At 46.1% G+C, this 70,120-nt stretch overlaps 1 protein-coding gene across 4 annotated transcripts; it reads left to right on the forward strand.

Moving 5' to 3' along the window:
• The first annotated feature begins 9,529 nt into the window (after positions 1–9,529).
• Positions 9,530–55,302, forward strand: NOD1 (nucleotide binding oligomerization domain containing 1). Of its 4 annotated transcripts, none has more exons than XM_069461507.1 (13): positions 9,530–9,648; positions 27,073–27,169; positions 28,985–29,309; positions 30,391–30,565; positions 32,931–34,743; positions 37,497–37,580; positions 38,807–38,890; positions 39,658–39,741; positions 42,436–42,519; positions 43,390–43,473; positions 45,834–45,917; positions 49,809–49,892; positions 52,564–55,302. In XM_069461507.1, the coding sequence occupies exons 3-13, from the start codon at positions 29,109–29,111 to the stop codon at positions 52,634–52,636; spliced, it is 2,850 nt and encodes a 949-aa protein (XP_069317608.1). In that variant the 5' UTR covers positions 9,530–9,648; positions 27,073–27,169; positions 28,985–29,108; the 3' UTR covers positions 52,637–55,302. The 4 variants fall into 4 exon arrangements, with proteins under 4 accessions (XP_069317608.1, XP_069317607.1, XP_069317609.1 ...); XM_069461506.1 differs by lacking the exon at positions 9,530–9,648 and adding an exon at positions 26,281–26,424; XM_069461508.1 differs by lacking the exons at positions 9,530–9,648; positions 42,436–42,519 and adding an exon at positions 26,281–26,424.
• Positions 55,303–70,120: the final 14,818 nt, after the last annotated feature.

Here is a 70,120-nt window from a genome sequence, read left to right on the forward strand (position 1 = left end):
CCTACTAAAGTACTCTATTTCATTATGTTGTTAGACCCAATCATCACACATACAGGGTCTGGTCTTGGCCCTATAGAGTCTATACTAGAATAGTATTGTATAGACTCCAGAGCCAAATAGCCTATGATCAATTGTCAGTGCCACCAATTTCTAACTGTGAGACTTTGGGTTGTTTCTCTTTGCCTCAGTTTTCTCAACTGAAAGATAAGGATAATTAAAACACCTATATCTTAGGATTGTTTTGAAGATGAAATGAATAAATATATGTAATGAGCTTAGAACAGAATGTGGCAGAGTATAAGTATTAATAATCATTATTATTTTTATTGAAGAATTAAGTTTATACAGGGTCATCCTTAGAATAGGATTTTAAAGTAGAAGAGTCAAGATTATGAAGGGAAAATTGGAGGGGGAGGCAGCTGAACTTTGATTCTTGGCTTATCAAGAAATGGTAGACTTCTTAAATTTATTTACCGAATAAATGGAGGAAAGAAGAGTCATGAATAAAGTAATACTGGCTCTCAAAAATTCACTTATGTCTCTCTGAAATGCAGTGAGCTGTACCTTCCGAACTGGAATGAGAATGAACTAGCTGCAGGAGCATAAAATAAAAATTTGTTTTGTTCTCTTGGGAAAAATGACAAAAGGAGTTTTCAGGCTACAGTTGCAATTCTGTAGTGAGGCTGAGCCATCCAGGGATGGGGAACCTGCGGCATCAAGGCCACATGTGGCCCTCCAGATCCCCAAGTACGGCCCCCTCAACCGAGTCCAAACTTCACAGAAAAAATCCCTTTATTAAAAGGGATCTTTTATTAAGGGGTTTGGCCCATGTTTCATAGCTGCCACAACGCACCATTTTCCTATACCTTCTAATAGTCTAGTTTTCTCCTAGTTCTTAACTCCGGAGAAAGACCAAGTTTGTCTTTCATACGTCTTTCTAGAACCCACTTATGGTAATATAGTGAGCAAGGCTCAGTTTTGCTGTAGGTAATAAGAATGGAATATTATTCTAATCTCTTGCTTAACTAAAATGACAACTCTTAAGGAATTTAAAATGGTAACAATAAAAATCTTCATGTCTGTCCTTTTAACAAAAATCTGGTAATGAGGAATACTGTCTTTCTAGTTTTCAAGGTAATAGTTGAAATATAGATATCATATGTAAGGAGTTTCCCTTTCTACCAGTGAATTTGGCCCTTGAAACCACAATATCGCCAGATCCTGGATAAACTATAACAAACAGTTTTTGAAAAGCATTTCTGGACTTGCAATAAAATGAGGAAAATCTTCAAGGTGAACCAACCCCTCCCCCACAAAAAGAAAGAAGGAAGAAGAACTGTGAGCTGAAAGGACAAACAGTACTGGTAAACAAATGATCCTGATGTCTTTGGGTATAAATGCCAATTATAGTCCTATAATTGGACTACTAGCCCTGGAGCCTCCTGCTACAGGACAGGAAAACTGAACTAAAGAATTCTGTATGAAGCCAGAGCCCTTGAAGAGGACTAAAATGGCCCCCAAATTAGTACCCACAATGGTTCCCAGCAAAAACAGAAGCAAATCCTCTCTGGAGAAAGCAATCCTCATTTAGGTCCTCAGGATTTCCCTTAAAAATTTAAAAGATAATAAGGAAGACAATGTATCATGAGTGAGAACTGAAAAAAAATCTAACCCATCTCAGGAGGAAGGTGCATAAAAAACAATATATAAATAAATAAAAACAAATTTAGATCCTGAAAGTTTTAAGATACTGGAATTATCCAAAAGAATACAAAATAAATATGTATGCAGACTTTGACTTCTATGAAGATGGAGTAGACACATGTTTCCCTATTCCTCTAGTTAAGTATAACTAAAATCCCTGAACATTATATATAAAATAAAACAGAAGAAGACTAAAAGGTGGAGGGAGGACAGACCAGCCCAGGACTCAGGTCCCAAGGCACAACATGGTGTTGAATTCCCTGGGTTTTCTTTTGTCTCATACACCTCATACTTGTAGCTGAAGAAGCCAACAACTTGAAGGCACCAGTGAGCACAGGCACATATGCAGAAAAGCCTACTTTCTCTAGTCAAAGGACGAGGGAAAGGACAGTTTGGCAAGACAGAAAACTGTTAAAGAATAAATGCTGTACTCCAGTTACAACACACAAAAGAAACTGTGGACCCTTGCCTCTACTCATGCCAGCAAAGGCCAAGAGGGGAGCCTAGACTTCCACACTCACCAGGCTGTAACAAAGCACCTAACCTCACAGTAGTGTCAAAAAGGCCAAGTAGGGAGCCTCCTGGTAGTAACAAGCCTCCTTCCCTCAAGCCGTCAGTGGAAACTATGTGGGAAGCCTGGACTTAAACCCCTATCTTGCAGCAATGGTGCCCTTTGCCCTTCCTACTGGGGTGGTATCAGAGGCCAAGTGGAATATCGGGACTTTCACTATTTCCCAGTGGTAACCAAGCCTCCCTGTGGTGTCAGTGGAGGCCATGTGGGAGCAGTAAGAAGACACTCCTACTCCTACCAGCCAAGGAGGTATCAGTGGAGCCCCAATGGAGAATTATTAAATACAACTCCTACCCCACTCCCTGCCTTCAGGAGTAACAAGTTGCACCCTCCCCTTGGGTGACAACAGAGACTACATGGGAAACCTAAACTACACCTACTTGGCAGTATTGTGGCAGTGCCTCTCACCTTCTTCCCTTGCTGAAGTAGTTTCAGAGTAAGCCAGCTAAAATAGAAAGTTTAAATAAGATTTAGAGTCTCACAATCTCCAAAATATTCAGGTTTCACTAGAAAAATCACTCATTTTAATAACCAGGAGAATCTCAAACTAAATGTAAAAAGACAATCAGTAGATGTCAAATCTAAGATGACAGATATATTAGAATTATCTGACAAAGATTTTAAAGCAGCCATCATAAAAATGCTTCATTGAGCAATTAATAACATGCCTGAAATAAATGAAAATATAGAAAGTCTGAGGAAAGAAATAGAAGAGATAAAGAAGAACCAAATGGAAATTTTCGAACTGAAAAACACGATAACTGAAATTAAAGACTCAATAAATGGGCTCCACAGCAGAACGGAGGGGACAGAGGAAAGAATCCATGAACTGGAAGATAGAACAATAGAAATTACCCAATCCAAACAACAGGGGGAAAACAGACTGCAGAAAAACAAAACAAACAAACAAAAAAAACTATAGACCTGTGGGACTATAATAGAAGATCTAACACTTGTGTCATGGTAGTCCCAAGAGGAGAAGAGAAAGGGAAGGTTGAAGTAATGACTAAAACATCCTAAATTTGGCAAAAGACATAAACCTAGAGATTCAAGAAACTGAGGGAACCCCAAACACAAACTTAAAGAAATCTACACCAATACACATGACAGTCAAACTTATGAAAACTAAAGATAAAGAAAAATTCTTGAGAGCAGTGAGATATGACTCCTTACCTATAGGAGGAAAACAATTCAAATAACAACAGATTTCTTATCAAAACCATGGAGGCCTGAAGGAAATGGCACATTTTTCAGATGCTGAAAGAAAATAACTGTCAACCCAGAATCCAGATAAAATAGCCTTTGAGAATGAGGGGGAAATCAAGGCATTCTCAGATCAAGGAAAATGAAGAAAATTTGTTGCCAGTAGCCTTACCCTAAAAGAATGACTGAAGGAAGTTCTCTAAACAGAAACCAAATGATAAAAATAGGAACCTTAGAAAATCAGAAAGGAAAAAATATCATAGTAAGCAAAAATATGGGTAAATATATTAATAATAGATGTTCTTTCTGTTGCATTTCCTTAATTATGTTTGATTGTTGAAGCAGAAATTATAACACACCTTATGTGGTTCTAAATATATGTAGAGGTAATATTTAAAATAATTATAAAATGAGAGCAAAGGGAGGTAAGGTTTCTACACTTTATTTGAACTGGTAAAATGATGGCACCAGTAGACTGAACAATTATGTATATCCAGTTGCTAGAGCAACCACTAAAAAAGGTATACAAGAGATACACTCAAAACATCACAAATAAATCAAAATAGAATTCCAAAAATGTTCAAGTAATCCACAGGAAGGCAGGAAAAAGAAAACAGAGAAATGAAAAACAGAAAATAAAAAATGAAATGGCAGCCTGAAGCCCTAACATATCAATAATTACATTAAATATAAATGATCTAAATATGCAAATTGAAAGAAATTGGTAGAGTAGACTAAAAACATGACTTAATATTATGCTGGCTACAAGAAACTTATTTGAAATATAATAATATAAGCAGTTTGAAAGGAAAATGATAGAAAAAGATATATGACACAAACAATCAAAGGAAAAAATAAGTGGCTATATTAATACTAAATAAATTGATTTCAGAGCAAAGAAAATTACCAGAGACAGAGAGGGGCATGTGGTAGCCCTTACCAATTCATTTTATGAAGCTAGTATTACCTAATACCAAAACCAGACAAAGACAGTACAATAAATAAATAAGCCTACAGACCAGTATCACTCATTAATACAGGTGCAAAAATGCTTAACAAGACATTAGCAAAGAATTCAGCAGGACATAAAAAGAATTACACACTATGATCAAGTGGGGTTCATTCCACAGCTGCAATGTTGATTCAATATTGAAAATCAATCAAAGTAAGCCAATGTATTAATAACCTAAAGAATAAAAGTTATATGATCATGTCAATTGATGCAGAAAAAACATTTGGCACAATTCACCCTTTCATGATAAATATTCTCAGAAAAATAGGAATAGAGGGGAACTTCAACAACTTCATTAAGAGGATCTACAAAATATCTACAGCTAACATTAAACTTAATAGTAAAAGACTGAATGTTTTCTCCATAATATTAGGAACAAGGCAAGGATATCTGCTCTCACCTATCTTCTTCAAAATAGTGCTGGAAGTTCTAACCAATGCCATAAAGCAAGAAAAGAAAAGGAAACATATAAATCAGAAAGGAATCAATGAAACCATCCCTATATATAAATGACATGATTATCTATGTAGAAAATCCCAAGGAATATAAAAAAAAATCTATAATCAATAAGTTAATCAGCAAGGTCACAGGATAAAACAGAAACAATCAAAAATCAGTCGTATACCTATATACTAGAAATGGACATTGAAATTAAAAATGCAATACCATTTACAATTGCTTCTTTTAACTGTAAATTTATTTATGAGATGAAATTTATATAACAAAATGTCACCATTTTAAAGTAACAATATAGGGACATTTAATACATTCACAATGTATGCACGTACTATCTACTACAAAAATATCTTCATCATTCCCAAAGAAAACCACACACCCATTAAGCAGTTACTGCTCATTTCTCCCTCCTTTAAGCCCCTGGCAACCACCAGTCAGCTTTCTGTCTATATGGATTTAGGTATTCTGTAATTTAATATAAATGGAACCATAAAATATGTGATCTTTTGTATGGCTTCTCTTACTTAGCTTAATATCTTCAAAGTTCATCCACATTGTAGCATGTATCAGTACTTCATTCCTTTTTAGGGTTGAATAATATTCTGTCATATGAGTATACCACAATTTGTTTATCCATTCATCCACTGATGGACATTTGGAATATTTTCACCCTTTGGCCATTGTGAATAGTGCTATTACGAACATTTGTGTACATATGTTTGAGTATCTCTTTTCAATAATTATGGGGTCATACCTAGCTGATATGGTAATTCTATATTTAACTTTTTGAGGAATCCCCAAACTGTTTCCCATATTGGCTGAACCATTTTACATTCCTACCAGCAATATATACAATCACTTAAAAAAAAAAAAAAAAGAAATACTTAACTGTAACTTTTATAAAACATATGCAAGACTTGTAAGCTGACAACTATAAAACACTGATGAAAGAAATCAAAGAAAATCTAAATAAATGGAAAGGCATACAATGTTCAAGGACTGGAATACTCAACTTCCAATAGTAAAGATGTCAATTCTCCCCTAAATTGACATAAACGTTTAACAAAATTTCTATCAATATCCCAGCATGATTATTTTTCTAAAATTTATATGGAAAATCAAGGAAACTAGAGTAGGTAAAACAATTTTGAAAAAGAAGAATATAATGAAAGGAATCACTCTACCCAATTTTAAGACCATGTATTATTTCCAAAGGGATAGACACATAGATCAATGGAACAGAACAGAGAACCCAGAAATAGACCAACATAAATATACCCAACTGATTTTTGGCAAAGGTGCAAAGGTAGTTTAACAGAGGAAACAGCCTTTTCAGTGAATGTGTTGAAGCAGTTATTGGATATCCATAGGCAAAAGAAAAAGAAAAGACGAAAATTAACCTGACCTAAGTATCACACCTTGTATAAAAATTACCTCAAAGTGGATCATGGGCTTAAATGTCTGACATAAAACTATAAAACTTTTAGGTTAAAAAGAAAAAACATAGTAAAAAATCTTTGTGATTTAGGGCTTGGCAAAGAGTTCTTAGATATGACACCAAAAGCATGATCCATAAAAGGAAGAAATGGTAAATTGGACTTCATCAAAATTAAAAACCTTTGATCTGGTAAAGACCCTAATAAAAGAATAAAAAGACAAGCTAGGAATGGGAGAAAATATTTGCAAATCAAATATAGAACTCAAAGGTCAACAGCTAAAAAGCAAACAATTCAATTAGAAAATGAAGAAGAGATATGAAAATACATTTCACCCAAGAGGAGATATAGATGGCACACAAGCACATGAAAAGATGTTCAACATTAATAGCAAAGTAAAACCCCAATTATGTATCACTAGTACTATAAATCTATAAAAATTTCTAAAATAAAAAATTGTGACAGCACCAAATGCTGGTGAGCATGTTATGAAACTGGATTACTCATACATTCCTAGTGGGAATGTAAAATGGTACAGTCACTCTGGAAAATAATTTGGCAGTTTCTTAAGAAACTGACCCAGCAGTTGCACCCCTGGGAATTTATGTCAGGGAAATGAAAACTTATGTTCACACACAAACTTGTACATGAATGTGTATAGCAGCTTTATTTATAATAGCCCCAAATTGGAAACAACCCAGGTGCCCTTCAACATGTGAATGCTTAAACAAACTGTGGTAATCCATACCATGCAATACTACTTAGTAATAAAAAGGAAAGAACTATTGATACATGCAACAACCTGAATGAATCTTCAGAGAACTATGCTGAGTAAAAAAAAAAATCTAGCCCAAAATGTTATATAATGTTTGATTCGATTTACATAACATTCTTGAAAGGACAAAATTATAGAAATGGATAACAGATTAGTGGTTGTCAGGGGTTAAAGAAGGGGTGAGGTGGTGTAAAGGGCAGCGTGAGGGATCTTTGTGGTGATGGAGATGGTTTGTATCTTGACTGTATTAATGTTCATGTCCTGGTTGTAATATTATACTATAGCTTTGCAAGATGTTACCATTGGGGAAAATTGGATTAAGGGTACATGGATCTCTCTCTGCATTATTTCTTACAACTGCATCTGAATTTACAGTGATCTCAAAATAAAAAGTTTAAAAACAAACCAAAAATAACTGTGTATGAAATATTTTTTTACATGATGGAATCAGCAAAGATCAGGAGACTACTAAAAAATGACCAAGAAAACTACAAATAGAACCGAAAAAATCTTTTTTTTTTTTTTTTGAGACAGAGTCTCGCTCTGTTGCCCGGGCTAGAGTGAGTGCCATGGTGTCAGCCTAGCTCACAGCAATCTCAGACTCCTCAGTTTAAGCGATCCTAGTGCCTCAGCCTCCTGAGTAGCTGGGACTACAGGCATGTGCCACTATGCCCGGCTAATTTTTTCTATACAGATTTTTAGTTGTCCATATAATTTCTTTCTATTTTTTTTAGTAGAGACGGGGGTCTCACTCTTGCTCAGGCTGGTCTCGAACTCCTGACCTCGAGCGATCCACCCGCCTTGGCCTCCCAGAGTGCTAGGATTACAGGTGTGAGCCACCGCGCCCGGCCTAGAACTGAAAAAATCTTAATATATTATTGTTAAAATCAAGAACTTAAATGGACAGTATATTAGTTTCCTATTGTTACTATAACAAATTATCACAAATTTAGTGTTCTAAAATAATGCAATGTATTATTTTATGGTAGAAGCTACCTGCATTCTATGGCGTATAGTCCCATCCCTCCATCTTCAAGGCCAGCAATACAGACCTTCTCAGTCTGTCATCTCTCTGTCTCTCTCTTCTGCCTACTTCTTCCACTTACTGAGACTCCCTACATCGGGCCCACCTCAGTAATCCAGGATAATTTCTTTATCTCCAGGTCAGCTAATTAGGAACTTAAAATTCATCTGCAACCTTAGTTCTGCTTTGTCATATTCACAGGTTCCAGGTTTAGGACATGGACATCATTGGGGGACCGCTAATCTGTCTGCCATAGATGGGTTAAACAACAAATTAACCATCTACAAAATAATTATTGAGTCAAAAGACAGAACTGAAGGTACTAAGAATGCAGCCAGAGAAACAGGATACGTAAAATATAAATGAGGCGTTAAAAGACATGGAAGATAAAGTTCAGGATCCTAGAGGAAAAAAAAAATTGTCTAATTTTTCCATCAGAGGTTCATATAAGGATAAATTGGAGGAATTAGTGTCCTAGCCTGCATTTTGGTGCTTACAATGCACATTGTATCTCATCAATTTTATGTTTGCAAAGTTTCACTTTTGATTTAGGAACAGAACTTTCCTTTTTCTCAGAAGGCAGTTATTGATGGGAATTTTAATATTCATGAGTATTAGTGGTCATATGATTAAATGTACTTTAGTGTGAATAGGTGACAACCTTTTATATTATTGCATCAACATGCCTTGTGCAGACCTTCCTCAATTAAAACGTTTAAAAAATATTTTATTGGGGAAATTTATTATCATGTTAAAAACCCCTTTACAAGTCATCACAGCATATGTATAGAATATAAAATGTACACTGCCAAGAACAAATTTATGGCCAGGAAAAAGCTTAGATTTCAAAAGGTATAAATTGAAATATATGCTCTGTTAGCAAAAGGGTGATTACTTTTAGCTAGATTTCATCCGGACTACGTGTCACGTTTTAACAAGTTTTACCATCACGTCCAGGCGTCGGCTCTGGTTGCAGGTGCTGGGTTGGCACTTTTAGGGGGAATGGCCTGGCTCGCAGAGGCCGAGTCAGAATTGGCACGACGGGTTCCCAAGGGTGTCTCCCCCGGGCAAACTCGGCGGCCTGCCCATTCGCCCCTGCGCGGTGGCGCTGGCCGCTGGTGCTCCCGCGCAGAGCGCCCCTTGGGGTTGCAGGGGGCAACTTTCTGCGAGCCGCGTGTCCCGGCCTCCCACGCCCCACCCGGCGAGCGGCGGCCCAGTGGGACCCTGCCCGGTCCGCCCCGCCCCACCTCGGCCTCTCCCAGCAGCCGGCGGGCTCCGGGGCGCGGCCAGAGGCGGCTGCGGCTGCCCTCCCGCCAGTTCCCGTTCCGGGCCTGCGAGGCGGCCGCTCCCGCCCTGTCCGGGCGCAGTTGCGGGCGCTGAGCCCTCCCTCCTCCGCCACGGCGCTCCCGGGCCCCGGCTCTCACTCTCGCTTCTAGCTGCAGCGAAGTCTGCAAACCTGGCGGCCAAGTAAGTCCTAGCGACTGGGGTTCGCGCGGGGCAGACGCTTTCTGGGGTCCCGGGCGCCGCGAGCGCGGAGGTGCCCGGAGGCGGCATCTGCGCGGGCGAACGCAGCTCTGCGCTGGCGGCGTGGAACAAAGCGAGGAGACCCGGCAGTTTGAGAAATGCCGCCCAAGTTCGGAGGGATGAACTTCGGCGTCAGCGGACTCATTTGTCCGACTGTGGTCTAAGGCAAGGGTTCTCCATCTTTCCAGCACCTTAGAATCACCTGGGGAACCTTTAAAATCCAGATTCCTGGCCTGCAACCTAGATCAACTCCATCAGAATCTCTAGGGGTAGGACCCAGGCCCCTGGACCTTTTAAAACCTCCCCAGGTGATTCCAAGGTGCAGCCACGGTTAGGAACCAGAGACCAAAAGGTGGCCAACAAGAGAAGGTGAAGGGCCGACAGGGGCCTTCATGGAGTCCCGCCTGCAGAGGGGCCAGCTGCTTCCAGTGTCCTGCTTGGTCCTGGGGACATGGTGAAAACTTCCCTTGGGTCTCATGGCCCACAAAGTAGACAGATGAGAGGATGCTTGGCAGGGTCGCCTGAATATCATATTCGAAAAAGCCTCCGATGTGCACACGGTTTTTTGGCACATTGTGAAGAAAATTATGAAATGACAGATTATGATGCCCCATTGGTTCTGCTTTCTGGGAAATGACTCGATTGTTTGATATTTGAAAGTAAATCTGGGGAAGCCAGTAAACCCACGGTCTTGATGGCTTTTGGGCTTTCTGTTTTAAGGCTGAAGCCAGAAGCTGTGCTTGCCAGAGGGTGGGGTTTGGCCTCCCTAAAAGCCCCCTGTTTGAGATTTACCTATCATGTTCAGGGAAGAGTAAGTCGACCATGAATGTTAGAGAGGAGTGAATTCCTTGTTCTTACCTGGGGCTAGATGCCAGGGGCAGGTGGCTGTAATACAGTCAAGCTGGGCCATTGACAAGGGACAGACTTCTACTGAATATGCTGGCCGGATAAGCAAGGTGTATTGAAAACACACAGCAGAGAGGTAGAAGAGGGGTCTTTCAAAGGTGGCGAGAAGAGTAGATTTTGTTTTTGTGGAATGGAGAAATAAGTTCAAGCTTTGGAGCCCAAGGCTTGGGTCTAAGCTTGGATCCAAAATGGGGTCTAAGTTTAGATTTCATGACATGTGACTTTGGGCGAATTCCTTGGCCTCTCTGAGCCCCTGTTTTCTTACGTATGAAATAGGCACAAAACATTAACTATCTTCTGGGTTGACATCGCTCAGTGGGATAATATTTATCAAACACCTGGCAGTGTGGGTGGTACTGCAGGTGCTCCGTCAGAGGTTACCAACCGCAGTGGTGGCGATGTGTGTGTGTGTCTCCAACAATTGTTCATTTCGTACAGCCGCTTTGGGGGAGGGTGTTTGTCCCAAAAATGTCCACCTGAAAGTTCCATCCCCTGCTCTTCTCCTGCCCTGCTGTCTTGCTCGGGGGAGGGCTCTGTGCCCCTCATACCTCTGGGTGCTTTGAGGTCTGGGATCATAGGCTGCTAGCCCCACTACCCTGGGCTTATTAATGGCTCTGGAATACGGTGTTACTCCATGTATAGAGTGAATTTTTTGACAAAAGAAAGCTGTCTTTAATCTTGAGACTTCCTACACCCTATCACCACATATATCAGAAAGTGGCTTCCCAAGAAAGCTGTGCTCTGGACAGGGTCTCGGAATTGATGTGGACACACGTGTGGCTCCCCTGCTGGCAGCATCCTCAGACCACACCCCTGCTCTTCCTGTTTTGCGGCTGACTCTTGGCCTAGGGACAGTGAATCTTTCTTTCATGACCAGGGACAGCCAGGAATCTGGGGATGGAAGAACTCAAATTCTACAATTGCTGACGCCTGCGTCTCAGCTGAAACTTGCACCTGGTACCCGCTCTGTGCATCACAGACAGTCACCTGGATAGTAACAGCACTCTGTTTAGATTAGACATTAGCACTGTAAACAGTGAAGTAATGTTGGCATAAAGACCAAGTGTTTTTATAGTTTATGTGTGATCACTTACATATGCTTAAACAAGAATATCAAAGTCTTATCTGTTATCTAAAGAAAGGGTTCAATATTTGTTCAAAATCTAAGATACATACATAGGATTTTAGGTTAAGTTACTAATATTTTTTTTACCATTTTTGGGGGGATTTTAGACAAATTAGAAAAGCTAAAATTTGTACTTTTGCTGAATTTTTGTCATGCAGAATCTGCAGATAATTTTGCAAGTTTTCTTTTATTTTCTGGGGAAAGACAGTTGCATGTCACACAAAGGGCCTTCTTTCACATATCCACAAAGTCTGAGCTTATTTCTGGAGAAACTCTTTAGCTCATCAAGTGCTCATTGAGAGCAGGTGTTTCTTCCAAACTTGACTCTTGTGGTAAGAGGTGAGCAGTCACTGGCATTTTAATTAATTGATGGTTTTTACTGAGTGCTAGGGAGTTTGTTCAAGCAAGACTTCCTGGCTTGAACTCTTATTTAAATTTGTGTTTTATCTGGAACTGCCACAGACCAAACTGTGGGCAGAGATTACTGTACAGGGTTGGCCAAGGCGAGCTGGCCACCACCCCTCCCGTAGGCCATCCTCCCAGTCTCTGGAGCCATTGAGCCAGTGGGGATGGTACCTCTCAGAGGAGCCTTTAATGTGGCCGAGTTCCCTGAGAAGGGATTCTCATCTTTCAAGGCAACAAAGCAATTTTGTGTTACGCTTCATTAAAATTGATAGGTTACTCTCCTATACAGTGCCACTTTGGAATTTGTTTTGCTGAGGGGTTACTTTCCTCTAGATTATAGAACACTATAGTTTAAAGAACTAATAAATAGGTCAACATAAGGGCCCAGGTAACTGTAAAGTGAGCACCAGATTAGCACCAGATTTTGGTAGATTGATATTTTAATAAAATGTGAAAAATTCACCACTATTCTGTATTTGTTTCAGATCGTTGATGTCCCTTGCCCTTTGTTGTATCATTGCCACCATACAGGTTAGGGCAAGATGAATCGGAAGGATGTAGTCACTTGGTGGATATTTTCAGAGCCACATGCGACTGGGTAGGGCAGTTTCATGTTGCTAAGGGGACTAGGTGGAAGAGCTGTGAGCAAATGATGATTTGCTTGGGAGAATGTTTGTGTTCTAATTCTCAAAAGATTAAAGGTCTAATGACTGAGAACCTCCCATGCTTCATTGTAGCACATTCCCAAATTGCTGTCTATCACCTCAAAACTAAACCTCCTGGAAGGAACTGGATGGAAAGCTAGGCTCTTCTTTGGGGATATCCTAACTTCTGACAGTTCAGTCCTGGACTCCCTTTGCCAAGGCAGTGTTGTATATTTAACATGAAATGAGGCATGTTGATGATGTCAAGTGGAGATAGATCTGTGATGCATACCAGGCAGGCAGGACTTAAATGGTGGCAACAGTGGGTTTGGGAGTCAGAAGTGGGATCAAGCCCCTTCTTTGTTCCTTCACTAACTGTGTGACCTCAGGCAGGATATTTAACCTCTCCAACTCTGTGTCCTCCTTTGTAAAATAGTTACAATAATTCTTTCCTTGCAGGGTGGTGTTGAGTATTTGATGAGCCGACCTATGCAAAGTGCTCAGCACACCACCTGGGTTTCAGTGAGCAGTGATTAGTGTGGTCACAATGATTTTGATGACGACTTTGGTTCCAGTGCTGGTCTCGCCATCTCCTCGTTGTGTGACTTTGGATAAGGTTCCTAATCCTCATGAGCCTCAGCTTTTGTATCTCTAAAATGGAGATGAACTCTACCTGTCTGGAAGGATTGGTTTGAGGCTTGATTTGATTAAATGAAATGATGATGGGTCTGATCTGGTAGACCCTGAATAATAATAGCATTTACATAGACCTACTTACTGTGTGCCACACTGGTCTAAGGGCTTTAGGTTTTTTGTTTGTTTTTAGCTCATTGAATCTTCCCACCAACCCTATGCAGTAGTTATTATTTCTCCCCATTTTACAGATGAGACAAGTGAGGCTCAACAAGATTAAATAACTAGCCCAAAGTCAAAGAGGTGAGAGCTATGCGCAGGACTTGAAGCAGAGGCCCTATTCTTACCCACTGCCCCACGTGCTCAGCGAGGGCCCCTCCCTCTCTGCTCACTCTGCCTGCTCCCCATGCCCCCCTTCTGTAATTAGCAGATGGATGTGCTTATGCTCTGTGTAGAGCCCTATTTCTGGAAACAGGGCCTCAGCTTCCAAAGAACCGCCTGCTTATAAAGTGAAAGTGGGAGCTCCCTCTTCCTGCCCCACCCCACATAACTTTTAAATTTCAACCATTGCTTATACTGGTTGATCTAGTATCACCTGAATAAAACCCCTAAACTCCTCATACTGCCATCGATTAACCTTATGAAAGTGGATTACCATGTTTGTTTTGAGAAAAATGTCCTCTCAGTGCACTGAGATCGTTGACTTGGGTCTGGTAAAACATGCCTTCACCCAGACAGGTGTGTGGAGTGTTTCAGAAGACAGAAACCAGGCCTACATGTTCCCAGGACAGTGACAGTATTTAAAACAATATTCCACCAAAAGTACAGTGGCCCGTTCTAAGTACACCACCTTTTTTGAAATTCCTTACTCATCTTTTCTCTCCTTTATGCTCCCCTGGCTTTTGTCTTTTCTTAAGACCTGGTGATCTTTTCAGCGGCCTGGGTCTAGGGAACTGGGGTGGCGGATGGGGGGTGGGACAAAGGCATATTCTCAACTGAGTGAGTTGTGGGTGCTTTTGCATTTCTGATAATGAGGTGGAAATAGTATTTTTCACTTTCCCATGGGTGTGAAGTGCTTTACTGGCTCTGTGAGAAAGCTATTTGTAGCTCCTGGTTCCTCTTGGGTCTTTGGGGCTTCAATTCTGCACCACATCAATTCAACAGATATTATCAGAAGACCTTGTTGGTGCCAGGAGTCTAAGTACTTGGATTACAGCAATGAATAACACAGGCCCAGCCTCTGGCCAAATGGAGTTTGCAGGCTACTGGGTGATGTCTTAGCTCCAGCTGCTAAAGCAAACTCTCATAACTTGCGTGGCTTAAGCAACAAACATTTTTTTCTCACCATTATGCAGGCTGAAAGTGTGAGATCAGGGTGCCAGCATGGTCTGGTGTGGTGATGGCCTGAAAGAGCTCTCTCTTGTCCCTTCTTACAAGGGCACTAATCCTGTCATGGGGGCTTCCCCTCCATGACCTCATCTAACCGTAACCACCTGGAAGCCCCACCTCCAAACACCATGGGGACACAAACATTTGGTCCATAAGGGGAGGTTGGCAGGGGAGGGGGTTAACACACAAGTAAATACATACTTATAAATTGTGGAAAGTGCTTTAAACAAAAACAAGAGCATGTCATGAGACAGAGATCAGAGCCGTGCTAGGATTATGAGAGTCTGCAGATGTTGCTCTAGGAATGAGCCTTTTCCACTGGGACTTGGGGGTAAAAAAAGAGGAGTGAAATTGTGCCAGAGGCAGGGAACAGCATGATTACAGGCCCAGAGGTGGGGCTGAACTGAGTGTGTAGAGTAAGGGAGAGGCCCGTGTGGTAAGGCCTGAGCCCAGGAGGGGACCGAGAGGAACTGAAGAATGAATCAAGTTCAGGTTGAGTAGGGCCTCCTGGGCTGGGTGAGGACTTGGAATTTTATCCTAAAGTGCAGTGGGAAGCCACTGAGGAATCCCCACCCCTGCCTTTTGCCTATCATTAGTAATCTACAAGAAAAAGATAATTAACAACCTCAATTTATCAAGCCTTATAAACCTTGTCTTAATGTGTGAAACTATTCTGAAGATAGACAATGATTTTCAATTTCCAGGTGCTGGAACTGAGGCTCAGAACAAAGGGAAAGAAGGCAGAACCCAGATTCGGAGCCAGGTCTGCCCGGCCCACAGCATCTGCTCTGTGGTTTTCAAGGACGAAGGGGTACAAATGGATGTGGTCCTCCTGGGTGCCCAGCATCCTGGTCAGGAGCCTTGAAGGATGGATTCTGGTGGGGTCTGGCCCTTCCTGGCTCCTTGGAAGCAGGAACAAAAGACCCCAAAGAGCAGAGGGAGGCTGGGAGTCCAGGTGTCGGGAGTCAGGGTTTACAGGCACAAAATGCCGGGAACCCCTGACTAAGGAAAGGGCCGTCAGACAGTTTTTCATGTTAGTCTGTTCTGCTTCCTCTGGCTGTTGCCCAGACCTGCAAAGGGTGCTTTCCCGGCGGTGGTCAGCTTTGAAAACTGGAATTCATCTACTGGGAATTTGCATACACTTGGGAGGCACAGGGTTTGGAAAAAAGAAATTGTTTATTTGGAGCTTTCAGTTCAAGGAAAAGCGTCCACCGTGCGGGGCCAAGCCCTTAGCATGGCAGCCCAGCTTGCTTCTGCACTGACCCTGTTTCTCCTCCCTCTCCATGAAGCTGTCATGTGGTCGCAGAGTGAGAGGTGTTGGTAGGTCAAGTGTATCTTGGCTGGCTGGGCGGGGCTTTCCCGATGAGGTAGAACCTCACTTGGGGACGAGAGCAATGCTGGCCCAGGATATGCTGTCTCTGGGGAGGACAGTTTAGGGGTTATGGGTTTGTCATCTGCTCAACCTCTTAATGCCCCTTAGTCACCGTACATGCATTCCCCAGGTACTCTCCCTCTTGGCTCTGTGATAGATTTGTGTCCCAGATGCTTGCTGACTGTGGTTACGTGTTCAAGTGCAGTTAATAAAAGTCTTCACCTAAGTATTTTGACCAGCAACCAGCAGAGTGTTAATTTGCTCAAGGCCAAGTCTCAACTCAGCTTCTGTGGTGACTAGTATGTTTTGTTCTTGTGGAGTGCTTTTCATTTGAGAAGCCCTAGACATTTTCTGTGTCAGTCCTGAATGCCACCTCCAGATGTCCTCCGGCTTCCAGATCTGCCACTTCTGTGGCACTTTCTTTTACATAAACACTTCAACTGTCTTACAGAGTTCCAGGAGCTGGGTTTCAGACTCTTTCTTTATTAAGATATTTTTATTCCCTGGCCCCTCAGAGATGAATATCAAGCGTAGTGTTTTTGGAACTTTGTTTTTCAAAGCCTGGATAAAACTAGGAAAACATCAAGCAGTAGATGATTAAGTACCGATCGATTGTACAGGCAATGCTTTGGACATTGAGAGCTGGGCTCTGGTTAACCTTTAAAAGGCCACAGGTAATATAAATAAATGCCTTAGAGCAATAGAAAATATTAGTGATGCAAATCTGAATCTATCCACTAATAAACTTAGTGACATTTCCTAAGTGAGCCTGTGAATTATGGAAATCCACATATGGGTGGGCGTGATGGAGCACCAGCCATGTGCAGTGCACTGGGCTAGAGTCATTCCTTCGGCAGTTTTATCCAGCATCTTCGGAGATTCAGGGACTCACCAGATGGACGATCATCCCTTGCTGTCAGATGATGGGCCTCAAAGATGACCAGACATAAGTCTTGGCCTAGGCCACCCACTTGTGGGTCATGAGAAGTGCTTACTTTGTGATCAGTGCTATTCTAAACACCATATGTAAATTAACTTGTTCCATCCCCACAGAGACCCTTTGAGGTAGTGCTGTTATTATCTGCACTTACGGATAAGAAAACTGAAACCCGGTGGGGTAGTGTTATTTGTCCAAATCACACAGCCAGTGATTGGAACCAGGTAGCTTAGTTTTAGTCTGTGCCCTTCACCGCCACTACCAACTGATGTGAACGGAGAATAATCCATTTAGGAAAGAAAGCACCATGTCCTCTGAGGGAGGTGGGATTAAAGTACCATGGGAATTCCCAGTGGGGACAGATGGGCTTAGGGGAGGGACAGGGTGCCGTGGGAGCCCTGCCCTTTCCCCATTCGCACAGGTGTCAATCCCTGCTGGGGGTGTGGGGGAGGCTCCTGAGGGGGTTACTCTAGCCAGAAGTAAACAAAAGAAGCAACTGCCTCAGTGCCAGGAGACCTAGGTTCTAGTTTTGGTTGATACAGACACGTCTCTGCCCTGCCCAGGGCCTCATTTTCCTCATCTCTAAAATGGGCATGTTGGATAGCATTCTGTTGGACTCCAGGAATCCAGGGTTTCAACAGAGAGCGGATGGGCTGGCTCTCCGTGCATTCTGCACAGGGTTTCTTGACCAGAAGAAGGAGTTGTTTGGCCCTGAGGGATGTGGGGGCGATGCTTGACTTCCCAGAAGGCCCAGTCAGGGGCGAGGGACGTCTGCATTCCGAGGTGGTCCCACCCCGAGTGCTGACGTTGGTGTGTCTGCATTCCTTCCTTTGTAGGCAGGGTGGCAGTGTCTGTGTGTCTGGGCTTCACTCTGTAGGGCACTTTCAGCATGAAAGAGAGACAGGGAGGGAGCGGGGAGGGAGAGGAAGCCCGAGGGAAAGACAGGAGATATGGAGAGGACCCACCAACTTCTATGGCTTTGAAATTCTGAGGGATTAAGTGCTTTCAGATACTTAAAAGTAAATGAGTGTTAATGGTGTCTGAAAGCTTCAAATAATAATTGTAGCTTCCTCCATCTGCTAAATTTTCTCCAGAGAGGGCTGTCAGTAGTTTTCTGGTGTGGCAGAGGCATCCAAGACGAGGCTTGTTTTCCAGGTTAAGTTCCTTGAGAAATGGAAAACAAAACAAGAAAAACAAATAGACAACAACAGAAACACAGATTTTTGTGGCGTATACAGCAGGGAAAGTAGGACCCAGTTTGAGTTGACCCATTGTGTGTGTTCTCTGTGCAGCTCTGTCAATATTGTATAAAAATGCGCTTGGTCTTGGCTTCCTGCGAGACTGCTGTGGGGGTGGCTGGTCCCCCCGCCCCACTGCTGGGCAACTGGAGGAATGGTGGGGCCTTGTTCACGCCATCGCTCCATCCCCGAATATCCAAGCGGTTCCTGTCAACAAGTACTTCTTCACTTGTGATTCTTGAAGGCTGTGTGTTAAATTCACCAAAATGAATCTTATTCAAGAGAGAAGTAATTCCTTGAGGGAGAATCCAGATACTATCCTCAGCGTTCGTGGATATGTGTGTTCAAGTTACAGTGGGGGTTATGGTCAGGTTGGTGGAGCCTGTTCTAACTGACATTTTGCAACCTCGTAATAACATCTCTGAGGTAGGCAGGTGCCTCCTTGAGGCAGACAGGGAGTGATGGCTTTATTTTACCTTATTTTAGTTCAATAAATATATAGCAACCATCTATTTCCTATTGTCTGGGACAGTGGTGGACAGAATGTTTTAGAAGCCCATGTTGTGTAGGGTGGGTTGTGGCATTGCCAGAGGTGGTGTTTGCCAGTTAGACTTTAGGGAAAGGATGTGATTTTTTTTTTTTTTTTAAATGGTGGAGATGGGGTCTTGTTCTTGCTCAGGCTGGTCTCGAACTCCTGAGCTCAAGCGATCCTCCCGCTTCAGCCTGCCAGCGTGCTAGGATTACAGGTGTGAGCCACCGAACCCAGCCTAAGGATGTGCTTTTAACAGAAAGGAAAAAAACTATCTCAAATGGTTTCCTAACCATCTGGGATGGGCCATGGATATTGGGTGGGAAAGTGTGAGGCGCCTTGGGCATCATCCATTTGATTCTGAGAAAATCAAAATTGCAACATCACTCGGGGTCAGAATGTTACAGAAGGCAGTTGAACTGATAGTGTATTAAAGTATTCAGAGGAACATGTTACATGAAAAGAAGGGAAAATATAGGATAAAGGAAATGAAATATTTGGCAGTCTTTGAGCATGTCTTCAGTATGGTATTGCTTGAGGTCCTGGGATTTAGAAAATCCACTTGAAAGTCAGTATTGTTGACTCTTTTGCTCTGTGCTATCTTTGTGGGGATTGATTTTTCACTTTATGTTCCTTATTTCAAATCATGCTTAATGGTAATACCGTAAGTTGACGGCCTCCCATTTAAGTCAAAATAAAATTGTTTGCAAACCCATCAAATTTACCGTTAATACTTCACCAAGCCAGGAAGAGCTTTTTATTTACTTATAGGTGCACAGAAAGAGTCTTAACATCCCGTGTGAGTTTGTGTGGTCTTAATGAACCATCATTTAGCTTGATGTGTCAGTACATATAGTTCCATCACACTCTTTTTCATCACTCATCCGTCTGCTTGGCTTTTAAGGGCACCTACCTGATGATTCTGATACAAGCGATGGCTGTGGTCTGGGCTGAGACGGCAGGACCTGGGACCCCAACGCGAGGGGAAGCAGGCAATGCTACAACCTCAGTACAAACCAAGAGGATGCATGGCTTACCCATCTGTATCTCTTTCTGCCATTTTTTATTTTGAGTAAATTAATATTTCTTTATATAGATCACTTCTTTTTTTTTTTTTTTTTTTGAGACACAATGTCACTCTCTTGCCTGGGCTACAGTGCCGTGGCATCAGCCTAGCTCGCAGCAACCTCAAACTCCTGGGCTCAAGTGATCCTCCTGCCTCAGCCTCCCAGGTAGCTGGGACTACAGGCATGTGCCACCATCTGGCTAATTTTTTCTATTTTTAGTTGTTTGGCTAATTTCTTCCTGTTTTTAGTAGAGATGGGATCTCGCTCTTGCTCAGGCTGGTCTCGAACTCCTGAGCGCAAGCAATCCTCCTGCCTCGGCCTCCCAGAGTGCTAGGATTATAGGTGTGAGCCACTGCGCCAGGCCTATATAGATTACTTCTGAGTCTGAGGTAGACAGAGAATGATGCTGCATTTTAACTTAAATCTATAATTCAATAAATAGTTTACAGGATTTGAAAAAAATTATAGTGGCTTATGTTTGTTAAGAGAGGTCTTTTAATGTAGTGGGTTTCTGTCTGCAGAAGCTGCTGTCTGGGGAAGAGGGCTGGGATAAGCTTCCGGGACCAGACATCTTAACCAGTCCTGCTCTGCTTCCAACCAGCTGTCTGGCCTTACACAACTCACTCAGCCCTCTGGGCCTTAGTTTCCTCATGTGCTGAATGCTTTTCTTGTCCCAAATTATTTTATCAGTCAAATTATTGGGCAGTAACAGATAATTCCAAAATCTCAGTACCTCAGACAGCCAAGGTGTATTTCTTGCTTGCGTTCTGTGTCCATTGTGAGTTGGCAAGAGGCTGTCCCCATTGCTGTTGTCTGGGGCCTGGGCTGATGGAGCAACCCACATCTTGAATGGGCTGGTCACAGTGCCAAAAGGGACAGCTACACCCTGATAAATTATGCTAATGCCTAAAGCTTCCTACCCAAAGTAACTCCTTCCACTTGGCCCACATTTCATGAATTAAACAAGTAACTTCAAGAGGGTAGGGAAGTGTAATCCTACCCGGCACCTAGGAGAAGAACATGAACTATTTCATGAACAGACTACTTCTACCACAGTGTGGGTTTTCAAGGAAGGGGTGGGAAAGTCTGCAAAAACCATCCTATGGTCCATAAAATCATATCCCATAAGGCAATCCTTTCTGTGTATATAAAATCATTGGCCTTTTCCTGTGGCCACCAAGGTTGCAGAGAGCGGTGGGCTGTTTGGCAACTCACATTTCAAGAAATAAAATGCACAGGGCTGGAGAGAGGGAGGGTCAGGACAGGAGCAGAGGCTGATGGGCTGGATTCCATGTTCCCTGGATGCCAGCAAAGCTGGCCTTGGTTTTGTTAATGTTTGTATTGGTTTCCAACCTACATGCAGAAAGTTTGGGCAGTGGAAATACTTGTAGAATGGCCTGATTACATAGAGTTCACTGTTTAAAAAACCTTTGGGTTGTAACTCTAAGTCAGTATCTGCTACATGGTTAAAGAATGTTTTACTGACTAGGACTCAGCTCTGTTAAGAATCTTATCTGCTTGTGTTGCAACACCAATTTGTAGAAAGCTGCGTCATTTATTTGGAAATATAAAAATTAAAAAAAAGTGAATGATATTCCCAACAATGGAGTTTCTAGGAAAAGAGTGAAGTCATAGGCTGGTGCGGGTGATGGGAAATGATTTCCTTGAGGTTTCTGTTTTCCATCCAGCCTGCATCTGTTGGCATGGAAGCCACATTCTGTCTGCTCATCCTGGGAGCAAACACGCACTGTCACGTTGTAGGCAGGGTGACCTCTGCACCCAGGCTGTGCCGGATGATTCCGTACAGAATGAAGTGGACCGTGTTTGCTCGTGTTTTTCAGGCTGCAGGGAGCAGGGGCAAACTGAGGCACTCTCTGTTCCTGAGGGTTATTCTATGGATACGTGAAATAAGGGAGGCCATGCCTGACACCTCAGCGGTGGGTAGCCCTGATCCGCCACTCACGTGCTGTGGGTTATTGGGCCTTGGTGTTTCTCTGGGTGTCTCAAATTCAAACCCCCAAGGGAGAGGAGCTCTAACCACTTCTTCCTGTCACCTTCTGCTACAGAGGGCTTCAGGGAAAGAGACCCCTCTGTGATCGTGGTGGCTGGAGCCCAGGGAAGCCCTGGAGGGAGCTGTCGCCTCTCCTGCTCTCCCCATCACGTCCTGTTCCACACACTCACCATGCTTGTAATTTCCCCCTTCAAGGGCAGGGAGCCACTCAACCTCTGGCACCTCCGTTTCCTCATTTGTAAACTGGACGTGAGGATGCGCTCTGCCAGTTGGGGTTGTTGTAAGGATTGAGTGAGACGATAGAAAAGATGAAATGATTTGATAATTACTGAGCTCTACCATATGCCAGCCCTGGTCTAGGCACTTTGTGTGCATGAACTCAATCCTTGCAGCAACACTTTGAGGTAGGGACTCCCACATTGAGGAAATTGAGGCACAGAGGGGATGGTTAACTCACTAATGAGTGATATCCTTATCAAGAGTGATCTTATAATAAACCTCCACGAACAGAGATAACCTCGCTGTGCCCCTGTCCCCTGGAGCCTGAGAGACACTAGCAAACACAGTCCTTTCAGCGGGAGCTTCCTTCTGGAAGCAGGAGCTGGGTCAGAATTGGCACTGAGCTGGGGCCGCCTCTGGAGATCACGTGTCTAACCCTCATGTCAGTTACCCTGCCTCTCACAGTGTGTGCAAAGCGTTAGGTCAGGGCTGGTGTCCTAGTAAAGTGCTTACTCAGTGTTAGCTGTGACCAGACTGTGCCCTGCTGGGGCCTTGCACAGCACAGGTCTGGGCATGTGGAAGGGCTCTGTGGATCTCTGTAGGGGAATGAGTAAGGCTGCAACCTTGTGGAGTCTTGCCACCACTCCCAGGCCCTGCCCACCCCCTGGCAGCCGTTCGTCGGGTCACGCTGATGGCAGAACACTCTCCTATGCCTCGGCAGCTGGCAGAGGCTGCTGGGCACGGCGTCCAGGTGTGCCACAGCAGCTCAGGCAGGCAGGGCTGGGCGCAGGCAGGGGCTACCATTTGGCATTATCTCTGTGCCTCTCTTTGGCACGTGGGATCTCTCAGGTGCTGGGCTTTAAGGTAGCAGAGTGGCAGGTGAGTTCTTACTCCTCTTTATAAAAGAAACACCAAGGAAAGCAAAGCTTTCTCTTTCTAGAAGCCAGGTCAGTTGGAAACCAGCTTTTGTAGCTCAAAAGAGGTCCTAGGCCATTTGAAAGCAACACAAGATAGTGGTAAGTGAGGGTACAACAAAAACAGTGTGATGCCAAACATGCAAAACATGCCAAAAATCAGTGTCAATCAATATACATAATCAGTATAAAATATGCATAAATGCACATGGAGAAAAGCTGAAAGGAACACTTCAAAATGCTAATAGTGGTTATTGCCTATGAGTGATAGGTAACTTTTTAAAAAATAATTTCCCAAATTTTCTACAGCGACCAATTATTGTTTTTATACTTAGGGGAAAAGTTACTAAAACATAGCAAGGAACATCTGGAGAACATCTTTATAAAATGTTCTTATCTTAGCGTCTCAGTTACAAGGAATGCCCATCTCTTCTCAGGGTCCCTGGGGACAAGGAGAGGGGAGGAAGAAGCCTGGGGTGGAAGCGATACTGAGTGTGTGTCTGTGGTTTCTCTGGGGCCTTCCCCTGTCTCAGGGACAGAAACAGGGATAGAAATCAGTCCCCGCCCGCCTGTGGGCCTGGTTGCCTTCCAGGTGACACTCCTCTCTAGGTCAATCCTTTCTCTGATGGGTCCCAGTGACCCCACAAGATATTAATATTGTTTTGTTCAGTCAATACACATTTATATTTACCCACACATCAACACATTCCGTTGCTCATCATTTTGTTTTTGTCTTGGTATCATTTTTCTTCTACTTGAAAAACTCTGTTTAGTATTTATTTTGGTGCAGATACACTGGCAACAAAGTCTCTGGGTTTTTACCTAGAAATGCCATTATTTTGTCTCTACTTTTAAAAAATCAACTTCATTGAAGTATAATTTCGTAAGATAACATTGACAGATTTCAAGCATATGAGTTGCTGACTTTTGACAAATTGTATGTGTATATAGAAACTATATGTATGTACACACGTATATACCCACATATGTGTGAGATATATATATATAGAGAGAGAGAGAGAATGCTGCAATCAAGATATGGAACATTTCTGTCTCCCCAGAAATTTCCCTTATTCCTCCTCTTTGCAGTCAGTTTCTCCCCACTCCCGTCTACCTCCTGCCCCAGGAAACCACTGATCTGATTTTTAGATCAGATGTTCAGCATCATATGCCTGGAATTCTACACTGTGTACTCTGGAGTCTGGTTTCTCTCACCGTAGTATTTGTGCCATTCATGTTGTATTCTTACTTCACTCGTAATATTTATTGAATCGTATCCTACTGTATGAATATACCACACTTTGTTGATCCATTCATCCATAGTTGTCCTCTGGGGGAGCTACAAGCTACTCTGTCATAGCTAGGAGCAGAAGTCCCTTGTTTTAAAACAAAGAAACTGTCAGAACCTCTGATTCTTTTCAAAAGGTGGATTTCTAGAAGGGGAAGTTACTAAATAGAAACCTTTCACAGGCTGTTGACTGCATCCTGTCAAATGGCTTTCCAGAGCTTTCCCCAGATTTGCATTCCTCCCACTGGTATGTGAGAGTCCCTGTCTCACCATACCGTCAACAGCATTTTTGTGTCTTACTTTCTAATTTTTGCAAGTATGCAAAGCTGCGGGACTGCAGGCAGTAGTTGAAAGGAATTTTACCTTGTGTATAAACCAATACATCCTGTACTTACTTGCTTTCTGAGTTTGCAGAATTGTCATGACTTCCTGTCTTTAACCTCTGGCCTCACTCTAACTTCCTGATGAAACTGATCTGAAAAGCCAATTCAGATCATTCCTGGCATCAGTATTTCAAGCGGGGATGGAGGGCGTGGCCGCAACTCCAATGTCTCACTGCCCCAGCCTCGAGGGATTGCTCCAGGGCTGCAGTGTCCAGCGCAGCAGCCACTGGCTGCCGGTGGCTGTTGAACACTTGAAATGTGGTTGGTCCAAACTGAGATGTGCTGTAAGTGCAAAGCACACGCCAGATTCCAAAGCCTTGGGATGAAAAAAATGAATGTAAAATCTTTCATTAATATATTTTATATTGATGACATATTGAAATAACATTTTGAACATATTGAGTTAAATAAAATATATCATTAAAATTAATTTCGCCTGTTTATTTTTACTTTTGTTAACGCGGCTACTAGAAAATTTAAAATCACCAATGAGGCTTATGTTTCATTGCAACTCAACAGTGCTACTCTATGGTCTTATAGAATTATTCTCTTCTTCTGTCTACTTTTCCCCCATGTCTGCCCTCCCCCAATCCCAGCTTCATTTTCATCAGAACAGCTTACCTGAATTTTCTCTTGGAGGCTCTTCAGACTTTATATTTAGTTTAGAAGATCCCATTGCAAGGTGGGACCTGGGCACAGACTTCCGTGAAGAGCTGGAGTGGCGAAGTGCCCCCGGGATTCCCTCACCCGGGAACTAAACCCCTCTGAGGGCAGATCAGAAGGTTGGGAAGAGGAGTGTGGGGGGAGATGTCCATCCAAGCCCCTGGCTCTCTTAGCGGCTCCCTCCCCACTAGCAGGCTCTACCCTGCCTGCCTGTGCCTCGAGAGATGGCCTTCCATGGTGGACTCACCCTCCGCCATCTTCTTTCCTTCGTTTTTCCACTTGGTGTTCCATCTTTTATTCTGCAGTGAGTCTTGTTTTCTGGATGCCTCCATTAGCTTGATATTTTTCTCTGGTTGTTCCCTGGAGTGGCCTCACCAGGACCTCCAACTTCAGTCCTCACTGCTCTGCGCCACTAGCCTGGGAGAGCCCCACCCATCAGAACAGGCCCAGCTCCCGGACACCTGACCCTGGCCCAACCTTGGTCTTCCTTTTGCCTGGGAGACCAGACCGTCTTCACCAACCGGATCCACCCTCTACCAGGCAAAGAAAGTAAAGTATCTCCTCTCAGGGCCAGGAGCTCCCTGGCTCTCTGGTGTTTCTGGTAATAGATGCCCGTAAACTTTGGAATTTCTCTACAGTGTCCCATGGTATGTATTTGGTCTACCCTCGGATTCTGTTTACCAACGCAGTGTTCAGTTTGTCTGTTTCCCCTCCTGACATCCATACCTTGTGACGTTCCTGCTGAATTGAGCTAATTCTGTACATCTGATTAAATCTCAGACCAGGGCTCTGGAAATTACAGAATAGCCTCCCTGCCAGGTGGCTGACATGTAATGTATTGCTTTGTGTAGGTGGCTGTAAATTAGGAGACTTTTCCTTAAGTTTTTGCCTTTGATGGCAAGAGGTGGAGATGCCTGTGGTGGTTATTACAGGAAGATCTGGGAAGGCGAGTCCCTGTTTTTATGGGAATCACAGGCTTGGCAGAGACAGAAGCAGTGAGTAAAATGGGACCCTCGTGGTCGATGGAGGAGGACAAGAGAGGCGGAGTGAGGAAGTGTCACACCCTTTCCCAGCCTCCTAAAGAATGGCGCCTGGAATTAAAAAACACTGAATCACAAAGTGAGAAAGCAACTTCCTTTCCAGCTTTCTCTCCCACTTGTGATTACTTTAAAGTGAAATCTCTACTATGTCCTCAACATCGCTCAAATGCTGTAAGAGAAAACCAACCTCAAACCTTTAAACCTTTTCATGCATCACTGCAATAACATTGTTTTATTTCTGGTGAATTTATTTTTGTGTTACTTTCTATGTATTGCAACTGCTATTTTTCAGTTCCAATGGTGACATGAAATTTCCTTTAAAATTAATATATTAGAGTTTTTTTTTAAAAAACTCAATCTAAAGCAGAAAGTTAAACAAATTAAATGCAGGTGAGACTCAATTATGGCAAGAACAACAAAAAAGTGACTACGGGGGAATGTCTGACATTTGGAAAACACTGTCCTAAAAGAAGACGTTACAGAGAGTATTGCAAGATCTGGAAGTTCTGGATTTAAAAATCATCCCATTGCCAATTTCAGTCCTTCATTCCCCATTAAGTACAATACTATTTTTAAAAAAAAATCTTTTCTTTGATTTTTCAGATTCCAGAAAGAAATTGGGAATTGAAGAGTTAAGAAGAGGATGTTGTTTTAAAATATTCTGACTTACTTCAAAGAGTGATGCCAGAAACTTAAAAAGGTATTATTGACCACTAATTTAAATTTAATATTATCAACTTGTATGTCTTAAGGGAACCAACTTTTAAAGCTATGGATCCTAAAGGGGGTCATGGAATTGGCCACAATAGAAAAGGCTGAATTAGCATCTCATAGATCTGCACACGTGTAGTGGAATAGTAGCCAATCACTTTCATCCCTTTGCATTCTTTTTGGTGAGGATCTTTTGCCCCTCTGTGGCTCAGAATGTTGAATTGTACTGTTACTTGCTCATTAATTCGGGTTCTAAAAGGAAAGTTATTGGGTGGGGTCCGGCTGAGAATCTCTGTTAAGCTTGTGGTGTTTAGCAATTTGATAGGTAAAACAGAAAAAAGGAAGTGTGTCAAAAAGAGGACTCATGTGTGACTTGGTGGAAAACAATTTGTGAACATATTGTTAACCGATGTGTCTTGTGAAACATATGAATGAGGCTGACAGGGTTAAAAGATCTGTGACAATTTTTTTTGGAACCCACCAAAAAATTTTTTTAAACTATCTCTGAAATGTGTGGGTTTTCCCTGCCCACACAGGGGACAGTTTGAGGCCTTTCCACAAACGAGGTTATGATTCATTTTATACAAGGATGACTGGAGAAGACATGGCTGAAGGATCTTATGTGTTTTTTGTTATTGTTGTTTCAAGAAAGCAAGTCAGTGAGATTTTGGGGTAACTAGGATGAACTCAAGTTATTTTTTAACACCCAAATAAAATAGCTTGGGTCCCTGTTCCTACCCAGATAGAAGTTCAGCAGGGGCACGAGGTTTTCAAGGATTCCTGGGGAGATGCGTCTCTTGATCATCCAGCCCTGGGAATTCTGAGCCAACTCTCCCTTGTCCCCCTTCACGCATACACGGCCACTGCTGCTCCTGCCTTCCCCAGGGTGCGTGTATATAAGAGACTTTGCTGAGGGTTTGTGGGTCGTGGGTGTGGGGGTGGGATAGAGCACAATGGGAATATGATGGAGACGTCACTGTCCCTGGGTTCCTGGGCCCTGCCTACCACAGGAGACTTCATGCTGCATCTCTGTCCTCAGGCTGCTTTGTGCTCAGCCCTCTCTCCACTGTGCCCAACAGTTCCTCTGTTCCCAGTTCTGGGCCCACTCCCTGCTTAGGGGATGCAGAAACCTCCAATCACAATTCACCTTATTTTATAAAATAATACACTTTCCTATCTCCATCCCAGTCTAGGATCAAGGCATACTTTCCTTTTTCTTTTTGAGACAGAGTCTCGCTCTGTTGCCCGGGCTAGAGTGCTGTATCGTCAAGCTCACAGCAACCTCAAACTCCTGGGCTTGAGCAATCCTCCTGCCTCAGCCTCCCGAGTAGCTGGGACTACAGGCATGTGCCACCATGCCCAGCTAATTCCTTTTTCTCTATATATACTTTTAGCTGTCCAGCTAATTTGTTTCTATTTTTAGTAGAGACGGGGTCTCGCTCTTGCTCAGGCTGGTCTAAAACTCCTGACCTTGAGCGATCCACCCGCCTCGGCCTCCCAGAGTGCTAGGATTACAGGCGTGAGCCATCACGCCCGGCCCACACTTTGCTTTTTAAGAGTAATAATAATGATGAAGAAGTTGTGCTGAACAGAAGGGGTTGGCTACCTCTGGTCACCTACTTTAGCAATGTAATCTGTAAGCAGATGCAATGAAATTATGATTTTTTTCTTTAGTGCAGCTCAGATAAAAGTCTTAAGCATGGCTCCCTCTGGCTCTAAGTAGAGAAACCCCAGGACCAGTGGGGGGTTGGGGGAAATACTTCCATGGCTCTTGCCTTATTGATGATGTCATTGATCTCTTCAGGGGCTGCACCAAGAGAGAGGCGGGGCCCTGGAGGGATGGCCCTAAATCCTGCTTGCCCTTCTATGGGGAGGACACACGCAGCCGAAGACGAATTTGGGAAAAGTAGCCGCTTGCTACTTTAACTATGGAAAAGCAGGGCCACGGTGAGATGGAAATAATCCCATCAGATTCTCACTCCTACATTAAATTGTTGAAAATCAACCGGGAACTGCTGGTCACGCACATCCATAACACTCAGTGTCTGGTGGACAACTTGCTGAAGAATGACTACTTCTCAGCCGAAGATGCGGAGATCGTGTGTGCCTGCCCCACCCAGCCGGACAAGGTGCCCCCGCGACAGGGACTGGCATTGGCAGCATGCAAACCCCGGTAGCCGGAAGAGGCTTCTTCCCATTGATTTGAGCGGAGGGTTTCGGGAGTTTAGTGCATTGGGCAGAATTTCACGTTGGGGTCTTGATGGAACATAAATGCCCGAGTTATCAGCTTATTTCACAATCAAGTGTTTCGCTTCTGCGTTTGTGTCTAGGGCAAAATCTTAAATCTGAGCTCTTGTTGCTACGTGTACTTGTGCCCAGACAGCTCATTTTAAAACCCACTTTAAATTAGTAGGAAGGAAAAGGAAATGAGCATATTGCACCGGCAAAGATGTTCACTAGTTTCTTTAAGCTCTGGAGGCTGCATTGCTGGGGGAGACTCAGATGGGCATCGCCTCGGGTTCAGGAATGACCACTTCCCAAGGTGGCGGCACAATAAGGAATTCTCTGTGCTCCACTGTGGGAAGTCTTACAGCCCTTAGTTTCACTTAAGCTTTGTGTCACCTTCTGAAAAGTAAAATCAGGACCGAAACTCTTTCATGGTTAGAGGGATAACAGAACCTATTTGTGACATGACTCTGCTGGGCTCAGAAGAGACCAGAGCGGTTTCTGGGGGAAGCCTTGTAGCACACGAGTGCGCTTCAGTCTCCCGTGTTGATTTGTTTTCGTGCATTTTTAATAAGAAAAAAGCCATTTGTAATGGATGACTTATGTGGGGTCCTGTCACCCTCTTGCTGTGGGGCACGGGTGCCCCTCATTGTACCCAGGGTCTGGCTTCTCCCTCTCCACGCTCCCTCTGGGATAGCAATAGTGTTAGGTTAAGAAGGACAAGGAGACAGAGCGAATTCTATGGGTGGACATGACTCTAGTTGTTAGTCTGACTTTGTTCTTTCCAGACTCACGGAAGCCTGGTTTCTTAGAGCTGTGTGGTTTTATTTCTCGCTAAGGAGGTCATTTCACATGTCATGGGTGGATGGTCAAGCTACGGCTGTAGTAAGCGCTCGGAGCCCTGCCCTGAGCCCACCTGGGGGTCTTTCTGGTAGGAGGATGCCCCTCACGTCAGCTCACACCTCATGCTTGTGCCGCCACTAGGTCCGCAAAATTCTGGACCTGGTCCAGAGCAAGGGCGAGGAAGTGTCTGAATTCTTCCTCCACGTGCTCCAGCAACTCACAGACGCTTACGTGGACCTCAGGCCTTGGCTGTCGGAGATCGGCTTCTCCCCTTCCCCGCTCATTCAGGGCAAAACTGTGCTCAACACCGACCCAGGTACGAGTCAGCCTCGGGGTTGGGGGAGGGGGGGGACCGCAGGCACCAGTGCGAGCCATGCCCGGGGGTCTGGACATGCCATAGTGGTTAGGCCCAGCTGGGCACGGCTGGCCTTGTGTGCCACCTCAGGAAGCAAGCACAGGTGCTATATTGATTTTAGAAAGGAAGAGCTGGTCTCTGTCATCCAGTGCAGCCCGGGTGACTGTGATTGGACTGACCACATGTGGCCACACATGTAAAGCAGACAAACCTGTTCTGGTTTATATAGGGGCCCATGGAAGTATAAGAATGGCCTCTATGCTGACCTCCCGCTTCCTTCCTATTCTGACACATGTAGATATTTTAATGGTTGCACAAATTCAAGGTTGCATTTTTTTTTTTTCTTTAAAAAAAATCTTTCCAGGTTTGATTCTAGGCAAAGTATTCTTCCATCACCCCTGGGTGCCAGCCCTTATTTGCAAAGCTCCGTGGGAGACTCCATTAGTTAATTGCTTAGCCCAACAAGTATTCTTGCTTGTTCCTACCACATGCCAAGGCCACGTGCTGGCTGCGAGGGAGGCAGTGGTGAGTGGCACAGTCATGGCTCCTGCCCTCAGGGAGATTTGAGTCTGGAGGAAGATCCTCGTTATGTCATCTCGCAGATGGAGATCAGACAGCGGCAGTTGGAGCATGTAACTGGGGCCAGGATCTGCTCTGGGGCTGGGAGGCTGCTTTCCTGGCTTTGGCCTGCTCCACGTGGAGACAGCTGTTGGCAACATATTAGCACCAAGGGCCCAAACTCTGAGTTTTCAAGAATCCAGTTTGTCCTTGGAAACAGGAGCAAGGGACACTGTCCCAGAGAGGTGTATGTTTAGGAGAAACAAAGCCAACCGGCAGAGTGTCAGGGCCACACCCCGATTGCTGCGGCCCCAGCAGGGACCTGCCAGCCACTGCCAGTGTCTCACTCCAACGCCCCTTCCTGCTCACTCAGCTTACTTCCCCCATGAAAAAAGGAAAATATTCCCATGATGATGGTTCTTTCAAAAGACCTCTCCGTCGGTTCCTTTAGCCAGCTACTTTACTAGCTTTTGTTTAAAGCACTATTCACTCTATAAGAAGCCTCACACGCAAGACTACATATTATATTAATATGATTCCATTGATAGGAAGTGTCCAGAAAAGGCAAATTAATTGACAAAGCAGATCAGTAGTTGCCTACGGCCCAGGGTGGGGGCAGGGATGAGCTGCAGAGAAGCTCCAGAGAGCTCTGGGAGGATGATGGAGATGTTCTAGAACTGGACTGTTGTGAGGTTTCCACAACTTTGTGAATTGACTAAAAATCATTGATGAGTAGTATCTAACACAGTGAGTGAATTTTATGGTATATAAATTATGCTCCAATAAAGCTGTAAAAAATACAGTTTACTTTATAAATTTTAAACAGACAGCCAAATTGAACTAAATTGATGAGAAAGGGTTATAGATGAATCTGGAAATGTGCATGGGTGTCTAATTTTTGTTAATTGAATTATAATTAAAATTTAAAGAGCTGATTTTAAAGGAATTTATGGTTTTATTTGGGGAGGAACCACCTCCCTTTTGGTATAAGTCCCATTTTCATCACCTAGGCTTGCTGGGAGCGTGGCGCCCCCGTGAACATTAGGGCAGCTCGTCCCCTTGAGGGAAGTGTGGGGCTCGCCCTGTGGCACGTGCCAAGCACCAGGGGTCTGAGGCGCCCGGCCTGGGAGCCGGGGCTGGCGTGCTCTGCCTCGGAGCCATCCTGGGGGGCTCAGTCCTATGGGGTTTGGGAGGAGGCACAGCTCCCTTGTGATCCAGGTCAATGTCCAGTGTCATATTTTATCACCGAAGGTTTTGGCATCTAGCTTTGTGAGACCACCTGTTGTTTCAAGAGCAGTGTTATAAGCAAGAGAAAGTTTAGGGAAATTTCTTCCTTAACAGTGAGACTTTCCATGAGGACTGGCTCAGGCTGTTTGAATCGGGCCCTGGGGATGGGGTGGAGGTAGCGAGGCCCGCTGGCCTGGCCCTCAGGTGTGAGGGGCTTCAGGTGTCAGCTGCAGTTCAATGACAACATTGTGCAGAGGGACAAGGGAGGCCTGTCTCAGATCCTAGTTGAAGCCTGTCACCTTCTGCCTGGCTTAATCCGAGGTCAAGCAGAGGGGTCGAAGCCTGGGGACTCTCAGATTCTGGGATGCTGGCTCCGAGCCCCCAGGGCCTGCATGTGAGGAGTGACTGTACTGGCCTCAGGGCGGGGGGGCGGGGGGGTTTGTCTGCATGCTCACCTCTGCTCCCTCTGACCTCCCCTTTGATGTGGTTTCTGCCTCTGTCTCCCTCTGTCTCTCACCTGGGCCCCCCGCCCTCCCTCCAGTGAGCAGGTACACCCAGCAGCTGCGACACCACCTGGGCCGCGACTCCAAGTTCACGTTATGCTATGGCCAGAAGGAGGAGCTGCTGCTGGAGGAGACGTACACGGACACCATCATGGAGCTGGTCGACTTCAACAACGAGAGCCTGGGCAGGCTGGGCAGCCTGGCCTGCCTCCTGGACCACGCCACGGGCGTTCTGGACGAGCAGGGCGAGACGGTCTTCATCTGCGGCGACGCTGGCGTGGGCAAGTCCATGCTGCTGCAGCGGCTGCAGAGCCTCTGGGCCACGGACCAGCTGGACGTGGGGGTCAAGTTCTTCTTCCACTTCCGCTGCCGCATGTTCAGCTGCTTCAAGGAAAGTGACACGCTGTGTCTGCAGGACCTGCTCTTCAAGCACTACTGCTACCCAGAGCAGGACCCCGATGAGGTGTTCACCTTCCTGCTGCGCTTTCCCCACGTGGCCCTCTTCACCTTTGATGGCCTGGACGAGCTGCACTCAGACTTGGACCTGAGCCGCCTGCCCGACAGCTCCTGCCCCTGGGAGCCCGCCCACCCGCTGGTCCTGCTGGCTAACCTGCTCAGCGGGAAGCTGCTCAAGGGCTCCAGCAAGGTGCTCACGGCCCGCACAGGCGTCGAGGTCCCGCGCCAGCTCCTGCGGAAGAAGGTGCTCCTCCGGGGCTTCGCCCCCTGCCACCTGCGGACCTACGCCAGGAGGATGTTCCCCGAGCGGGCGGTGCAGGACCGCCTGCTGAACCAGCTGGAAGCCAACCCCAACCTCTGCAGCCTGTGCGCCGTCCCCCTCTTCTGCTGGATCATCTTCCAGTGCTTCCGGCACTTCCACACCGCCTTCGAAGGCTCGCCACAGCTGCCCGACTGCACGGTGACGCTGACCGACGTCTTCCTGCTGGTCACCGAGGTCCACCTCAACAGGATGCAGCCTAGCAGCCTGGTGCAGCGGAACACACGCAGCCAGGCGGAGACCTTCCGCGCCGGCCGGGGCACCCTGTGCTCGCTGGGGCAGGTGGCCCACTGGGGCATGGACAGGAGCCTCTTCGTCTTCAGCCAGGAGGAGGTGCAGGCCTCCGAGGTGCAGGAGGGAGACCTGCAGCTGGGCTTCCTGCGCTCCCTGCCGGAGCTGGGGCCCGGAGGGGACCGGCAGTCCTACGAGTTTTTCCACCTCACCCTCCAGGCCTTCTTCACAGCCTTCTTTCTCGTGGTGGACGACAAGGTGGGCACTCAGGAGCTGCTCAGGTTCTTCCGGGAGTGGGCGCCTCCCGGGGAGGCCACGACGGCGTCCTGCTATCCTTTCCAGTGCCTGGGCGGCGGCGGCCTGGCAGGGGAAGACCCTTTCAAGAACAAGGATCATTTTCAGTTCACCAACCTCTTCCTGTGCGGGCTGCTGTCCAAAGCCAAACAGAAGCTCCTGCGGCACCTGGTGCCTGCGGCGGCCCTGAGGCGGAAGCGCAAGGCCCTGTGGGCGCACCTGTTTGCCAGCCTGCGGTCCTACCTGAAGAGCCTGCCCCGGGTCCAGAGCGAGTACTTCAACCAGGTGCAGGCCATGCCCACCTTCATCTGGATGCTGCGCTGCATCTACGAGACGCAGAGCCAGAAGGTGGGGCAGCTGGCGGCCAGGGGCATCTGCGCCAACTACCTCAAGCTGACCTACTGCAACGCCTGCTCGGCCGACTGCAGCGCCCTCTCCTTCGTCTTGCACCACATCCGCAACCGGCTCGCCCTCGACCTGGACAACAACAACCTCAACGACTACGGCGTGCGGGAGCTGCAGCCCTGCTTCAGCCGCCTCACCGTCATCAGGTGAGGCCACCAGGCACGGGAGTGGCGTGGAGGGGACCAGGCTGTGGGGCACCAGGATTGGGGCATTGTGGATTGGGATCCATTGGATCCGCCGTTACCCTAGGCAGACGGCAAGACGCAAAGCTTCGGTCAGGTGCACCTGAGTCAGCCCCAGCTGGGTGCCCTTGAACAAACTGTCTAACCTCTCTGAGCCTCAGCGTCTGCATGTGGGAAAAAGAGGTATTCGTAATCCTAGCAATTATAGTATTAGTAATGACCAGTGTTGATTGAGAATGGGTAAAGTGCATTACAGATATTACCTAATTTAATGCTCTTAACAACCCTATAAGGTAGGTACTGTTATTGTCTCCATCTTGGCGAACAAGGAAGGGGAGGCACAGAGAAGTTAATAACTTGCTCCAGGACACACAGCTGTGACATCGTGGAGTTGGAATGTATAAGGAACCAACCTGTTGAGATTAAGGCTCAGAGATAGTCCTTAAAAAGTTTCTGGCACATGAGAGCTTTTATTATGTCATTGCAGAGAGAGCAGACTTTATGCTAATTGGCGTCGGTTACTTTCTGCGATCAAAGCCAGCAGGCTTGTGTGCTGCCAGAGACCCCTTCAAAACGCTGAGTCGTGGTAATTTTCCTGTTGGATGGTTAGAGGAAAGAGAAGCCCGTCTGCTTTCTTCTATTAGTACTTCCTGTATAAGATAAACCTTGTAAATCTTGACAGGGCTTTAAAGTCTCCATTACTTGGCTCATGCAGTTCTGCAGAGCAGTAGGGATTTGGAATGGACTCTCGGTGCCTGTTACTCCAGTGCCAGTGTGTGAATTGCTGGGGACTTGGGGCGTCGGGGGGCTACCCTGGCCTGGGACTCTCAGCCTGGGACTCTCCCTGCACAGCCCTCTGCCGTCTCACAGCCAGTGCCACCCTCTGCCCATTTTATAAAGGGGAAACTGTACCGCCCTGCTGTGCCCAGGTGAAGTTTTCCTCCACACCAGTGAAAGAAAACGCAGCTCACAGGAGAGCAGCAGGATGCAGGCAACCACAGGGAAGCATTTTCAGCTCCGTGGGGGCATCAGTTAAGATTATTTTCATCTGAGAATTAGAGAAAACTCAAAATCTTGGTGGCTTAAATAAGTTATAAGCTTGTTTCTCTTATGCAAAACTCCAGAGGTAGGTGGTTCCGGACTGGTACAGTGTCTCGTGACCATCAGGAGCCCAGGCTGTCTTCTGCTTTGCTGCTCTGCTGTCCCTACTGCCTGGCTTCCACCTCTTGGCCCAAAATGGCTGCTCAAGCTCCAGCCATCTAGTTGACATTCTAGCTGCCAGGAAGAAGGAAGGGTAAAGAAGGGTACACCCATTCTTTTAAGAAGACTTCTGAGCTATTGGCAATGATATTGCTGCTTAGATTTCATTGGCAGGACTTAATCATGTGTACCTAGCTAAAAAATGGGAATTTAATTGCTAAGAAAGCATAGATATTGGGAGTGACTAATTGCCTCTGCCATCCTGGGATGGCCATGCACTGTAATTACACCCCCTGCCTCAGTGCGAAGCTGAGGGGGGAGGGTCCAGAGTGTCTGACCTCATTTTGATGTGGCCTAAAAACCAAGCTTTTACCTGTTCAGCCTTTTGCTTATTACAGAGTCAGCTTGTGGGCCAAGTTTGGCCCATGGCTTGTGTTTGTAAATAACGTTTTATTGGAGCACAGCCATGGCCCTTTATCGGCTGCTTCACCCTACAGAGCTGAGTAGCTGTGATGGAGGCCATAAGGCCCGCACAGCCTAAAACACTTGCTCTCTGCCACTTCACGGAAGAAGTTTGCTGACGCCTGGTTATCACCTCACCCCACCCCTGTGCCATATTCTACCCTCCAGCCTCACCTAATGATGGGGGAGAGGATTGAGAAGATCAGGGTAGTTGGTTACAGAGATTGCTTGATGGTGAAAAAAAAAAAAAAAAAGATTTTGCATTTTGGCTACATGAAAATATCCTGCTAATGTAGGGATTTCCCAGAGAAATCCCAGTGTGTGGCTGGCCTTTGTCCAGGAGAGACCACAGGCCTGAAGGCCTTCTTTCTCTGCCCCTCCCTCTGAGCCTGGCCTCCCAGGGCACATCTGCATTACAGAGGACTTGGAGAGTGGCCTTGCCAAGCTCTGCCTCTGTGCTCAGGCTTCTGGCTGTTTCTGCATTTGCACTTTCCCACCCGCTGACAGGAGCCGCCCCCCCCCCACCCCATTTAGCCCATGCGTTTCCAGATGGGGGAGGCTGTTGGCAGTTTGGATGAGACAGTTCTGGTGGGGCCTGTCCTGCCTAACATCCTTGGCCCCACCTGCAAGATGACAGGGCGTCCTCTCCCCTTGTCACTCTAGCCACTAAATGCAGCTACTCCCACTTCCAAACCCCATACCCCTGCTGTGCAGCAGGAGCCACGTAGGGACACGGACATACACGCGCACACACACACACACACACACACACGTACACATATGGTAGTAGAGGTGGTCGGCCTCACACGTATCCCGTGCGGTGAGCCTGGGACGAGCCTGGGCCTCGCCGCAGCCTTGCTGAGGGCTGTACTGGCCAGTCTGGCGGCCCCTCCGTGGCCAGGCTTATCAGGGGCCGTCGGCTGCCACAGCCCTTCTCACAGGGGCGCCTGTACCTGGGAAAACACCAGGGGCTGTGGGCCTCTGGATCCTTGCGGGATTAATGCTCCCTCGGGGGCAGCTGCTCTGATTCAGTTACCTTTGCCATTTTGTTTCAGACTCAGCGTAAACCAGATCACTGACGACGGCGTAAAGGTGCTGTATGAGGAGCTGACCAAGTACCGAATCCTGACGTATTTGGGGTACGTCTTTCTCAAGAACTCTGGGACAAGGACCTAGCAATACCACAGAGCAGCAGGAATTGCCAGTCACGTGGGTGACCGGACGACAGAATGGGTGGCCCAGGGCTGGAGAGGGAACCCGACCGGGAGCTCAGGGTCCTGGGTTCTGCCCTTGCCTCGCTGAGCCTCGGCCTCTCCACTTGTAACACTGGGACCCTAATAGAAGCCAGTGGTGTTACGACTGTTACTGGGGGTGCAGAGAGCACAGATGGGGACTATTTAGTGAACGTCAGAATACTGTTCATGCATCAGTCTTCACTATTACGTTATGGGTCCATAATCCCTCATCCCGAGCCACTGAGCCAGACACAGTCGGGATCCAGAGTATGTGCTGTATATTGGGGTCCAGGGCAATACCCCATTTTCAGATATGTTAATATTTTGGCCCAAAATATATTCAAACCAAGTGGGGCATGTAAAGACCGTAAGTAGCTCTGTATCTGTTGCCAAAAGAATCATGAAAAACTCTGGGTTTTCAGAGCCTTTGGGATTGTGGAGTTTGAGATGAGGGATTGTGGGCTGGTCTCCCAGCCGCGTGGCCACCGTGGGCCTGTGAGCGGCGGCAGCTGCTCAGCCGCTTTGGGCCCCGGCTGCCTCCACTGCAGGATGAGGACACGGAGGCCAGCGATCCCCGGCCTCCCTCAGCTCTGGAGGTCTGTGTGACTGGGGAGGCCTCGAAACTCAGTTTGGTTACTTTTTCAACCTGTCTCTGCGTTGTGGTCGAGTTGGCGTTGAGGGGCGAGATGGCTGAAAGGTAGACGTTGAGCAGGTTCGATATTCAGAGAGAAACTTCCCCCTCGAGATGCTGAATGTAATCGTAATTGAATAAATACCTCTCACCTGCCGGTTATGAAGCACTTATATGCCAGGGCTTTGCATTGTGTCATGTAACCCTCATAACAGCCCTGCAAGGGCGCTACCATTATTACTCCTGTGTTACAGATGGAGAAACTGAGGCACGGGGAGGTTAAGTAACTTGTCCCAGGCTATAAGGCCAGGGAAGGGGGTAGAGCTGGTCTTGAACCCAGGCTGTGAGACCCCAGAGCCCCTGATTGTGGTCTCCATGTGTTCTCCTTTCAACCCAGACTTTGGAAATCAGAAGACAGAATATACTTACTTAAAAAAATCAGGGTTATTGAAATGACATCTAGAGTCATAAAATCTCATGACTGTGCTTTCTCTCAAAGTTTATACAATAACCAGATCACTGATGTCGGAGCCAGGTACATCTCCAAAATCCTGGATGAATGCAAAGGCCTCACGCACCTGAAGTAAGTGGGGAAGGTGTGCAGGTCCCCTAGTCGCTCCTCTTGGTCACCCCTTCTGAGTGCAGAGAATCTATGTCACTGTATAGAGCTTCCACCCTAAAGCCTTCTGCTTGCCCCAGGGCCGTGTTGGGCAAATTAAGGAGACCTGTGTGTGGAATGTGAGCTGCCACGTGGAAGAATTCTGATCCGTGGGTGAGGCTGGGACACTGGAGAGGCCACTTGTCATTGGCAGGGGCATAGCTTGGCATTTTGATTTCATTAACTACTGACTGGAAGAAAGGCCTGTCATCCTTTCTGGAATACTAGAGAAAAAGGTTTCTTCCCCTAAGGGAATTTCCCGTCTAGTTATAAGCAAGAGCTTGATCCTTTGCCCTGTCCTGGAAATGCCCTGCCAAAGGGTGCCAGGGTGCCAAGCGTGGAGCTTCTGGTCTTGGGAGCACACACCTTGTCCATTGGCAGTCAAAGCGGGAACTCCCGGGCCTGCTGATGGAAGCGAGTGATGCTCCTGAGGTCCCTTAGAGAACCCCAAGGAGGGCCTGGGGCCCTGAGTTCCTGCCAAGACTGTGGGCCACATCCTGGAGAGGAACCCTGGCCCACTGGCCTCAGGGCTTCAGGTCCCCCCTGAGAGCCAGCCCAGCGCACGGCTCTCGTGGGTCTCGGGAGAAAGACCACACTTCCCAAGAGCAGCTGCGAGGGGCTCCGTGCTGGGGAGGGGGCGGCCTGTGTTGGAGTCCCCGCGCAGCTGTGACTGCGCATGACTCTCTCTACAGACTGGGAAAAAACAAAATAACGAGCGAAGGAGGGAAGTGCCTCGCCCTGGCTGTGAAGAACAGCAAATCAATCTTTGAGATTGGGTGAGTAGAAGAAGATGCACGTCCGTGGGTGTAATTCAGCCTGCTCTGCGCGGGCTCCCGCTGGTCTTTCGCAGGCCAGTGTAGTGGAGGGACCGGAAGGACCGCTGGGTCTCCTGGGGGGAGACAGCAGAGCGGGGCCACCACTGACGCCCCAGGGGCTTCTGCATGGGATTCCAGGATTGACTATGACTTTGATTGTGCAGACTTTTAAGTTATGCAAAAATCAGTATTTTCACTGCCAGCAAATGGAGGGAGCTGTTCTAGCCCTATATAGTTTCTGATGTTCTTCATATCTCCTCTGGATGCCTTTTCTTTCTTTTTTTTTTTTTTTTTTTGTGGTAAAATGTACATAACATATAGTTTACCATCTTAATCATTTTTTATTCTATAGTTCAGTGGTATCAAGTATGTTCATATCATTATGTAACCATCACCACCATTCATCTCCAAAACTCTTTTCTTTCCTTTTTTTTTTTTTTTGAGACAGAGTCTCACTCTGTCACCCTGGGTAGAGTGCAGTGGCGTCATCATAGCTCACAGCAACCTCAAACTCCTGGGCTCAAGCGATCCTCCTGCCTCAGCCTCCTGTGTAGCTGGGGCTACAGGCACATGCCACTGTGCCCAGCTAATTTTTTCTATTTTTAGTAGAGATGGGGTCTTACTCTTGCTCAGGCTGGTCTCAAGCTCTGGGCCTCAAGTGATCCTTCTGCCTTGACCTCTCTAAAACTCTTTTCATCTTGCAAAACTGAAACTCTGTACCCATTAAACAATAACTCCTCACATGCCCTCCCTGCAGCCCCTGGCAACTACTCTTCTATTATACTTTTTGTTTCTGTGGTTTTGGGTATCCTAATTACCTCATATAAGTGGAAGCATTCAATATTTGTCTTTTTGTGACTGGCTTATTTCATTTAGCATAATGTCCTCAAGGTTCATCCATGCTGTAGCATGTGATAGGATTCCTCACCTTTTCAAGGCCGAATAGTATTCCACTGTGTATATACACCACATTTTGCTTATCTGTTCATCCGTGGATGGACACTGGGTTGCTTCCATGTTTTAGCTGTTGTGAATAACGCTGCCGTGCACTTGGGTGTGCAAACGTATCTTTAAGGCCCTGCTTTCAATCCTTTCGGATGTATGCCCAGAAGTGGAATGGCTAGATGCAATGGTAATTCTATGGTTACATTTTTGAGGAATCCTCGTACTGTTTTCCGTAGCAGCGGCACCATGTTATCTTCCCACCAACAGCACATAAGGTTCCAGTTTCTCCACCAAGTGTCCTCAGCCACACGCTGTTTTCTGTGTTTTTGATAGTAGCCATCCCGATGGGTGTGAGGTGGTATCTCATTGTGGTTTTAATTCTCAAGGCTTTTTAAAGCTTTTCATATCATTATAATTTTTTATTGGATCATAAAATAAACACAAGTAACTTTGGAAGCTATGGGAGATGTGAAAAATAATAAAAATTATCTTCTCAGAAAATAATAATTGTTAACATTTGATGTCAATTAAGCTCTTGCACTTTCTCTCTTCCTCTCTCTCTCTCTCTACTATTTCATAATAGAAGTCAAACTGTAAATGTACAGAATCTTATCCTTCCTTTTTCAACTAGTCTCATGAGCATTTTTCCACTTCATTAAACATTTAGTGCCATTCAGTTGAATAGTGCCTAGCAAGACACCGAAAACTCTTACTCTGGTTCCAACAAGCCATACCCTGAAGGGTGGGAGATGGTAGCTTGCTCGACCTGAGGGTGCTGCTGAGGCTGCCCTGGTTTTGTCGAGAGGGCCAGGCAGGCTGGCTTTGCCCTGTGTAGACTGTGCCCCTCATTCTATTAGAAGTTGCTGACATCTTTTGTAGGCCAGGCACTGTTCTAAATGCTTTGCATCTGTTAACTCAGTGAATCCTCACGACAGCTCTATGAGGGAATACCCTTACTATTCCCATTTTATAGGTGAGGTGACTGAGGTCCAAGGAGTTATGTAATTGGCCCAAGTTCGCCCAGGTAGCAGGTGGCAGAGCCAGGATAGGAGCCCCCATCTTACCATGCAGACCGCGTTAGCCAGATGCTCCCAGATGCTCTGCTCTGGGGGAGAGAATGCAGCTTTGCCATTGCAACTGTCCACCAAGGTTGCAACGGTCTGCAGAGCTTGGTTTGGTAACGTCGTCTTATGTAAAAGGAAGATTGCTGATAAGGTTTCTGAATGTGCTTCCTGATCTTTGCTTCACGGAAGACTGTGTCTTCAGGAATGTCTCTGCCCCTGCCCGGAGGTGCACAGACGCTGGGAGTCCAGCACCTGCACCTGGTCTTCCTTTCAGGATGCTGCAGACCCCTGTGTTCTGCAGGAGACCCTCAGGTGGTGTCTCTCTGAGACGGCCACGGGCCAGGCCCTCAGGCTGACAGCTCTCCCACAGCGCGGCGTGAGGCTTGGTCTCCAGTTGTGCACCTCGCTCGTGCCTTCTGTTCACAGGCTTTCTCTGCTCTTTCTCCTTACGTTGCCCTCTGAATCCGAAATCCAGAGCAGCCAAGTGATGGGCCAGTGTGGGAGTTAGTCTCTAGGCGACAGCTCCAGGGACTGAGCAGAAAATCTGCCTGCTGAGCATGAATCAGGAGGCGGCCACCAGCAGGGACCAAGGGGTGAGCTGGCTGTCGGGGGGAGCTGACTTTCACTGTCTTGCCTCCGCCCTCAGGATGTGGGGCAATCAACTCGGGGACGAAGGAGCAAAGGCCTTCGCAGAGGCCCTGAGGAACCACCCCAGCCTGACCAACCTGAGGTAACCGCCGCCTTCCGGGGCCCGCTGTCTCCAGGGCGGACCTGGTCACTCCGCGCTCCTCCAGGGATGACAGGGAGGAGCTGAGGGGACGGGGTGATTGGCTTTCCTAAAAGGGGAGGGACTTGTGTGCGTGATTTTTCTTTCTTTTTAAAAAGTGTTTTATTGACGCACAAGCATACAGTGAAGTACAGTATTCTAAAGTGACTGTTGCGTATGTGCACACCAGTGTGACCCCCACCCAGATCGAGACACAGGACATTTCCAGCCCCCAGTCATCTCCACATGCCCCTTGGAGGCTGGGGAAGCAATTCCTAAGTCCAGATGAAGCTTAACGGGACGCTGGGCAGCAGATTCCTGCCACTTCCTCATTCTCAGGACAGTGCTGGAGCAGAGGGGACTGTCCCTCTCTGTAAACAGAGATGTGCCTTCCCAGCCCTTTGTTAGGGCTCTGGCCAAATCCCGCGGCCTTGGTATCTCCAAGGCTCTGCTGCTGGCCTTCCTGCTACTGAAAGAGAGTCCAAGATACTGGGGCATCTGATGGGGTCTTGCTGATGGGGCACCAGAAAATGCCAGACCTCTGAGGCAGAGCCCACCAGGGCTCCTCAGCCTCCAGTGTGGACATAAAAACCCGAGGCCCTGAGCCCAGTCCACTGCCCTGTGAGCAGGCCCTGCCGATGTCCTGTTTCCTGTCCGGCCTGTCTTTGAGTGGCCTTGCACCTGTCCTCATGCTCCCAGCTCTGGAGCAACAACGCCCGAGCAGATGTCTCCCGCCTAGAGTCGGCCCGAGCAGGTGCCGCATCCAGGCTGAATGAAGCCAAGATCGAATGTAGACGTGTCTCTAATAATTCACCCAAGCGTTTTCCTTCCCAGTCTTGCATTCAACGGCATCACCACAGAAGGAGGAAAGAGCCTGGCGAGGGCCCTGCAGCAGAACGCGTGTCTGAAGATATTCTGGTAACGCCCGGGGCCATCCTGAAGGGTTGGGCCTCAGGAATTACTGTAGGGGCTTCACACAGCCTGGCGTCTTCACTGGAAAGGTCCCTCTCGGCTGGCATGACTCTAGGCCTTTCAAAATTGGGTTGATAATTTAATTCCTCCTAGAGAAGAAAATAGCTATTTCCAGAAGCACAAACAGGTACAGGAGGGGGAAGTGGGCCCCGGGAGCACAGGTTTGAGGTGTTAGACTTCTTTGCTGCCCTAGGACCCAGGAGACCCAGAGGCTGGCCACGCAGACTGTCAGGCGTGTCCTCAGAACACCCTCACGGATGCTTGGCGAGGCCAGCTCTCCTGTGCTGGGCTCAAAATTTTCTCCCTTCCTCCTCTTCCACTGCCTCCCACCCCCCCCCCACCCCCCAGCCTCCTCCTTCCCCAGGTCTCCACCTCAGGATTTAGCCTTCTTGCTCCATCCAGCTCGCCTGTCACCTGTCACCAGAAGCCCACAGTCCTCGCTCCCTCTCTGCGCTCCAGGGCCCTTATTAATAAGATGTTGCCTTCTGAGGGTGTTTTCTGTTGGTGTTCATTTTTCTTTATCATTCAATCTTTTATTTTTCTTTATTTGCATTTTATTTACTCACCTGTATCATAACTTCCTTGCAGGTGAGGGAGCTGTGTTACACCCTTCCGTATCCTCTGCTCATAGCTCAGTGGTCATTTGATTTTGCTAAATTAGGTACTGAAAATCATGCAAATGTCATCTTTATGAGAATTCTGATACCAGACCCACTGACCGGCGTTTTTAATTCTTTCCCCTCAAAAAGTCTTCAACATTTTGTGAAACTACATGCTTTTTTGAAAAACTATAAGTCACATGTCTAAAAAGTAGGAAGTAAAAGTTCCTCTTTTATGTTTTCTAAAATAACCTTTTCCTTCTAGCTTTCTGTTCTATGTATATGCAAATATATACAAAACAGGACAGCAGTTAGCAAGCGCCTTAAAATATTTCTCAACCACACATCATACATATTTTACATGTCCCTTTACGTCAGGGTTTCTCAGTCTGGACACTGTTGACATTTTGATCCAAAGGCTTCTGTGCTGTGAGGGGCTGTCCTGTGCATCCTGGGATGTTCAGCATCATCCCTGGCCTCCACCCCCACCCGTGACGATCAAAAATGTCTCCAGACTTGGCGGAGTGCCCCGTGGAGAGGGAGATCACCCCGGTTGAGAACCGCTGCTCTGCGTGGATAGTTTAACAATGCCAACACCTGGAACTTCTTGAGTGCGGACTGCAGGCCATGTGGCATTCTCAGCCTTTACAAATGTATCAGCTCACTTAATCTCACAAGCACCATGCAAGATCTGTGCTATTACCCTGCACACTCACCGATGAGAAAACTCAGACCCAAGGAAGTTAAACCCCGTGCCCCAGGTCACCCCGCTTGTGAGTGAAACAAACCCGGAGGGCTCCTCAAGGCTGTGCCCTTCTTCCTCTTTCTTTTCCTGCCTCATTCTCTCTGAGGGCTGCACGGCGTCCCCTAGAACGGAAAGTCACAATTGGTTTCATCACTTTCCATTGATACTTAAATTTGTTCACATTTTACATTATGACAGATAATACCCCCGGTGTATGTTGCAATGTATAAATCCTAGTGTGTACATTACATCTTTACACACTGCAGGCTAAATTTCTAGAAGTCTAATGGTCTAAAATACAAAAAAAGAAAAAGAAATTTGACCTCCAAGGAATGATTTTTAAAAATGTTCTTTCTGTTCCATTCTTCTTCCTAATGATTCTTTCTTTCATCTGCTGGCACAAGAAGTCCCAACCCTATGTATGCCGACGAGTTTCAGGGCTTTATATAGGCCACTCTGGTTTTAAGAACAATTGAGAAACTTCCTGAACTTGCAGTAACTTGACTTGAGTTCTTCACAAAAAGCCCTAGAGCAAAACGCTGAACACATTTTAACATGCAGCTGGCGGCTGTTCCAGGTCTTCACGCTGATTCGCACAACACGCTGCCAGTGGTGTTCAAGGGACCTGGGGACCAGAGGAGCCCTGAGAAGCAGGCATCAGCCCCTAGTTTTCTGTGGGCCCCCAGCTTCCGTGAAATCGGAGGCTCAGCAAAGGTGGGGCGGGAGAGTGGGCTCCTCTGCAGGCAGCGGGGCTAAGAAGTAGGAGCTGGGGTGCAGGATTTGCACTGGAAATGGATCAGCATTTATCTTCTGTGGGGGCGGGAGGCTGGGCTTGGCTGGGCTCGCAGCAAGGGACCAGCTGCAGAGCTGGCAGCCCTGGCTGGGACCCGCTCCTGTGAACTCATGAACAGTATCTGCCAAGTAGGCTCTCCTGAGCAAACGCTCCCTCTTTTTTTCCCTAGGCTGACCAAAAATGAACTCAACGATGAAGTGGCAGAGAGTATGGCAGAAATGTTGAAAGTCAACCAGACGTTGAAACATTTATGGTAATTTCAGACTGTGCCGCTTTTCAAAAATATTTTTTGAGATAAAATTTACATATCATAAAATCCACCGTTTTAAAGTGTGTAATTTTAGCGTATTCACAAGGTTGTGCAACTACCATTTAATTCTAGAACACTTTCACTGCCCCCCCTTCCCCCCCCGCCCCCCCCAAACCCCTGTAAGCGTTGAGGAGTCACTCCCCATCCTTCTCCTCGCATAGCACCTGGCAACCACTAAGCTGCTCGCTGTCTCTATGGATTTGCCTACTCTGGGCATTTCATATAAATAGAATCATACAACGTGTGATCTTCTGTCTGTGTTCTTTCACTAACAGCTTTTAAGGTTCATCTGCATTGTAGCATGTATCAGTACTTCATGGCTTTTTTTATGGCTAAATGGTAATCCATTGTGTGGATAGTTAACCCTTTGTTTATTCATCAGTTGATAGACATTTGGGTCCTTTCTACTTTTTTTTGTTGTTTCTTTGAGACAGAGTCTTGCTCTGTTGCCCGGGCTAGAGTGCCGTTGCGTCAGCCTAGCTCACAGCAACCTCAAACTTCTGGGCTCAAACGATCCTCCTGTCTCAACCTCCCGAGTAGCTGGGAATACAGGCATAAACCACCACGCCTGGCTAATTTTTTCTATTTTTAGCAGAGACAGGGTCTCACTCTTGCTCAGGCTGATCTCTAACTCCTGGGCTCAAGCGATCCTCCCCTTATCGGCCTCCCATAGTGCTAGGATTACAGGCGTGAGCCACTGCGCCTGGCCTCTATTTTTTGACTGTTATGAATAATGCTACTGTGAACACTCACATACATGTTTTTGTGTGAACATGTGTTCATTTCTCTTGGGTATATACTTAGGAATAGGATTGCTGGGTCATATGGCAACTCTGTTTAAGTTTTTGAGGAACCACCAAACTGTTTTCCAAAGTGGTGGCACTATTTGCATTCTCACCAACCATGTATGTGGGTTCTAATTTCTCCCTATCCTCACCAACACTTGTTACTGTCCATCTTTTTGAATCTAGCCATACTAATGGGCGTGAAGTAACATCACATTGTGGTTTTGATTTGCATTTTCCTGATGACTAACAATGTTCAGCGTCTTTTTATGTGCCTACTGACCATCTGTGTATGTTTTTTAGAGAAATGTCTCCATATCCTTTGCCTTTTATTTTCTTTTTTTGAGACAGGGTCTTGCTCTGTCACTCAGGCTGGAGTGCAGTGTCATCGTCACAGCTCACAGCAGCCTCAAACTCCTGGGCTCAAGCAATCCCCCTGCCTCAGCCTCTTGAGTACCTGGGACTACAGGCGCACACCACCACACCCAGCTAGTTTTTCTAGTTTTTGTAAAGACAGGTCCTTGCTCTTGCTCTTGTTCTTGTTCTTGCTCTTACTCAGGCTGGTCTCAGCTCCTGGCCTCAAGTGATCCTCCCCCCAAGGTCTCCCATAGTGCTGGGATTACAGGTATGAGGCCTCTGCACTCAGCCTTTGCCCATTTTAAAATTGGGTTATTTGTCATTTTTTTACTGGGTTGTAGGAGTTCTTTATATATCCTGGGTGCTAGATACAAGACTTGCAGATATTTTCTCTCTTTCCGTGGGGTTTTTCTTTTTCTTGATGATGATCTTTGAAGCACAAAAGTTTTAAAATTTTGATGAAGTCCAATGTGCCTGTGTTTTTCTTTGGTTGCTTGTGCTTTAGGTGTCTTATCTAAGAAATCATTGCCTAATCCAAGGTCACAAAGATTTACACCTAAGTTTTCTAACTTTTATAGCTTTGCTCTCACATCTAGGTCTACAATCCATTCCGAGTTAATTTTTGTAGCCAGCCTAAAGCAGGAGTCTGACCTCATGCCTGTGCACGTGGACACCCAGCTGCCCAGCCCCACGTGTTGGAAAGACTATCTTTCCCTATTGAATGGCATTAGCACCCTTGTCAAAAATCAATTGACCATAAGTGTGTGGGTTTATTTCTGGATTCTCTATTCTAGTCCATTGATCTGTAAGTCTGTCCTTATGCCAGGACCACACTGTCTTAATTGCCAGAGCTTTGTAGGAAGTTTTGAAATCAGGAAGTCTGAGTCCTCCAGCTTTGTTCTTCTTTCTCAAGATTGTTTTGGCCATTCTGGGTCCCTGGCATTTCCTACGAGTTCAGGATCACCTTGTCAATTTCTGTTAAAAAAAAAAAAAATCAAAATCCAGACTGTGCTACTTTTACATTACATCTGTTTTTCTTTGCTTTTTAGCCTGCAGACTTCTTTTATGTCCTTCCCTAGGTGCCAGGCCAGCCCCTCCAGGGAGAGCAGAGGTCGCAGGGGCTAGAGAGAGACACGGCTGCCTTGTGCACGCACAGCCTGCGCTGGCCCTGGTGGAGGTAGCCCCGTGGGCAAATGTGCCTGACACTGCCAGGCTTTTTAGCAACATCAGGTGCTCTTCTCTTTCCTGGCCTCTTGCCAAGGCTTGGTTGGAGGCAGCCTGCTCTGCCCTTAAGAAGATGTGGGTGGTGGCAGTGGCAGCCACCGTGAAGGTGGTGACTAGAAAGCAGCAGTCTAACTGAATGCAAAACTCCGGTGTTCACTTCCAGGTTCTATTTTGTTCCTTTCACAAAAATGCCCAGTTACACTTGTAGTCATGCTCGTTGGAAGGTCCTCACTTCTGCCACTGAGCCCAGGGATCCTGACCTTTGCAGGCTGTGGCTGGGAGCACTGGATCCTGGCTGCAGCCCAGCCACCAGTGGTCCTGTATGCTTGGGCAGTAACGGTGACAAGAGCTCCCTTCTGTGGGGTACTGTGCCCAGTATACATCCTCCTGTTGAAACCTCACACGCCCAGTGTAGGGGCACTCTGATAGTTATTCCCGTTTTACAGATGAGACAATTGAGGCACAGACAAGTTCATTTCTTGAAGGTTCTGTAGTTGAAAAGTGGGGACTAGGGGTTGTGAGAGGAGCCCCTACCCACTAAGGGTACTGCCTCTCCAGGGGGCAGGCCCCTTCCTGCTGATTTTCTATAAGCTTATCAATCACCATAGCATAGGTAGGGCTTCCTTCTTGGGTCAGTGCCCAAGAATGCTACGGGTCAGGTTTAGCAGTAGCGTATTCTACACACAGCCAGAGTGGGGAGTGAGCCTGTGGTGACATGTGGATGCACCATGGCCTCTTGCAGTGTTTGTTTCCTGGTTGGGTCAGAAGCGTAGCTGCCCAGGAGGGCGTTAGAGGAACGTCCACCTTCCCAGCTGTCTCTGAAACCTTCGCTTCATTTGCATCGTTGCTACCCAGCATAATGGGGTACACTCGTAGGGGCCCCGTTATCGATGCTTCTCCACTGAGACCCATGAGAACTGTTTCATGGCAGCAAGAGAACCGTTTCTCTTCTCTCCCCCTTGGGTGTTGGAGAGGACATGATACCATCTTAGAGGCTTTTGAGTCCCCCAAAGAACAGAAGGATCAGTTGGTAGCTACTTAATTTTAAAGACGGCCTTGACTTTCCCCATCTACCTGGAAGAGAGACGTCAGCCTGCCTGTTCCCCTGCTGATGTATTTCTTTGCATTTGTTGATCAGACTGGTGATCTCCAAACATGTTTGATTGGGAACCTCTGCAATGAGAAATGTCAAACACACATAATACCTGTTCATGTTATTACACTGTCTTCATGTGAATATACAGATATATTATGCTCACTATAAAAATATACAAAAATTTAAAAATGTTTAAAACTGTCCTTTATCTGGTGACTCTGATCCAGACACGTTGAGCCAGATGAAAAGTCACAGGATTCAGTTTTCCCACGACCACCCTGCCTCCTCTCCCACCGTACCCTCCCAACTGCCTAACAAAGGGCAGATTTGGTCCAGTAGTACGTATGTGACGTGGGTGTGCTCTTATTTCAGGCTTATCCAGAATCAGATCACGGCCAAGGGGCTCGCCCAGCTGGCGGATGCGTTGCAGAGTAACACTGGCATCATGGAGATTTGGTGAGACCCGCCCTCCGCCGCCGAGTACAGTAGTAACAGCGACAGGACTCTGCTCTGCACCCTGGGTCTGCGGCAGCCAGAATGCAGGGCAGTTTCCATTTCTTCCTCCAACAAGCCTGTAGAGTAGTGGTGCTATCTCCATTTTACAGACGTACAAACTGAGGCCCAGACCAGTGAAGTCAAATTTGCCTGAGGGCACCATAAAAGGGGAAGCGACAGTTCGGCCCAGACCACCCAACCCCAGGGTCTGTGTGCTCCTACCCCAGCCTCGTCCTTGTTGACGGTTGGGGGTTGCGGAGGGCGAACAGCCCGTGCAGGGTTTCCTACCCTGAGCAGATCGCCCCGGACTCAGGCGACTGAGAGCTGGGGGTGCCGGTCAGGGGTTCGGAGCTCATTCTCCCCTGGTCCGGCTTCCTGGGATTCAGGAGACACTTCCAGGCGGCATTTGAGCTGTTTATGCTCTTTTCTCTACTTCTTTTTTCCGCTTTGGGAACTTCTCACACTAACGGAGAAAACCACGGCGTTTGTGCTCCTGTGACACTGAGCCCTTTCTCGCTTCTTTCTTGACCCCCCGCCCCCTCAGCAGCCCCCTTAATAATGTAACTGTCTGGGTGAGGGGACTGGGTGCATGCTGAGCGAGGGACCTGGAGCGTGTTCCCATAGTGACCACAGTCACCACGCTGTGCACCGCGTTAGGGGCTGGGGTGTGGCGGGTAACGCCACAGAAGGGCCCTGGCGGCTTAGAAGTGCTGGCCGACCCGGGCTGAGACCAGAGCCCCGCGCACCTGAACCCAGACCCCTGAGTGCTCTGGAAACGTGTTCTCCCCTCAGGGCCCGAGACAGCCCCTCCCAGTGTGAGGCTCAGCCCACGTGGACGCTGCTGGGGCGGAGCCGGCTTTCTGTTGGGGACACGGACCACAGGGGTTCAGGAGCTGCTGAGGCTCCTCTGAGATCCAGGGAGCAGCCTCACCATGAACCCAAACCTCAGCTCAGGGGGTCGTCACTCATTAACTACTTTGTCCCTTCCTAACTGGGGAGAATTTCACAGTCAAAAAAAAAAAAAACAAAACAAACAAACAAAAAAAAAAACACCAAAAACAGTGAGAGATAGCTTCTTGGCTGTATCAAGCAGCTTGAACGGTGTTTTTAAACTTTGCTTTGGAACTCATTCGAGGATCACAGAGTCAGTTTGGTGGGTTGCAAGCAGTGTTATTTAAAAATGACATTGAAAAGGGCAGAATACCAGGATGCAACGTGCACGGCAGGGAGAAGTGTTATTTCATTAATCTTAGTGCAGACTTGCATGTGGGTGTGTGTGTATGTGCCTAGATGATGGTTCACAGCGTAAAATGTAATTCTTATTTGGGGTTGCGGTCAAAAAGTTTTTTTTATAAAACGCTTTCATAGGGAATAGAGCCGAGATCCAAACAGGTGACACCCACACAGTGGCCTGGGTGCCCAAAGGCTGCCTGCTCTGCAGCCTGGGAGGCGTGAAAGGGGCAGGACTTTTCTCCACAGCCCGTTAGGACCATGTAGAGATCTGCAGCTGCTTTAGTCCCTCGGGCTTGGAAGAACGCACTTCCTCCCTTTCAGGCCACTGTTTCTACACAAGGAAATATTTTAGCAGGACCAGGAGTCTTTTGCTTCAAGGCAGGCTATCCAGAGGCTGTGTAAACACCTGCTTCAGGGTGGAGGGGAGAAGCAGAGAGGCAGGACAGGTGGCTCGGGTGCTGGACTGGAGGTTGTCCACTTCAGTTCCTGACTTGTTCTGGGAGCTGCCAGAGCATGTTCCTTTGTGCATGACGTCATGGGACTGGGCTCTGGGAAGGCACTGGCCTTGTTGGCCCTGTCCAGGGCCTGCCATACCAGGCTGCAGGGCTGGGATCGAGCCTGCAGGGGAGCCAGGATTAGGGAGCAGCTCTGCTTGGAGCCGAAATGAACCTGTGTCCTTGGACTCATTGTCTGTATGGACATTTATTTCTACCTCATTCCTGCCTGAAAAGAACTTGAAGTCTGAAGTCCCTTGGTGAGTTCTGCCTTCAAAGACAGAGATGAGAGGTGTTGACCCCAGGCCACTGACTTGCTCAGCTGGATGACAGTGGTACCATTCACTGAGCCAGGGAACCCTGGGGAGCTGTGGGCACTTTTGAGGTGCCAGGGGGACATCCAAGTGGAGATGCCAAGGAGGTGACTGGCTCCACTGACACGAACAAGGCCGTGGTGTCGACGAGATCACGTGGGGGAAAGGGCCTGTCCCAAACCCGGAGGGAATCCGAGGTTAGCGCTCCCGTGGAGGTGCATGTGGAGAAGGAACGCAAGGCGGGGTGCCCAAAACAGGAGAAAAAGCAGAGAGCACGTGGCCAAGCCAGGGGAAGGTCGTGCTTCAAGGAGGGACATGTCAGGACAGCCACATGCCTGTGGGGATCAAGACAAGACCTGAAAAATGTCATTAAATTCAGGCTTATGGAGGCTGTTGGTGACCTTAGTGAGACCCGGTGAATAGAGCGATGGTGGCTGGAGAGGATGAATATTCATATGAACTGTTTGAATCAGGTGTGTTCCTCAGTGTCAGGGTTGTGGGCTGTGCACGTGTGTGATGATCGTGGCTTGGGAAGGGATAGACAACAGTCCCTGACATCCTTGTGCTCTTTGTTTTCCTCCTTTTCAACAGCCTAAATGGAAACTTGATAAAGCCAGAGGAGGCCAAAGTCTTTGAAGATGATAAGCGGCTTGTGTGTTTCTGAGAGGCTGCTTTCCTGTGCTTGGGGTCTTCGCCGGTGAGGTCCTTAGCAGCAAGTCTGTGTGCAGCCACCTCCTGTCGGATCTCCCCGAGGGCCTGCCGAGGGGGGACTGTCAACCTCCTGTGCAGACGCTCTGACTGGCCAACTCCCTCAGCAGCTGTCGAGATTTTGCAGAGAAGGAGCGAGAGCTGTTGTGGTTGCTGTAAATACACCATGGAGAGACTTCGTTGCATACCCAGAATTACTTTTATCCGAAGTGAGGGGCAGAAGACTTTGAGGACAGAGGAGGCCAGCCTCCGCTCACGCAAACGCCTGTCCTAAGACCCGCAGGAGTGAGTTTGTCACTGCTGTTTTCATCGAAGAGTTGAAGACCTGGTGCAAAGTTGGTGCCAGGCTTCTTGGAACAAGGCACTTGGACATGAATGTCACACGTGAGCCATCCTCTTCCTCCCCAGCGCCTGCCCACGTAGCGTATCGGCCCCACGTCACAGCTGTGGATCCTGAGGGGTGCACAGCGTGGGGAGGTGGTGTCAAGAAAAGGACTCGTCACAGGCTTTTTATCCTGGTCCTGCAGTCTCACCATCTGCTGACCGGGGTCAGGGGGCCCTCTTGGCTGGTCTGAGAGAAAGGGCGACGCCGTCACAATGCCGAGGTTCCACTGTGGGCTCTACGTAGCTGATCTCTTCTGGAGGGCGGGACACCATGGGGACCCTGCCTCAGGAGGAGCAGTCAGTACCTGCCGCCTGGGGGAACAAGGCACGGCGTGCCGCTGTGGCTCCAGCATCCAAATGGAAGCTGTTCTCTCCTTTGCCTCTTTTTAAAAAAACTTTTTTTATCTTCAAAAACTGGTGCCATAGTATCTCCCTTGCTTTTGAGAAAGGGAAGTCTCTTCCTGCCCCCGAGCAGTCGGAGGGTGGCTGACCAGGAGCCAGGACTCGGGGAGTTGGCTGGGGTCAGACCCCCGCCACCACGGTGGGCGCCATGGATGCTGGGCGGGGCGGGGTGGGGTGTGATATCACCAGGTAACTTGTCCTCTCACCAACTCATTTGTTAATAAATATCGAAAACACTGTTTCTGACGGGCTGAGTCTGGGATGCTTTGAAGGGGCTCGGCCCGGTGAGCACACTGTTCCTGATCCCCGTCCTGGCGCACCGCGCTGGGGGGCTCTGGGGCGGTGTGCTGTGAGGAGGCCTGAGCAAGTGCCCGCAGCGCCATCAGTTTGACCCTTCGCAGGCCTGTCTGTCTCCCACGGGACAAGAAAGGCCGAGGCAGCATCTGGGCCTCCCCGTCTGGCCTCTGAATCCACACAGGTGGGCTCAGGGGCCAGGACGGGCCAAGTGGGCCGAATTTCAGGCCCTCACCCCTGTGCTGTGGTAGGTCCTGCAGGCCGGGTTGGATGTCCGCTCCCTCCGTGCTGCTCACTGCGGCCGGAGGGCCCCGGCGGCCTGTGACAGGCAGCACCGGGCTGACGGGGCAGCGCGTGACAGCGGAAGGTGTCCTAGGCCTCCGACAGTACCTCTGAGTTCTCAGAGTCTACAGCACGTCTAGGCTGATTTGGGGAAAGAAACCACAGCCCCCGTATTTCATATCTGTGCATGTATGTCACGTCTGTGCTGATCTGAGACTTATTAAAAATGCCATGTAAAGTCACTGCGAGGCCACATGGGATTAGCCCAGTGGAGTCTGGGCTGCCAGTTCCTAGCTGCAAGGATTTGGGCCAGTCAGAGACGGTCAGTTCTTGATTTCCTCCTTGAAAAGTGGGAATCTGAGAGCTCTGAGTCACGAGGTATTTGGAGGATTAAATGAGAAGTTATGGAACATAGTTGGCACAGGGTCCGGCACAGGGTCCCTGCTCAGTATGCGCTAGTTTTACAAACCCAGCGTTTCTCATTGCTGCTCACCGAGGAACTCCAGGGTTGTTCACTTCTCTTAGGCTTAGGGACCTTTCCAGCAAGGCCAAATACGGGAGTGGAAATTCTCAAAGTAAAACCCCAAAATATTCGACATCAGGCTTCCTGTAATATCCTAGCTTTGTCATTGTTACCAAAGAGCGCCGCCGTGTGAGTGCCAACTTAGTGCACACAGGTGGGCGCCCGTGTCTTCATTGCACAAGAACGAACGGAGCCAGGCTGCGAGCCTTGGGGAGCCTGTTTGCTTGCAGCTCCTGAACTGGGAAGGAGCGTCTGGCCCGCTGACGCTTTGGTCCACTTCCAGGTGTGGCCACAAGTCTGTTTCCAGCAACCAGTTGCTCACTTACAGACAAAAACCTGGCTCTGGAGCTGAAAGGCAAAAACATGACCACAAACCCAGGTCCACGGAGAAAAGTTTTAATGCAAGTGGACCTTGGCGTGTGAGGAGGCCGAGACTCACGTTACCACACGGATGGGCGAGAACTCGGCTTGTGGCAGAGCTGCGGGCTCAGGGGCTGGCCCGGCACGGCTGCCTCAGCCTGAGCGGGAATGAACTGCGCCCAGGACCAGCGGGACACTGGGAGAGACGTTGGGCACTGGGACGGCCTCCGTGATCTGAGATCCAAATGCTTGAAAACTATCGTAAATTATGAAATAAGGCAAGGATGCTAACAAGTTCCTGCTTTTCCCCACGACGAGTTGGGTGCTTTTTTGGACCCATTAACAAATATTAAAAGATCTGAAATTTTTGCCCTTGATTTTTTTCTCTATCATATAGTACATTTATTGTTACTATAAAAGTAATGTCACAATGTTAAAGGGAAAAATTTAAAAAATGCTTATAATACAATACTAACATAGCTATTTTATTTTTATATGTCATCTGTGCTTTGCCTACTTTGAGACATTGTTTTACATAGTTACAATCACAGCATAGGTTGGCAGTTTTTTAATCAAACATTTTCTCATGTTACATAGTCTTTGTATTCTGTAAATTTGAGGTTTGCCCAATTATGTTGCAGACAGGTTGGACAGTCAGTTTCCAGACTGGCAGTGGTGGTGGTGGGTGATTATTACAGACCATGTTTCTGTGCAGTTCAAAAATTTTTTACAGTTATGTCTTTGGAATGGGATTGTCAAGGCAAAGATTCTTGCTGTGAAATTTTCTTTCTTTTTCGACCTATGTTAGGGGTTAATAAGTTTGGAAGCAAGTGGAAGTTAGAGACCAACGTGATGTGAAGCCAGAAGTGTCTCCTTTGAATAGGAATAAAACTCCTGCCCCAGCCCTCGCCCCAGACTGTGTTCAGGCCCTGCCCACACACAAACGTGTCACCTCTAAGGACTGGCACTGGTAGCAAACTCCAGCTGCAGGGAAGAATAAATCCACACAATTAAAGTGGTACCAAATAAGACACTTGCTAGTATGCAGGTGTCAGAATTTTCAAAATCAGTTCTCCTTGACTTAAAAACTGTATGTATGTGTCCCTGCTTTGTCGAAACACCCAGACTGACTAAAGCCACTAACACTGGGCCACACAGAGACTACTTCCTCCCAACAACCCTGTGAAGTAGGAATTATTTCATGAATGAGGAAACTGAAAACTAGTAACATGAATATGCATCTTATTAATCAGGTTTGGATAAAAATGAAAAAAAAAAAAAAAAAAGGAAAAAGCCAAACCCTTCAGGGAAGGGATGTAGGCAAATGTAGAATGTTGTACCGGGCCATGTCTAAGATTTCGAGCTCACTTGGTTTGGTCTCCTCACTCTACCAGTGAGGTAATGTGTCAGAGGGCAAAGGAGACTTGCCCACGGTCACAGGCTGTAATAGCACAGGAACTAGGACACGGGCCTCTGCTGGTTTTATTTTCCCTCTGTTCTGATGGGTTTGTGACCTTCAGTTCCACGTGCAACTGACCTTTCTGCCAAGCCCATTAAATCTGATTCCAATCCACTAGGGCAAGTTAAGCAAAATGGAACTCTGCCCCCAAGGACATGGATGGGGTCTCTTTAGTGTTTTGGGGCTTTCCTTGGGAAGCCTGATCATGTCTACTATACCCATGGTGCTAAAAGTTACAGGAATCTGGAGTCACATTTATGAGTCTCATTTCTTTTTTTCCTGTGTATGACTCTCAGATCTTTTTTATTATTATTATTTTTTATTTCAGCATGTTACAGGGGTACAAATGTTTTGGTTACATATATTGCTCTTGTCCCACCTGAGTCAGAGCTTCAAGCATGTCCATCCCCTAGACGGTGCACACCACACCCATTGGGTGTGAATATAGCCATCCCCTCCTCACCCTTCCCACCTGCCTGATACCCGATGAATGTTATTACTATATGTGCACATAAGTGTTGATCAGTTAGAACCAATTTGATGGTGAGTACATGTGGTGCTTGTTTTTCCATTCTTGGGATACTTCACTTAGTAGAATGGGCTCCAGCTCTATCCAGGATAGTACAAGAGGTGCTAGATCACCATTGTTTTTTGTGGCTGAGTAGAACTCCATGGTATACATATACCACATTTTATTAATCCACTCATGTATTGATGGGCACTTGGGTTGTTTCCACATCTTTGCAATTGTGAATTGTGCTGCTATAAACATCCTAGTGCAGATGTCTTTTTAATAGAATGTCTTTTGTTCTTTTGGGTAGATGCCCAGTAATGGGATTGCTGGATCAAATGGTAGTTCTACTTGTATCTCTTTGAGGTATCTCCATATTGTTTTCCACAGAGGTTGTACTAATTTGCAGTCCTACCAGCAGTGTATGAGTGTTCCTATCTCCCTGCAACCACGCCAACATTTATTGTTTTGGGACTTTTTGATAAAGACCATTCTCACTGGAGTTAAGTGATATCTCATTGTGGTTTTGATTTGCATTTCCCTGATGATTAGAGATGTTGAACATTTTTTCATATGTTTGTTGGCCGTTAGTCTGTCTTCTTTTGAAAAGTTTCTGTTCATGTCCTTTGCTCGCTTTTTGATAGGGTTGTTTGATTTTTTTCTTGCTGATTTTCCTGACTTCTATATAGATTCTAGTTATCAGTCCTTTATCGGATATGTAACGTGGATATTTTCTCCCATTCTGTAGGTTGTCTGTTTGCTCTCGTGATAGTTTCCTTGGCTGTGTGGAAGCTTTTTAATTTGATCAGGTCCCATTTATTTATTTTTGTTGTTGCTGTGATTGCCTTTGGGATCTTCTTCATAAGTTCTTTGCCTAGGCCAATGTCTATAAGAGTTTTTCTAACATTTTCTCCTAGAATTCTTATTGTTTCATGCCTTAGGTTCAATATGAGTCTCATTTCTAAGAGTCGTAGGCTAGGAGCACCCAGAGAATGGCAGGTGACATCTTGGCTCTGAAGAGCCAAACAGCTCTGGCACTGGCCACACATCCTCCATCCCCCAACCGTGGGACTGAACCATAGAAGTAGGTACATCCCAGTGAGCTGGAGAAGGTTGCGGCTGAGTGATTTTCATCACAAGGGGGCAGCATGTGTCCAAGAATTAATCCATTATGTAAGTGGCCCCAAGGATTCAACTGTGCATGGAGTCTGGTGGACTGGCACATTGTTCTATTTAAGTAAGACTCAAACCAAAGTACATTGTGTTAAAAGCAAGTTTATCTTAAGCCTATTCAGCCAGAAGTTCAAAGACATCAGTAAGTGCAGAGAATTGGCTAAGGACACATTAGAAGACCAGTACTGTGCCAAGATCTCTGGGGACTGAGGATCTGGGTCCAAATCCTCAGTGTTACCCAGCAGCTGTGTGGCCTTGGACACGTGACTTGGCTTTTCTGTTCCTACGTTTCCCATCTATAACATGGGCTTCATAAAACAGTGCTCCTTGGCAGGATTGTTTCCTAACAGTGAGAGCCCCTCCAAAGTATTAATAACACTGCCGTTTTCCAACAGATAGCAAAGTCCTGTCTTTTAAGCTCAGAGACCCAAAACCATTTCCAAGGCTGAAAACCTGTGGGATGAGAACTAGCCACTGCCTATAGCTGAAACTGTCTTCACTTTTATTTTGTTAAGGAACTGCATGTCCAGGTGAACGCGTCATATCCAGACGCAAGGATTAGAAAAGCCAAAAGCCGGTTTGCATTTTGATTTGATTTCACAGATGGTAGAGTGTATTATCTGGCTTTCCACACTAAAATCGTATGACTCAAGGTTATTTCTTTCTTTGATGTCAGCATGTGGTTCTCTGTTTCTAACCTTCTTTTCACTCACTCATTAACGTTGCTACCGTGCCCCCTGCCTGCAGCAAAAATGACTGGGAGCCGGGAGGAAACGGGAAGAGGAGATGAGGACAGAGCGGGAAGGGGAGGGGCCGAGCAGGCTAATTCCTGGAGTCCTGACTTCCACCCACATTGCCACCCTCCTCCCGCCGTGTCCAGGGACTGGCCTGGGGTGCCTGAGGCCATCAGCCGGCATCCCGGGCACTCTGAAGTTTCATGGAGCCTGTGAACTCATCACGCTGAGCGGCTATGGGGGACATCCCGCTGCCCACCGCCGCTTTTGGATTTCCAACTGGACATTCACTAGGGGATGTGTAAGATCCTCTTTCTTCTGCTGAGACAACGCACTTACTGGTTTCCGATTCGTTTTCCCAGGAGGACCCGTGGGTCAACAAAACCTTCCCATTCGCATCGCCTAGTCCAGTGTTTCTCATGATCGCCTCCCTCAGGAGACTCTTTAGACATTTTTCCCTGGTCCCCTCCCATCATAAAGTTGTAATACGACTGACAAACTATTTCTGTTTATGTTCAACTGCGGCCCAATGGAAGGCCACAAACCATTGCATAGCTAAGTTCCTTTTTGTCTCCCAAGAACCCATTTTTGCCTCTGTGGGGCTGACAAAGCCCCTGTTGAGAAAGCTCCAGTCAAGCCCTAGATCGTTCCTCTCGCCTTGGCCATCTCCAAGGACCCCTCTGTCGTCCTAACAGCTGTTTACCTTCTACACATTAGTTATAAATTTAACATTCTCATTCTCTTTTCACTCTTTCTCTGTTCTGAAGATAGTTTTAGTCTATGTGCAAACACTTTGCTTATGTTATACAAAGAAATGCTACTTGTGAAAGGGGAACAACCCCTCCCGACAGCACAGCTGCTGTCTGCAGCCCTCGGGCCCCAGCCACTGCGGAGACGAATGTCCGTAAGGCGCCCAACTACCGCCACCAGGCTTTGGGCAGAACTGGAGGGCAACTTTGCCTTTGCTGTTGTCCCACTTCCCTTTCTCACTTCCTCGTGCCCCCACCCCGCACCCTCCTTGTACTCCATCCGAGAGACCCAGGGATGCCCAGAATTCCCCCTTTGAAATAGAACCCAGGCCTCTGCCCACCCAGGCTACCCACCTCCCACATCAGCCTTCCCTGAGCGTCACCACTGAGCTCAGCCAGGTATTGGGACGTTACACCCATTCAAGTAATTCAGGATAAAATGCAGCTGTCTCATGGGAGTGCCCGTGTTGGACACTTTACACATCAGAAGAGGAGCTGGTGGATCCAAACACTCTCCAATTAGGCACATAAATGCGGGGAACCTGTAAGTCATATTAACCTTCAGGTCCCCTCAATCCTTTTCCCCCAAATCCCAGAACCATTCCCGACCTTGGTTGGCATTTCCAAAAAGGTTTGATCCCTGCAACGCCTTAAGCAGAACTGAAAGTCCATCTACCCATCTATCCAACCACCTAGCCAATCATTTCGCAAGCAAATACTGAACATATATGTTATTTCAGGCCCTGCTAGGAATACAGTGGTTAATGTCCTGTCTGGACTTTCTACCCTGCAAGTTAGTTAGACTGTTACTGTTTCGTGGATGCTGGCCCAAGACACGAGCCTCCTGGATCAGAAGCACAGGACTTCATTATTCACAGAACAGCAGGCAACAGAAGCGCCAGTGTGTTTGCATCAGCTTCTGTGCCCCTTAGTCCCACAGGGACGGTGTGATGACACCCAGGTGGATGCTACATACAGTGGCTTTGCAGTGCAGCTGAAGAACCCTGAGCTCGGGGAGCCTGATGTTTTATAGCAAGCAGTAACACATCTGTTCTCTGTCCTGGAGGGAGACATTTCTTTATCCCTTAAGGGATGTCTGCCAGGAAAACAGCCTGGGTAGAGTGGTCAGGGCCTAGCATTGTTCACATACCCAGCAAGAATGTGCAGGGATGCTCAGGACTCGTGGCAGATTGCCTCTCTCACTAGTGAACTGAAAACACACAGGGACCCTGCCCTTGCAGCACTTACAGTGTGGTGGGGAAGATGGATAGGTCTGTTCAAATAATCAGGTGGATAAATGTCAAATTGCAATCATGATGAGTGCTCCAGGAGAGGTACAAGGGCTTTGAGGGCCTATCATAAGGTGCACTCATCTCCGTTGGAATCAAGGACATGCTTTGAGGGGAGGAGGGAAGGTGAGGAGGTGAGAAGCATGGGCAGAGGCGCTGGGGCCTAGATACTAGAGCCTAGATACTAGAGCACAGTATCGGTGTGGCTGGGACGTACGAGGCAGCGGCCTGCTCCAAGACAGGCTACCGTTTCTTAAACTGTATGTTGTGACCTGCTGGGAGGCTGCGAAAGCTTGGTGCACACCCAATCTCTACTTTTAAAACACAAAACAGAATGGAATATCAGAGTCTACCAGACAGTAGCAGTGAGAAGCAGGTAAGAGAATGGGTTTGGATCCAGACTGCTGCTTGTTAATTCTACGACCTCAGACAAGTTATTGAACTTCTCCGTGCCCCAGTGGCCTCAGGTTTAAAGTGGTCATAAGAACATGCCTCGTGGGTTCTTCCCAGGATTGGACAAGTTACTATTTGTAGCATACTAAGAACAGTGTATGGCAAACAGTAACTGTCATACAAGTATTTGTTAATAAAGGACAAATATTATCTTATGATACTTTTTTATATAAAATATACTGAGTCTCAATATAAACTGTTTCCTACTGTGAGTAAAGGTCAAAAAAGTGTGAGGATTTTGGTCTTTAAGAGTAATGGGACGCCACGGGAAGAGTTCAGCAGAGGAGCTGAACATGTGCCATCAACTCCACATTTGGACCAGGCTGCTCTGGCTGTGGTTAGGAGGATGCATTGGGGGGGGGATGGGGCAACCGGTGGGATGCTCTTGTGGAAAGAAATTGAGGCAGAGGTGACGGTGGCTCACAGGCAGGACTGGGAAATGGCCACAGGGGACCCATGGACGCTGCCATCGAATGCAGAGGTCCTAAGAGCTGTTTTGAGCATTCTGTGGCTGGGCCTTCAATCAGTGGGGAAAGTCCCGTGATGGCATCCGAATCCACCTGCAACGTCAGTGCCGTATTGGCTATGACTTTTCTGGTTGCAAGTAACAGAATCTTTTTCTGGGGAGCCTAAGCAAGAGAGGGAATTTTAGGATGAATCCACTGGGGACTAGCAGACCAGTATGGAAAATGGGCAGGAACCAAGACAGTTCTGGAAGGCTAAGAAATAGGAAACCGGATCAATGTGGCCAGCACTCCACTGAAGAGTAATTAAAAAAGGAACTCAATATGACTCTTTCAAAAATATAACCTGGGCTAGATTCTTATCTAGGGTCCTTAGATATTTTCTCTCACTTAATCCTCACAACACTGTGAGGAAGCTTGTGGGAATTACCCTCACATTACAGACGAGGAACCTGGGACATAGAGCAATTGAATTGTGTGAGGTCATGTAAATAATAAGCTAAAGCCACAGGATTTGAACCTGGGCATTCTGGTTCCAGAACTCAGGCCTCTAACCACTATACTGCATCTCAAGTCATCATTATCACGGACGTTAAGCATTCTAGAGAGCTTTCTCCTGAGCATTCTGCTCTTGCATAATAAAGGAAAAGCTAAAGGAAAGTGAGAAAGCACCGAATTTAATACCTTAATCATTTACTTATTTACAAATTACTCTAAATAAGGGTAAATAAAAGTCTAACCCTTTAAAGAGTTGCTTTAGTTATAGTATGGATCTTGGTTATGGATAGGCCTTGAGAAGTTGGTTCCATTAAACCTCAAAGTGGGCATCTTAGTTTGGACCCTAAGCTGAAACACCACTACATATCAGATCTCAAACAATAGATTCAGTGGTTTAAAGAAATGAATAAGTTTCCTGCCTTCCCTCCTCCCTCTTTCTTTTTTTTTTTTTTTTTTTTTGAAACAAGGTCTTACTCTGTTGCCCAGGATAGAGTGCAGTGGTGTCATCATAGCTCACAGCAACCTCAAACTCCTGGGCTCCAGTGATTCTCCTGCCTCAGCCTCCCTGAGTAGCTGGGACTACAGGTGCATGTCACAACGCCTGGCTAATTTTTCCATTTTTTTGTAGAGGCAGGGTCTTGCTCTTGCTCAGGCTGGTCTTGAACTCCTGGGCTCAAGCAATCCTCCCTCCTCAGTCTCCCCAAGTGCTAGGATTATAGGCGTGAACCACTGTGCCTGGCCAAGGTTCATTTCTTTAAATGCCAATTCTACCAATCTAAATTTATGATGTACTGGTAAATATTTTATTCTCATACATATACCTGAAAAGCAATTAAAACATAAAATCAATAAGATTTTTACTATACCCAACACTGATATTAGAACCTGATTCAGGGGTTATTGAAAACAGACTCATAGCTGGACTCTACCATCAGATATGTGACTAAGATGTATACATGAGAATGATCTGCCTAATTTGTACATTAGTACTGTAAGACGTATGGTAGATTGTTGCAGTAAATGGTCCCCAATAAATCACATTTCCCTCTCCCCATGTGACTTACACTGGGTCATGGTACATTGGCAAACACGGTGCAAGCAGGGACTTGAAAAGTACTTGCAGATTGAAGCTTACGCTCTCTGGCTGCTGGGAACTCTTGTACCACCGAGTGAATCATCTCAGCCAAGCCTGCTGAAGGCACATGGTCCAGCCAGCAGCCAGCACCTATCTCTAGACATGTGAGTAAGGCAATGGACCAATTAGCCCCCAGCTGACACACCTGCTGCTTGTAGCTGCATGAACAAGTATAGGCAAGAGTCCAAATTTCTGACCCACGGAATCAGAGTTAATTAAGACTGTGGTTTTAAGCTACTAAATTTTGGGAGCAGTTTTTACCTAGCAAAGGATAATGAGAATAGTACATAAAAGTTAAGGAAGGTTAATTATTGTAATAAATAGACCCCTAAGTATATAATGGCTTAACACAATAGAAGTTTATCTCTTGCTCATATAAACAGTCCAAGGAGTCTTCATATTGGGGTTAGGGGGCTCTGTTCTATATAATCACACAAGGACTTAGGATGTCAGTCTATGCCATGTTCCATGCATGGTTTCCAAAGCACTGTCAACCAGACAGCAGGAGCGATAGCACGAAGACAGCAAATGGGAATTTTATTGGGCCCAGCCAAGAAACAGGACATTTCTCTTCTACCCACATTCCATAGGCTAGAAGGCAATCACATGACCAAGCCTAAGTGCAATGAAGGAGCAGTTCTCTGCCTCGGAAGATGAGGAAACAGCGGACGAACAACAGATTGATGCTACAGAATTGCACTTTTTTAGAAAATAAGGATCACACCTGCCAGTTGCAGAATGGCACAGTGGGAACACAGGCTGAGGGCTGGAAAGATCTGGGTGGGATTTCAGTTCCATACTTACTAACTGTGTAACCTCAGAAAATTACCTGGTCCATGTAGACACTCATTTCTTCATCTACAAGATAGGGAAATTACTGTTTTCATTGGGTGGGTGTAAGCATTAAATGTAATTTCATCTCTACACTTGGTAGAGATTAGAAATATTATATATTTTAAATTATAATGCATTTCTCCCAGAGTATTCTGTAGCCGAGAAAAGGAAAAAGAAAAATAGATTCTAACAGCTGTTAGTTTTATAATTAAAAAAGAAAAAAGAACTTTGTCCTGAACCTTTTACAGACTTGCCATTAACAGCATTAAAGTGATTCAACAGAAAAAAACAAAACAAAACATAAGTATTCAAAAATGGTAGTTATTACCATCACTAAATCGAATGGTATGAAAAACAAATCAAAGACTATGAAGAAAAGTCAAGGGCAACATTAAGCTATCCAGACAGCAATAGTATTAGCCATGAGACTTCCAAGTTTACATCACCAAAGTCCAACTCAAACCAGTTATAATCGACAAAGGGAAAAGGAGGGAATTTATTAGGATAAGATATGGGGTGGATCTCAATGTCACAGGAAGGCCTGTGAACTGGAACCTCCTCCAGGACTTCAGAGATGATTGAAAGTCTTTTTTCTTTCTCACATTATATGCCCACTTACATTCTTTGCTTCATCCTCCCCAGTTATAGACACGCCTTTTGCATGTTTCAACAGCCTCCACGATTGCCAATTTTTAAATGTGTGGCAATGGTATTATGGTTGTATTTCTAATGGGTCCCTTTCTTTTGGAGATACATATTGAAGTATTTATGGATGAAATGACATTAGGGTTTTGCTTTATAGTAATACATTTAAAATATATTTGGGGATTGAGGGTGCAGATGACAAGATTGGCAATGAGTTGATATTAATAATTGCTGAAGTTAGGGATGGGTATGTGAGATTTCACTGTACAGTCGGCCCTTCGTATCTTCTGGGTTCTGCATCTGTGGATTCAACCAACCTCGGATCAAAAATGTAGCTAGGTCTACGATGGTTGTGTCTGCACCAAACAATACAGACTTTCTTATTATTCCCTAAACAACACAGTCTAACAACTATTTACATAGCATTTACATTGTATTAGGTATTATAAGTAATCTAGAGATGATTTAAAGTATATGGGAATATGTGCCTAGGTTATATGCAAATATCATACCATTTTATATAAGGGACTTGAGCATTCACAGATTTTGGTATCCATGGGGGTCCTGGAACTAATCTCCTATGGATACCAAGGGATGACTGTACAACTCTCTTTACTTCTGTACACATTTGAAATTTTCCATTAAAAAATAAAAACAAAGAAAAATAAAAGCCCAAGGCTGATCTCATCTTGGCATAGTGATTCAAAAAGAGGAACAAACTGGGTTGGCCCATCTTACATCAATTTTTTTAGCTCTGATTTTCTGAATTGATGAAAACTTTATATAATTAACAAGCCGGGCACAATGGCTCACGCCTGTAATCCTAGCACTCTGGGGGGCTGAGGCAGGAGGATTGCTTGAGTTCATGAGACCAGCCTGAACAAGCACGAGAACCCATCTCTACCACAAATAGAAAAAATTAGCTGGGCATGGTGGTGCATGCCTGTAGTCCAAGCTACTCAGGAGCTGAGGAAGAAGGATCACTTGAGCCCTCGAGTTTGAGGTTGCAGTGAGCTAAGATGGTGCCTCTGCACTCTAGCCAGGGCAACAGAGCGAGACTATGTCTCAACAACAAAAGGGTTCCAGTGATAAGCTTTATCATGCATTTGTCCACTGTCTCTCTGGATTTTGAGAGAAATGGCTAAAATGATAGATAGAAGCCTTGACCCACTATGGCTAGAACACCTTTCCCAGTCTTCTCACACCACATCACCTTAAGAAAAGTGGAGTTATTTTGGCAGTGTTTTCCTCAAGCACCATTATATTTAACAGAGTCTCAGGAGACAAAAGATTAAAGAAAAAGGCAAAAGGACTACAGAAAATATAGATCTATTTTCTAATGATGGAGACAAAAAGCTTTCAGAATAGTTACACGTATATTGAAGGTATCTAATCAGAATGTCCAGTACATAAGAGATTTCTGGCCAGTAGCGTAAGGGAAAAGAAAGGTTGAGAACTAGTTACCATTTCTTTCTCACAATATGTATTTTCCAGAGCTAGGTACAATGGTTCACAACTATAATCCCAGAGACTCAGGAGGCTGAAGCCAGAAGATCCCTCAAGCCCAGGAGTTAGAGGCTGCAGTGAGCTATGATCACACCACTGTAGTCCAGCTTGGGTGACAGAGTGAGACCCTGTCTCCAAAAAAAAAAAAAATGTATTTTTTTTAAAGGGGAAAACCTCTATTTCTCTTTATTACACTCAAGGTGTGCATAGGTTTTGTAATCATGTTGTAAGAACGAGTTGATCTCACGTGTTATGCTGATCACATAAAAAATAAGGACCAAGGGGAAAGGTATTGATAACCTTAGGAAAAAAGTCTAGGGATATAGGGAACAAGAATTTCTTGGCCACAATCTAGTACTTTGGCAAAAGAAAAGTGTTTTGGAATTTAACTTTTACAATTAGATATCTTTGCTAATCAGCCTCAATACTCAAACCATATTGTTATATCCAAATCAGACTTTTAATTCTCACAGATGTGGCAAATTGTCTTTTCCTAAGATGGGCACCACAATATCCCATTCCACATGCTTTTCTAACCACATAACATAGACACTCCTTCCATCAGGTGGTGAACTTTTGTCTTCTCCCTGTGCACCCGGGAAGATCTTCATATCCTCCGTGCCCAGCAGGGGCACAGTGGAAGTGACTCTATGTGATGTGTGAGACAAGATCATAAAAGTCATATACTTGCTCTCTTGGGATAACTGCCCTGGGAACCCAACCACCACGCTGAAGAAGTCAAGTAGCTGCGTGGACATGCTGTGTGTAGGTGCTCCAGCAAAGAGCCCCGACTGAGGTCCCAAATGACAGCCAGTATCAACCACAAGATGTGAGTGAGCCTTCAGTGGACTCCAGCCCCTATCCGGTGAGACACTGCCAGCTCCAGCTGATACTGCAAGGAGCAAAGATGAGCTGTCACTGCCAATTCCAGCCCAAATTGCAGATTTATCATTAAAATAAATGATTGTCATTCTAAGCCACTAAGGGGTGCTTTTTTATGCAGCAAAAATAATTGGAAGAATAAATATGACATTATTAAATTAGTAATGCTTTTGACTTTTTGTACACGGGGGAATGGATAAAAATGTTGAATGAATATGAATACAGTGGAATATTTTGAAGCAGTCAGAGGGATGAATTAGATTCATACGCAGCAACATAAAAAGCTCAAAAACTTATAGAGAAAAAATTATCATCAGAATGATATACAGACAATATTTATATACATTTTAAGAAAATATTCAGACAAATGTATTTTTCAAAGATGCATAAAATGTAATTAAATATATAGAAGGTAGATTAGAAGGACAGGTATTAAATAAACTAGGATGTATATTTAATTGACTATGGGACCGGGAATGGGAATAAAGGGAGGAGATTTTTTAAAAATTAAAAAAAGGAGAGTGTTATATAACTACTACACTTGATTCATATTTCTTTCTGGGCACACAGCTAAAATCTATTTCTCAGCCTCCTGTGCAGTTAGATGTGGCCAGACCTAACCAATGGAATGTGGGCAGCAGTGATGTATGTTGGCCTAAGCCAGGCCTCTTAAGCAAGGGACACATGGCCTTGACAACTAATAGTTGCCAAGATAGACCACATGACCCTGGGTCATAGAACAAACCTTCACAAATTTACAAGAATTGAAATTGTAATAGAAAGAATGGCCTGAAAAGGGATAAAAATGTTTCCTGCCTCTTCAAAACCCCTTCACCCTTTTTGAGAACTAAAATCTACATCCTTGTCTCAGGCCAGTGGTCAGAGGGGCAGGGGAGTGTCCTTCGTTCTTTGTGCCACTGGAGATGGCTTGGGGGAACAGCCCCCGGATGGAGGTCACGAGATTGTTTTAGCCAAAGATGGGATTATGGGATTAATCAGAACTTGTAAAAACTCTGTACTTCTGCTCAGAAATAGGATGCTGGTACTGTGAGACACGAGCCTGCCAACCTCCTCACTTGCCAGCAAATTAATAAACTCCTCTTTCCTTCTCCTCAAACTACTTGTCCTCATTCTTCTAATGCAGCCTCGGGGACAAGTGCTGAACTTTCGGTAACAAAATCACAAAAAATAAATTATCTGCCCATAATGGAATCCAACTAGAAATCAATAAATAACAGAAAGATACCAGGAAAATCTTAAAACAACTGGAAATTAAACAACACTCCTCTAAATAATCCAGTGGCCAAAGAGGAAGTCTCAAAGGAAATTTAAAAATATGTTGAAGTACATAAAAATGAAAACATAACATATAAAAAGGTTGGGGATGCAACTAACGCAGTGCTTACAGAGAAAGGTACAGCACAAAATGCTTATATTAGAAAAGAAAGACGTCTCAAATCCGTAACAAAGCTTCCACCTCAAGAAACTAGTAGAAGAGCAAAATAAACCCAAAGCAAACAGGAGGAAGGAAATAATGAAGAGTAAAAAAATGTGAAACTGAAAATAGGAAAACAACAGAGAAAAATCAAAACAAAATCTTGTTCTTTGAAAATATGAATAAAACTGATAAACCTCTAGCAAGGCTGACAAAAGAAGGGGAGGGGAGGACGGTGGGAAGAGGAGGAGGAGTTGGGGGGGGGAAGGGGTAGGAAAGAAAGACACCAATTACCAATACCAGGAATGAAAAAGGTGGTATCATTACAGACCCGGCAGCCATTAATAGGATAGTTAAGGAGATACTACAAACAACTCTGTGCACATAAATTTGACAATTTAGATGAAATGGGCCAATTCCTCAAAAGCTACAAACTATAAAAGACTCACCCAAGATGAAATAGATAACATGAATAGCCTCCTAACTACTGTGAAGTAAAACAGAATCTTAAGCCCCGCCCCACCCAGCTGACTGGATGGACCACTCTTGGCCAAGGGGACCCCAGAAATACCCTAAACCTGAGTTGCCAGCCATGAGAAAGGAGGTCATACACGCCTTGTCATGCCCCCCGCCTTCTTGGAGATGCTCTCTGTAGCTCATTAACAGGCCTAAGGCTACACAGGACAAAGCTTAAACCACCCCTGCAGGTGTATGTCCAGTAGTTTGTCTCTGTTTCACAGACTCCCTTATCTTAACTTACAAACTTCCCAAGCTTTTAGACAAAGCTTCATTTCTTTAACCAATTACAAATCAAAGAATCTTTAAACCCATTTCTAACCTCTAATTCCCTGCTTCAAGATGACCTGCCTTTTCAGGCCAAACCAATGTATGCCTTCCATATACCTATTTATGACTTTACGGGTAATTCCTGTGTCCCTGAAATGTATAAAACCAAACTAACCCAACCACAGTGAGTCCACTTGCTCCAGGCTTCTTGGGTGTGGCTCTCTGGGCCATGGTCATACACACTGAGCTCAGAATAAACCTCTTTAAATTATTTTACAGAGTTTGGTTTTTTTTTCCTTTGACACTACTAAAGAAATTGAACTAGCAGTTTAAAACGTTTTGGTAGGCTCAGATGGTTTCACTGCTGAATTATAACAAACATTAAAAGAATTAATAACAGCAATTTTACAGCATCTCTTCCAGAAACAGAAGAGAAGGGAACTTATAAGTGAATTTAGCAGAGTTGATTTTTGGTTCACATACAAAAAAAATCAATCTTATTTCTACATATTAGCAATGAAAATGTTGAAGCTGAAATTAGAAACACAAAACCCTTTATAATTGCCCCAAAAGAATAAAATACATCCGTACAAACCTAACAAACCAAGTATAGGATTTGTATGGAGAAAACTACAGGACTCT

The sequence above is a fragment of the Eulemur rufifrons genome, chromosome 29, assembly GCF_041146395.1.
Source record: "Eulemur rufifrons isolate Redbay chromosome 29, OSU_ERuf_1, whole genome shotgun sequence".
NCBI lineage: Eukaryota > Metazoa > Chordata > Mammalia > Primates > Lemuridae > Eulemur > Eulemur rufifrons.

What these genes read in the sequence shown, in the direction of transcription:
- NOD1 (XM_069461507.1), top strand. Translation starts at nt 29,109, where the DNA reads ATGGAAAAGCAGGGCCACGGTGAGATGGAAATAATCCCATCAGATTCT. An exon ending in AGCCGCCTCACCGTCATCAG is followed by an intron (nt 34,744 to 37,496) that starts GTGAGGCCACCA and finishes ATTTTGTTTCAG; the next exon opens with ACTCAGCGTAAACCAGATCA. An exon ending in AAAGGCCTCACGCACCTGAA is followed by an intron (nt 38,891 to 39,657) that starts GTAAGTGGGGAA and finishes CTCTCTCTACAG; the next exon opens with ACTGGGAAAAAACAAAATAA.